Here is a 62,617-nt window from a genome sequence, read left to right as displayed (position 1 = left end):
TTGGTGGTTGTGTTTATGGGGTGCAGTATAACGTCTTAAAGGTCCTGTTCTTCGCGATCCCATCTTTCAAACTTTAGTTAGTGTGTAATGTTGTTGTTAGAGCATAAAAAATACCTGTAAAATTATAAAGCTCAAAGTTCAATGCCACACGAGATATTTTATTTAACAGAAGTTCCCTTTCAAAGCCTACAGTGAACGGCCAGTTTGGACAACATCCCTGCACTTCCTGCAAAAATAACGTCAGTAGAACAGTTTGTTGACTAACCCTCCACCCACAAGAACATGCAAAAAACGGGGGCATGGTCTTGTTGCTCTCCCACATGGAGAAGAGCGCACATTGAGCGCGGGCATCTCCCCGTTATGGTAAGAGGCGGGACCTTTCCGGGCAAAATGCGCTAAGCTGCTGTCCAATCACAACACGGGAACCGCTGGCACAAACAGAACTCGTTAAGTATTTTTGAAGGAGGGACTTCATAGAACAAGGAAATCATCAGGCCGTTTTTAGGACAACGAAAACAGCGTTATACAGATAAGTCAATTGTGTGAAAATACAGTTTTTTTTTTTTTTAACTGCAAAACATGAACTCATGTTATATTGGACACAGTAAACACAATCAAAGCTTCTAAAACACAAAAAAACACGACCTTTAATACTTCTTTTTTTTTTTTTTTTTTACGGACATAAATTGACGGATCTAGTACCTCACCAAAAATATAGACATTAATAATATTTTATTAAAATAATATATTATATCTTATATTTTACCTTTTATTCCACAGCTGTGTCTCCACTGTCCTTTGAACAGCTCGTTTGCTTCCTGCTTTCTATGAAGCCCATCCCTCAGAAAAACACAAAAGTCTTAGATTTGTTAGATGGTCTATATGATGTCACCAACCTGGGAAGAAGCTCGTTGTAGTCCAAACCGGCCGTTTTTTGTAGGCAGTAAACTCCCATAACTTTAAGAGACAATATCTCCGTTTGCATTGAACTTTCAGTTCTGTAACTTTGCAGATGCTTTATGCTCAAGCAGCGTAAGTAAGTTACACCCTTACTAAAGTTAAAAAAGTGACATCACATACAATCATCCATATATATACATAAGTTTGGACACATTACTATTTGTAATGTTTTTGAAAGAAGTTTCCTCTGCCCATCAAGCCTGCATTTATTTGATCAAAAATACAGAAAAAAATGAATATTGTGATATATTATTACAATTTAAAATAATTGGTTTTCAAGCTATTATACTTTAAATGATCATTTATTTCTGTGATGCAAAGCTGAATTTTCAGCATCATTCCTCCAGTCTTCAGTGTCACATGATCCTTCAGAAATCATTCTAATATGATGATTCATTTTGGGAAACAGTTCTGCTGCTTAAGTTGGAAAAGTTGGAAACAGTTCTGCTGCTTAATATTTTTTTCATAACATGTGATATTTTTTTACAATACTTTGATGAATAAAAAGTAGAAAAAAAATTAAATAAAAAGAAGCAAATGTTTCAAAAATAGAAATCTTTTGTAACAACAAAATAAACTACTGGTCAGTAATTTGGGATCGGTCATTTTTTCTTTTTTTGAAATGAATCAATAATTTTATTCAACAAGGATGTGCTAAATTGATAAAAAATTATAGTAAAGGAGATTTATATTATTTGAAAATATGTTTTTATTTTGAATAAATGCAGTTCTTTTAAACCTTTTATTCATCAAATATATTAGGCAGCAGAACTGTTTCCAAAACTCAGAATAAATCAGAATATTAGAATGATTTCTGAAGGATCATGTGACAGACTGGATGTCACATGTGACACTGAAGACTGGAGTAACGATTCTGAAAATTCAGCTGTGCAATATAAATAAATTGAAAACTAAATATATTTAAAATATTAATAATATATCACAATATTTAAAAAAATGTCTCTAATTTTGATCAAATAAATGGAGGCTTGATGAGCAGAAGAAACTTCTTTCAAAAACATTACAAATAGTAATGTGTCCAAACTTTTGCCCTATATAAATATAAATATATTTATAAATATAAATATATTTATATATTCCGGTAAGTGAGGTAATTGTGCATCTGGCGTAGAGATTCTTGATTCAGATCTTGTACATTGACCTAATTTACCGTAAGTGTTCACGCGCTGAAGACATATTCATATAAATACAATTCGGTTTCTCACACAAACTGATCGTTTTGTGTCTTAAGACATCAAAATATCATCACGAGCTGCAGAGTTTAATATAGATTTGTCTGTGCATGTTTTTTTACACAAAAAAAACTTTTTTTATTTTGCTAACATCCACATGCATTATACGACTGACAGACTGTAACGTTTGGAGGTAAACATCTTAATTTGTGTTCTACTGAAGTTACCTACATCTTGGATGCAGATAAACATCACATTTTCACTTTTGGCTGACCTATCCATTTAAGCATTATGACCCGTGGAAAGCCACTAGAGGGCATAGCTGCGTGGAATACCTTTTGCATCCTAAACTGAATCTTGTCACCTTAATGATGTGTCTGTCAATAAATGCCTGCCTAAAAATCAACAATCAACTTTATTAGCACTCTTCTCATTGACCTTAGTGACTGGAGAGAACCACAGTTTTATGCATAAACCTTTCCTTGGCTACAGACTGCCAGAGTGCATGACTGAGTCAAAGATGAATTAACGGATCTAGTACCTCACCAAAAATATAGACATTAATAATTTACTGAACGAAAGCATACATGAGGTTATTGAACTTTCATTCTTCGTACAAAACACTTGATTGGTATTGTTTGTTGAGTTTTCTTCACAAGTGTGTTTGGTTGCCCCACACTGTTGTAGAGAAAACATAAATCTATACAACTGTGAAAACGTAGATGTGAGCGAAGAGCAGGGGTGGGAAACTCTGGCCCGTTTTCCTGCAGAGTTTAGCTCCAACCATAATCAAAAACACCTGGAAAAATTTAACCAGTCTTTAGGATTACTGTCAAATGACAGGCAGCTGTGTTTTATTAGATTTGGAGCGAATCCCTGCAGGGCAGTGGATCTCTAGGGTTCGAGTTGGCCAACTCTGCAGTAGAGTGACATTTCACTGTATCAGGCAGAGCTTTATGAGCAGAGAGCTCATAACGTACTCGGTTACTTTTGTAACCTCGGTTCCCTGAGAGAGAGGAACGAGTATTACGTACGGGGAAAACTCCTTTTCTCGAGAATATGAAGCAAAACTTTATTAATAAAGGTATCCATGTAAAGCGTAGTGCCGCTGTACGGCCATAGCCCAGCGCGAGGAGCACTCTGATTGGCCGGGCCGCGGCAACTGCAGGAACCTATGGTGAGGCGGCTGAGAGGAACGAACCAATGGGGGGGCGTTCCAGAAAGCCCGCCGTAAAAGGTGCTTATATTTGCATACAGGAGGCTATATAAGACCCTAATTCGCCATAGGTGTCAGGTTTTAAGATCGACTGAAGCGATACCTGAGAAGCATAAACACGGCACGGAACGTAATACTCGTTCCTCTCTCTCAGGGAACCGAGGTTACAAAAGTAACCGAGTATGTTCCCTTTCGAGAGAGGTTCCTCGTATTACGTATGGGGAACACAATGTAAAGCGCCGTGTGTGCTGACTGACCCAGTATACCCAAAGCACATGTTAATAAACCCCCGAGACACCGACAGAGGCGGCTTATAAGGGGAATGAAGAACCGGAAGAGTCGGTTCGTTTGAACAGCTGATCGGACATAGTCGGATCTTATGATGAATGAATAGTGCTTAAGGACTAATGTGTACAGGCCAAAACGTAAGGCAATCTGTTTGCCAGGGTCAAGATAGAGCCTAGATGGAGAGAAGCCCTGCTTGTAGAGCTGGAACCTCCAATTTGTAGAATCTGATAAAAGTGGACGGAGAGGCCCAGCCTGCGCCGCACAGATATCTTCCAAAGAAATGCCACACGACCAAGCCCAAGATGAGGCCATGCCTCTAGTGGAGTGGGCTTTAACGCCTATAGGGCAAGTCAGGTTTTTAGACTCTTATGCCAGCGAGATCGCGTCCACTATCCAGTGTGAGAGTCTTTGCTTCGTGACAGCACAACCTTTAGTGCGGCCGCCGAAGCAGACAAACAGCTGGTCCGACTGCCTGAAGGGGGAGGAGCACTCCAGATACAGTCTCAAAGCTCTGACCGGGCAGAGTAGATTCGCGTCCTGTTCACCCTGAGATGCGGGAAATGGAAGCAGAGTAATAACCTGTGCTCTAAAAGGGGTAGAAAGCACTTTGGGTATAAAACCATGTCTTGGTTTGAGAACAACTTTGGAGTTGTTGGGCCCGAACTCGAGACAGGACGGGCTCACTGAGAGTGCGTGTAAGTCACTCACACGTTTAACCGAGGCCAGAGCCAGCAGAAACGCGGTTTTGAGTGATAAAAGCTTTATGGTCGCGGTCTGGAGTGGCTCGAAGGGGGGACCCTTCATAGCGTCTAAAACCACCGCGAGGTCCCAAATAGGGACCGAGGGAGGGCGAGGGGGATTCAATCTCCTAGCCCCTTTAAGAAAATGTACAATGAGCTCACTTTTCCCTAGTGAATGTCCCGCGATCTGAGTGTGGTTAGCTGCTATGGCGGCGACATAAACTTTGAGCGTGGAGGGGGAATGACCCGCGTCCAGTAGCTCTTGGAGAAAAGCGAGCACTTCTGCTGTTTCGCATGAGCGTGCGTCGATATTTTGGACGGCACACCAGTTAGAAAACACTGACCACTTCAGAGTATAGAGCCGCCTAGTCGCGGGGGCTCTAGCTTCCGCAATAGTGTTCATAACTCTGTCAGAGAGGTTTCCCGATACCAGTTGATGGGCCATATGTGGAGGGCCCATAGTTCGGGACTGGGATGCCAGATCTTCCCCTACGCCTGCGTTAGGAGGTCTTTCCTCAGCGGAATGGGCCATGGGGCTGTGTCTGACAGCTGGATCAGATCGGAGAACCACGTTCGGTTCCTCCAGAGCGGGGCTATTAAAAGCACCGTGGATGCTGTCTCCCTGATTTTCTTGATGGTTTGTGGCAGCATCGCGATCGGGGGGAAAGCATATAGCGGGAGACTGGGCCAGACATGGGCCAGGGCGTCCCTGCGTTTGGAGAAAAATATTGGGCAGTGAGTGTTGTCTTCTGAGGCGAAGAGATCCACCTTCGCTCTGCCGAAGGTGTTCCAAATTAAGAGAACCGTTTGCGGGTGAAGAAACCATTCCCCTGGGGGAATGGGTCCCCTGGATAACATATCCGGACCCAGATTCAGAATACCTGGCACGTGAGCCGCCCTCAGGGAGCTCAGGTTGTGCTCTGCCCATAAAAGGAGATGCTTCGCCATGCGGTGAAGGGAATGTGATCTCAGGCCACCCTGGCGATTTATGTACGCTACCACCGACATGTTGTCTGTACGAACCAAGAGGCCATAAGGCCGAGCATCCTCTGAAAGTGTTTCAGGGGAACACGAGTTCCGGCTTTGAATGAAGCCGCCATGTTCTGGACGGATAGCGAGCTGTGTCGTTAGCCGCGCGTTCATGAGTCTCGAGTCTAGAATAATGCCCAGAAAAGATATCTTTTGAGTGGGTGACAGCGAGCTCTTGGCGATATTGATCCTGAGACCCAAACAGTCTAAGTGGTTGAGGAGCCAGGATCTGTGTGTTGGTAGTTGTGCTCGAGACTGGGCTATCACTAGCCAGTCGTCGAGGTAGTTGAGCACCCGCATCCCTTTCAGCCTGAGCGGGGCTAATGCCGCGTCCATACATTTCGTAAACGTGCGGGGCGCCAGGGATAACCCGAATGGCAGGACCGTGTACTGATAAGCCTGCCCCTCGAAGGCGAATCTCAAGAATGGCCTGTGGTGGGGGGCAGGACCATGTACTGATAAGCCTGCCCCTCGAAGGCGAATCTCAAGAATGGCCTGTGGTGGGGGGCTACCTGAACGTGAAAGTACGCATCTTTCAGATCTATCGTGAAAAACCAGTCTCCAGGGCGAATGTGCGCGAGGATCTGTTTCACCGTCAGCATTTTGAAAGAGCGAGACATTAGAGCTTTGTTCAAATGCCTTAGATCTAGGATGGGCCTGAGATCTCCGTCCTTCTTCGGAACAAGAAAGTATCGGCTGTAGAAGCCCGACTCGCTTCTGGATGGGGGAACGGGCTCCACCGCTCCCTTCTCTAACAGTTTCGAAATCTCGGTGCGAAGCACGTGACTGACGCTGCTTCTCACCGAGGTCTCGACCACGGTGCGAAAGCGCGGGGGCCTGTGAGCGAACTGTAGCGAGTACCCCCTTTTTACTATGTTCACAACCCAATTTGATACACCGGGCATGGCTTGCCAGGCCTGAGCCCGACGCGATAGTGGCTGGAGCCGGCGCGGATAAGGGTCGCCTACTAGAGGGAACTCGGTAGCGCTGCCATTTTGTGCTTGAGACATAGAGGGGGTAGTGCTTATGTGTGGCGGCGTGCACTGTGGAGTGGGCGCCGGGACATTTATAGCATGGGGGGGAGGGGTATATGAGTGTAGGAGTGCGGACTGATAAGTGGGCACATTTACTACAAAGAAAAAGCTCTTTTTGAGATTTATTTGGGTCGCCGTGATAACGGCGTTTGTGTGCAGGCTAGTGCGTTTGACAACGGGCTCGTTGGCTGCGAAACTGGGTGCAGGGAACCGGGCGACCGGGAGGGAGAGATGGGGGTCCGGCCGAGGCGAGACCTGACCATCTCCTTTTTCTCCTTGCGGCTAGGACGGCTTCGGAGGCTCGGGGTTCAACACAAGCCTGGGTCGAGGTCCCCGGCGTTCAGGCCGCCTGCTGAGGTTCGCGGAGCGGGAGCGTTGGCGCGTTCCAGAAGAGGAGCGAGGCTGAGAAGGTGGCGCAGCCGGCTTAGCGGGTTGAGAGGGCGGAGGTCTACCTTGAGGGCGTCCCTGGCCTGAAGAAGAGCTGGAGCGCTTGGGCAGGAAATGCCTCATAGCCTGAGAAGCCTTTTGCGCTTCGGTGAAACGCTCCGCGAAGCCCACGACTGACGGGCCGAAGAGACCGGTAGTGGAGATGGGGGCGTCCAAGAAGGAGGCTTTATCTGCGTCCTTCATCTCGGTCAAATTCAGCCATAGGTGCCTCTCTAAGACCGTCAGGTTAGCCATATTCTTCCCAATGGCTTGTGCGGTGGCTTTAGTAGCGCGAAGGGCCAAGTCCGTCGCGCTGCGAAGGTCCTTCAGAACCTCGGAGTCGGGAACAGACTCGTCCAAGGAGCGGAGAAGTCTGGCCTGGAACACCTGAAGGACAGCCATGGTGTGAAGGGCCACGGAAGCCTGGCCAGCGCTTCCAAGTCCGTCGCGGGCCAAGTCCGTCGCGAAGGGCCAAGTCCGTCGCGCTGCGAAGGTCCTTCAGAACCTCGGAGTCGGGAACAGACTCGTCCAAGGAGCGGAGAAGTCTGGCCTGGAACACCTGAAGGACAGCCATGGTGTGAAGGGCCACGGAAGCCTGGCCAGCGGAGGCATATGCCCGGCCAGCGAGAGCAGAGGTGGTGCGGCAGGGCTTGGACGGGTGCTGCGCCCTGGACTGCCATCCTCTGGAGGAGGAGGGCGGGCAGAGGTGCGCGGCGACAGCCTCCTCGAGGGGGGGAAGAGACTCGTAGCCTTTTTCCTTGGCGCCGTCGACGATGGAGAGCGCTGGGGAAAAGGTGGATCTCGCGCGAGCAGAGTAGGGCGACTTCCACGATTTCGTAAGCTCGTCGTGTACCTCAGGGAAGAAAGGCGCGGGCTTCTGAGGAGAAGAGAGGCGGCGGCTTTCTAGGTACCACTCATCCAGTCTGCTGCGCGTTGGCTCTTCGGGCTGGGACCACTCGAGTCCGAGGTCTTCCACGGCCTTAGAGAGCCCGCGGATGAGTTCCGCGTCAACGTTGGATTTGGAGCTCGTGGCGGTCTGTGTCGAAGCGGGGGGCTCCGAGACAGAAACTGACCACTCGCTACCAGAAGCGGCTGTGGAGAGGCTGTCCTCGTCTTCCTCTGGCGACGGGCCACCGAAGGAAACCGAACAGGCCGCTGCATGAGAGGGACGCTGTTCCTCCTGGGTGAAGGTGACCGGCGAGGGCGAGGCACGCGGGGAGTCATCCGGCGTGCAGTCGCCCGACCGTTCTGGCAGTCTCTGGTCGCGGCGTTTCTTGTGGCGCGGCCCAGTGGCAGGAGGAGGGACCTGGTCGAAGGTGGCGAGGCGAGCCCGAAGGGTCTGCAGCGCCATCACATCGCACTCGGGGCAGGAGAGGGAGTCCGTCGTCCTCAGCTGCAGGTTCCGCTGGTGCCTTCCAACGGCGGTGCTTCTTCCGGAGGTCAGCGAAGGTGTCGCTGAAGGAGATAAAATCTGACACCTATGGCGAATTAGGGCCTTATATAGCCTCCTGTATGCAAATATAAGCACCTTTTTACGGCGGGCTTTCTGGAACGCCCCCCATTGGTTCGTTCCTCTCAGCCGCCTCACCATAGGTTCCTGCAGTTGCTGCGGCCCAGCCAATCAGAGCGCTCCTCGCGCTGGGCTATGGCCGTACAGCGGCACTACGCTTTACATGGATACCTTGATTAATAAAGTTTTGCTTCATATTCTCGAGAAAAGGAGTTTTCCCTGTACGTAATACGAGGAACCTCTCTCGAAAGGGAACTTGTGTTATCCAATGTCCAAGTCTGTTCTTTGAGAAGGGAGAACCCTTGTAACTAAGGGTGGGACAAAATATCAATAGGCCAATATATCGGTGTCTTTCGTGAGATACAAGAATCGATACGCTGATTCCAAATATCAATATTTTAATAAAATAATGCATGCTAAATATATTTCCCTGCTCCCAGTGTCGCTTCTTCATGGTTCCTCGAGGTGGCGCTGAACTCATGAAAGAGGGAAATTGAACATAAGTTAACTAGCCTAAGAAAAATTGTTTTTTAATGGAATAGCGGACAGCAGCGTGAGTAAAATAATGTTGATGCCCCAGCCACGTTTAAGACCAAAGTCTGGAAAACCTGCCCTTAACCTTTTCACAGGCATTTTGTTTTCATAGTTAGACAGATATCATGATGTAATATCATTATATGATTGTTTAGCAATATATCGCAGAATTGTTGTATCATGATATCAGTTGTCGTGTCGTATCGTGAGCAGTGTTGCCACAATTACTTTGGAAAAGTAAACTGATTACTGATTACTCCTTTAAAAAGTAACTTAGTTACTTAATAGATTACTTGATTTTAAAAGTAACTAAGTAAGATTACAAGTTACTTTATTAGTTACATTCAGCAGTTGCCGACAACACCCCTACCGCCTCAATAACCGTTTTTGCCAACACTTACTTTATTGGAAGTGCATTTTTAACTGTAACGTCAACAATGTATCTCCTGACATTTTAATTTGAAATTAAAAAATATTTCCTGAAAATACTCTCCCCGAGATGCAAGAAGAAAGCAAAAATATATTTAATTTTTTTTTGCTAAGGAACATTACTAAAATAGTAACTCACAGTGACTTGGATAAATTATTTTAATCTCATTACTGGTTTGGAAATAGTAACGCATTAGATTAATTGTTACTGGAAAAAAGTAGTCAGATTAGAGGAACGCGTTACTAGTAACTAAGTTACTGGTATCACTGATTGTGAGGTACCCTGTTTACCACCCCTACTTGTAACGTTCAGCAAAAAAAAAAGTAATTGGCAAGTAGTCCTTGCAGGAAAAGGCCCCCAATGCATCCTGAGGTCTTCTTTGCGAAATGCCAGTAACAGCACTGGTGTGTTACCATACTGACTCAACTTGAGTAAAAAAAAGCCTTTGGGTCATTTAACTCGAATGGAAAAAAAACATGGCCTTACTTGGCGAATAACTGGCTGGTTTGATGTCTGAATGTGACTTAGAACTAAACAAATGAATAGAAATGGAGGAAACGTGTTAAGTTAACCACACGCCATTTGTGAGCCCTTGTGAACCTGTTTCCATGGCCAGCTAGAACCATTTCTGACATTTCACTGACTGACTGTGGACATGAAAAAACAGAAACTTTAATAATTATTATGATGAAGCTGGAATTGAATAACAAGCTAAGTGTCTTTAAAAGCTTTTATTCGTGTCAAAAGGGTCAGTTCATGCAGGTTGTGCAGTCAGAAAAGACAAAGTGGAAGCCTCACACTCGTTCTTTAATGCTCTCATTTCAGTGGGTGAGGACTTTTGATCAGTGACAATAACAAACTCCTTAGTTGGTGTTATCTGCAGCTGTCACAACTTGAGTGAAAACACAAAACTTTCTGAGAACTTGTTTAAGGCTTCAGACAACGAACATTAGTTCTATTAAGAAAAGTGTCAAAGTTTATCAAACAAAAATGTGTTTAGAGAATTAGAATTCCCCTTATATTTAAAGAAAAAAACAGTTTATATAAGCTTGATATAATTAAAAACACCTTATATGGTTTGATATAGTTTATAGTTTGATATAGTTCAAACCAAATTTAGAGTAGAATCTGCTCCTTATTTTTGGAATGATAAGGTACACAAAGAAAAAATCAGAAACACTTTACAATAAGGTTCATATAGTTAACATGAACTAATAATGAACGCACCTATAAAGCATTGATTTATCTTTGTTAATGTTAATTTCAACATTTACTAATACATTATCAAAATCCTGTTAACATTAGATAATGCACTGTGAACTAACATGAACAAACCATGAACAGCTGTATTTTTATTAACTAAGGTTAACAAAGATTAACTAATGCTGAACAGACGTGTTGTTAATGGTTAGTCCATGTTAACTAATGCATTAACTAATGTTAAGTAATACAACCTTATTGTAAAGTGTTACCAAAACTAATACTCTCACTAGGTGGTTTGATCTCTTCTCACGCATCTTTCCTAAATAGGGTTTGAATTGCAATTGAGATCATTTTGGGTGTGTTTGAGGGTGGCTGGTGACAAAATTGTAGACTTTAGAATTGATTTGGCATAATTGCAACAAAGCAAAAATGGCAAAAACGTATTTGCCACTTGTTTAACCTAAAAGAGCAGGGGGCTCTCTGTGATCTTTTGGGTGGCAGGTCACGCATTCAAAACTGGCAGTGCAAGCGAAATAAACAAAACCAGGATGAATAACTAGACACCTTTAATGAAACAAATTATTTCTCTAAATGAAATAATATCTCTAGCTGGCTTCTTAAGCAACAAGCCTACTCTCCTAATTCTCTCTGATCAGCTGGTCCAAATACCTGAACAGGAATCCGAATAAGTATTCCTGCAAGACTTAGATAAGGTGATCTAAACTGCTTTTACCCGCTATTAAACCCACCTATTGCAAAGCTACGTTAACCAGATTGGTAGCTGCAGCATCTTATGTGTGGCATCTTGGGGCGGCAGTGGCTCAGTGGTTCATGTAGGTTGGCCTCAAACCGGAAGGTTGCTGGTTTGAGTGTTGAGGTGTGCATGAGCAAGACAACCATATGGAAGTAAAACTGTGCCACTGGATTTTGAATTCTAATTTTTAGCACTGAATTTTTTTACATCGAATTTTTAACACTGAATTTTATTTTGCATCTAAATCAGACTTTGAATTTTAAAAGCCATCGAATTTCTAGCACTGTTTTTTTTGCCTATGACATTTTTTCAATGTTTAAAAAAAATTCAGTGTAAAAAGAAATTCAACGTCTGAAAAAATTCAGTGTAAAAAGAAATTCAACGTCTGAAAAAATTCAGTGTAAAAAAATTCAACGTCTCAAAAGATTCAGTGTAAAAAAATTCAACGTCTCAAAAGATTCAGTGTAAAAAAATTCAACGTCTCAAAAGATTCAGTGTAAAAAAATTCAACGTCTCAAACGCTCCATTGGTCATGTGATGCTGAAACAGGAAGGCAGGGAAGTTCACTTCAGGTGAGCTCCAGAGCTCAGCAGCATTGCTCAGAACACACACGATGGCGCTTCGGTGAGTTTACTCATGACCAATGGAGCGTAAATGATTGGCTGGATGTTGGATGATTTGATACAGGGATCGATTGCTTCTCCTTGGTTACCCAGATGTTGACTCTGAATATTTTTACACAGAATTTTTTGAGACGTTGAATTATTTTACACTGAATCTTTTGAGACATTAATTTTTTTTACACTGAATCTTTTGAGACGTTGAATTTTTTTACACTGAATTTTTTGAGACGTTGAATTTCTTTTTACACTGATTTTTTTTAAAACATTGAAAAAATGTCATAGGCAAAACAAAAAAACAAAAAACAGAGCTAGAAATTCGATGGCTTTTAAAATTCAAAGTCTGATTTAGATGCAAAATAAAATTCAGTGTTAAAAATTCGATGTAAAAAAATTCAGTGCTAAAAATTAGAATTCAAAATCCAGTGGCACAGTTTTACTTCCATAAACCAACCCCAGCTGCTCCCGACGAGCTGGATGGCGCCTTACATGGCTGTCGGTGTATGAATGGGTGAATGTGAGGTGATATCTAAAGCGCTTTGGATGGCCATAGGTCTGTTAAAAGCGCTATTTAAATGCAGTCCATTTACCATTAGTCTGTAATAATAGAAGGACAAGTGTATTAACAGTCGTGCGGACCCAGACATTCCATTGAATTATATACATTATACTGTACACTGTCTGGCCAAAAATACTTTTAATGAATTTAAGGTGGTGCCAGTTCATGCGTGAAAAGGATTCTTCATGCTCTCCCACAACTATTCTTTCACAATTTGAGCCTGATGAATCTTGACATTGTCATCCTGGAATATGGCCATGATGTGTATTCCTACATGGTTGTTTAATAAAAGAAAAGCTATACACTCCATGTGTTAGAAGAACTGTTGCCAGACTATTAACTTTAATGACATCTCATTCTTAATCTGTAGGGTTTAATATAGAGTTGGCTCACCCTTTGCAGATATAACAGCGTCAACTCTTCTGGGAAGGCTTTCAACAAGGTTTAGAAGTGAGTTTATGGGGAATTTTGATCATTTTTCTACAAGCGCATTCGTGAGGTCAGGCACTGATGTAGAAGGCCTGGCTCACAGTCTCCGCTCGAATTCATCCCAAAGGTGTTCTATCGGGTTAAGGTCAAGACTCAGTTAGACAAAGTTAGGAGCATGAAATTGTCCACAATGTCTTGGTATGGTAAAGCGTTAAGAGTTCATTTAACTAAAACAAAAGGGCCAAGCCCAACCCCTGAAAATAACAACAGCACCATAATCCCCCCTCCACCAAACTTTACATGTGGGGAAAAAGCAGTCAGGCAACTGGCAACTGCCAAACCCAGACTCATCCATTGGATTGCCAGACAGAGAAGCATGACTCGACACTCCAGAGAACACTCCTGCTTTACACCACTGCATCCGATGCTTTGCATTGCACTTGGTGATGTAAGCCTTGGATACAGCTGCTCGACCATGGAAACCCTTTCCATGAAGCTCTCTGTACACTGTTCTTGAGCTAATCTGAAGGCCACAGTTTGGAGGTCTGTAGCTATTGACCAGAAAGTTGGCATCTTCTGTGCACTGTGCACCTCAGCTGACTCCACTCTATGATTTTATGTGGCCTAGCACTTCATGGCTGAGTTGCTGCTGTTCCCAATTTCTTCCACTTAATACCACTAACAGTTGACCGTGGGATATTCACTGAGCTCCTGAGAGCGACCCATTTGTAGAAGCAGTCTGCATGCCTAGGTGCTTGATTTTATACATCTGTGGCCAAGGAAGTTATTGGAACATCTGAATATGAACCCACTACAGTTTCCCCCAGTGTTTGGGTGTAATGCATACTAAGCTATTCATTACTTTTCCCTTGAAAAGGTAAAGTAAGGGATTACTCTTATTTTTTCTTCTAACATCTAATGATAAAATGTATGCTTTTAATGTAACCCTCTCCCTTTAAATAGCCTACTTTGATCATAGTAAGAATAATTTATGCAATTTTAAACGATTTACTTGAAATAATTAAAAGAGTAGTTGTTGTGGTGTAGGCCTATCATTCAACTAGTCGAGGTCGAGGTTGATTTGGGATTTAGAAAGTATAGCCCAATTAGTAATAAGAAATAATGTAATACTTTTTAAACATTAGTAATCTTTTAGACATTTTAATACTTAGTACAGTACATTTTAATTTTAGTACTTAGTACAGTAATCTAACAACACTATTGTAATCAGCAAATTGATTACGGTTTTATGAAAAAAATTAAATTAAAAAAGAGAATAAAACAAAAGTTAATTGTTTACAAAATTACACACAAACGTTCAAAGTATTTCATTGCTTATTTTTATTTATCTAATAAAGAGTACACAACTGTACTCTTTGTAGAGTAAATCTGCGCGTGTGTGTGAAAACAAGACGTCTCATGCGTTTTTTCTTTCGGAGATAATTTGTCCTCTCCCGGCTGCCGTGGGGATACGTCACAATGGAGGCCATGGGACGTCATATTTGTGGCCTCTGGTCGGCATCATCATATGCGTCTGGTAACAACACAGCACCGTGTTGCATATATATGCTTAATTCACGATTGATATAACGAGCTAATAAGCGAGCGCGAGTCCCTAGATTGTGCATATTTAACGTTGTGCCGATTAATCCAGATGTTTATGAAGATCACAGCGCGGACGGCAGCACCGCAGCAGTTACTGGTGTGGATCTGAAATGGTCTTCCTGGAATAAAATAAAACGATGGATGGAAGTGAGAAGATCGAATCTGATGATGTGGTGATCATTGTGGAGAACGAGGCGGAGAGTAAGCGTGATGATGAAGACCAGGGCAGTGTGAGGATGATGATGATGATGGCTCTGATGGACGTGTGTCCCGTGTGTAAGCTCAGCTTCAGCAGCAGAGAGCCGAAACTGCTGCCCTGCCTGCACTCTTTCTGTAAGAGATGTTTACCTGCTCACAACACTCCTGCCAGCACAGCCAGCAACGCCAAACAGCGTAAGAGTTTGCTTTTACTTTTAATCATTCATCGAAATAATACACCTTAAGATGGCAGTAACAGGAGAAGAGATGCTATACAAACAAACAACCGAAGCTGCTGTAAAAGTTCACACTAGAACAAAGAAAATTCGATAATCAAACGATCAAAATAATGGTAGCTGCATGGCACTAAAACACCAAAGATCATGGTTGGCAAAAAACAAAACAACAGCAACAAAAAACCCCCCCATCAACCTGGACCACAAAACCAGCCATAAGGGGATTTTTTAAATTTATTTTTTTATTGAGATTTATACATCACATGAAAGCTGAATAAATATTCATTTCACTTTCCATTGATGTATGGTTTGTTATGGTATGACAATATTTTGGCCGAGACACAACTATATGAATATCTTGAATCTGAGGGTGCAAATATTGTGCAAATATAAATATTGAGAAAACCGTCTTTAAAAAGTTATCAAAATGAAGTCCTTAGCAATGCCTATTGCGACTTATAACAGGAATAGGACATTTTATAAATATCTTAATGGAACATGATCTTTTCTTAATATCCTTGTGTTTGGCATAAAATAAAAATTGTTTGCCACAAATATACACATGTAACTTATGACTAGTTTTGTGGTCCAGGATCACAAGTGCCTTGAATGCACTGTAATGCACTTTGAATAAGGTCGTTTGTCAAATGCATAAATGTAATGTAAACAAACAAAACTGACTTGAAACGTTATCTTTTATTTTGAATGGCAAGGGCAGTGACCGTAACATTGAGCATATTTTGTAGTATTAAACGTTTATTTATACCGATTTAATTAGGTTCCAAAAATTCTTCAAAAAGAACACAAAGAATGGCCTTCTCATCTGCCATCGTTGCAACTCTTGCGTCATCAGAACAGGGTGTTCAACGCACCACAGTTTCTGTTTAAAAAATGTTTTACAACATTTTGTTATGGCTGAAAGCAGCCTTGCCTGGGCCATCTGACCAATCAGAGTAGACTAATCACAACAGACTGAGCCATCTGACCAATGAGAGCAGAGTAGACCAATCACAACAGATCGAGCCAACTGATCAATGAGAGTGGAGTAGACCAATCACAACATACTGAGCCATCTGACCAATGAGAGCAGAGTAGACCAATCACAACAGATCGAGCCAACTGATCAATGAGAGCGCAGTAGACCAATCACAACATACTGAGCCATCTGATCAATGAGAGCAGAGTAGACCAATCACAACATACTGAGCCATCTGATCAATGAGAGCAGAGTAGACCAATCACAACATACTGAGCCATCTGACCAATGAAAGCGGAGTAAACCAATCACAACAGACCGAGCCAATTGACCAATGAGAGCGGAGTAGACCAATCAAATTATACTGAGCCATCTGACCAATGAGAGCAGACTAGACCAATCACAGACTGAGCCATCTGACCAATGAGAACAGAGTAGACCAATAATGGAGACGGGGACATCTGACTAATGAGAGCAGAGTAGACCAATCACAACATACTGAGCCATCTGACCAATGAAAGCGGAGTAAACCAATCACAACAGACCGAGCCAATTGATCAATGAGAGTGGAGTAGACCAATCAAATTATACTGAGCCATCTGACCAATGAGAGCAGAGTAGACCAACCATGGAGACTGGGACATCTGACCAATGAGAGTAGAGTAGACCAATCACAAAGACTGGGACATCTGACCAATGAGAGCGGAGTAGACCAATCACCACAGATCGAGCCAACTGATCAATGAGAGCAGAGTAGACCAATCACAACATACTGAGCCATCTGATCAATGAGAGAAGAGTAGACCAATCACAACATACTGAGCCATCTGACCAATGAAAACGGAGTAAACCAATCACAACAGACCGAGCCAATTGACCAATGAGAGCAGAGTAGACCAATCACATTATACTGAGCCATCTGACCAATGAGAGCAGACTAGACCAATCACAGACTGAGCCATCTGACCAATGAGAACAGAGTAGACCAATCATGGGGACGAGGACATCTGACCAATGACAGCTGAGTAGACCAATCACAACATACTGAGCCATCTGACCAGTGAGAGCGGAGTAAACCAATCACAACAGACCGAGCCAATTGACCAATGAGAGCGGAGTGGACCAATCACAATATACTGAGCCATCTGGCCAATGAGAGCAGAGTAAACCAGCAATAACAGACCGTGCCAATTGACCAATGAGAGCGGAATAGACCAAGCACATTATACTGAGCCACCTGACCAATGAAAGTGGAGTAGACCAATCACAGACTGAGCCATCTGACCAATGAGAGCAGAGTAGACCAATCACAACACACTGAGCCATCTGACCAATGAGAGCAGAGTAGACCAATCAAAACATGTTTTTTAAATTGTTATTTTTAATAGATCCAGATAATCACATACTGTTTCTATAATGAATCGTGATTAATAACACCTACAGTAACATTCATATGGTCATGTGCCATTTCCTCATTCATTTGGAGATTTAATAAAACAGTTTAAAAATGTTTTGTGATGTTTGTTCAATGGCATATATTTTTACCAAGCAGCCTACTATGAATTAAGCCCAGTGAAGTGATACCAATATTAATAATGATACCTCAAAAAGATTAAAGTATTATTTAATAATATATTCTCTTTTGTACACTGTGACATGTTGGTGAATATGTTTTCCTGTTCTTCTCTCTCGTTACATTAGTGAACATGATCCGCTGTCCAGTCTGTCAGCAGGAGTGTATGGATGTTGAGGTCTTGGATAACTTCTTTGTTAAGGATTCTGTGGAAGTGCCGAGCAGCACGATGGAAAAGAGCTGTCAGGTGTGTGTTTACATCTGTCAACGTTTATACTACACCAGTGCAGTGATGCTCTTTAAAGTCACAACACTGATGCAGCATAACATTTTTTTTAACTATTCAGGCTGGTGTGAAGAAATGAATGTGTGTGTTTATTCACTGTAGTCTTGATGTCTCAAATACAACTTGTCTCTGATAAATTCTGTAGTTGACGTTGCATCTTTTGCTCACAGCTCTGCATGAGTTGCGACGATAACACTGAGGCCAGCGGTTTCTGTGTCGAGTGTGTGGAGTTTCTGTGCGTCACCTGCATCGATGCTCATCAGCGTGTGAAGTTCACCAGAGATCACACGGTCCGGCAAATAACGGAAATGTCCTCAGGTTTGACCCTAAACATTTGTCATTTAGCCAGTGAGTCCTGAGCAAGTGCTTGTATCTAATGCAGTGACATTCAGACATTTTAAATGCACTGTAAAAAAATTAACATCATTTGAATGGTAAAAGTCTTAGATCAATATCTATCAAAAGTGGTAGATCAATATCAACCAAAAGATCAGTATCTATCAAAAGTGGTAGTCTGTAAAAGTCTTAAAATGAATTAAATCTATCAGAGCATTACATGTAATTTTAAAGTAAAATATGTAATGTTATTTATTTAGAAATACATTTTATTTAGAGTTTCACATTTTATGATTTTTCATTATAATTTTTTTTGTGTGTTTCTTAGTGTTGGTTGTTGTGTATTACTATGATGGCATTTTATATTTGAGTGCAACACACACACACACACTCACACACACACACACACACACACACACACATACACATATTTTCTATCGCCCTACACTGCTCCTGCCACTAAACCTACCCATCACAGGAAACATTCTGCAAAAAAAGCGAATTCTGTATGATTTATAAGCCTTTTGAAAATTGGGGACATGGGTAATGTCCTCATATTTCACACTCTCCTTGTAATACCTATGTCATACCCATGTCACTATACCCATTCGTGTCCTGATATTTCACAAAAACAAGTTCACATATGCCAAAACAGCCCTGACCCATTGAGGCATGGACTCCACTAGACCCCTGAAGGTGTGCTGTGTAATCTGAAATCAAGATGTTATCAACAGATCCTTTATGTCCTGTAAATTGCGAAGTGTGGCCTCCATGACTTCTCAGTTGAGCACATCCCACAGATGCTCCATTGGATTGAGATCTGGGTAATTTGGAGGCCAAGTCATAACCTCAAACTAATTTAGCTTTGTGGCAGGGCTTGCTTTCCCATAGTGCATCTTGGAGCCATGTGTTCCCCAGGTAAGCAACACGCCTTATGTGATGTAAAAGACAACGTGATTCATCAGACCAGACCATCTTCTTCCATTGTTCTGTGGTCCAGTTCTGATGCTCACGTGCCCACTGTTGGCGCTTTTGGTGATGGGCAGGGGTCAGCATGGGCACACTGACTAGTCAGCCGCTATACAGCCCCATACACAACAAACTACGATGCACTGTGCATTCTGACACCTTTCTATCAGATCCAGCATTACCTTCTTGAGCAATATGAGCTACAGTAGCTTGTCTAGCCTTCACTCCCTATGTGCATCAATGAGCCTTAGCCACCCATGACCCTGTCGCTGGTTCATCAATGTCCCTTCCTTGGAGCACTTTTGATAGATACTGACCACTGCAGACCAGGAACACCCCCCAAGAGCTGCAGTTTTGGAGATGCTCTGACATAGTCATCTAGCCATCACAATTTAGTCCTTGTCAATTCGCTCAAATTTTTTTTTCTCAAAACCATTTTTCCTGCTTCCAAAACAACAGAGGACAACATGTTCACTTACTGCCTAATGTAATATACACACAAACATAAATACAGTGTATTTACCTTTAGGAAAAGCTACTTGTGAGGTGCTTCTACATGTGGATTTCTACGTGTGTGTGTGTGTGTGTGTATTTTATAATTGTATTTTTACAATTGTGAGTGTATGATAAATATACAAAAAGGATTTCAGCACTTCAGTAGGTTGGAAGGCTATATTAACATTAATATATCAGTTCAAGAAAAATATTTTTATTTCCTCTAAATCCTGAAATGTTGCAAACATATTTTTCCACTGTTTTTTTTAAGTATATACATTCACCTAAAGGATTATTGGGAACACATGTTCAATTTCTCATTAATGCAATTATCTAATCAACCAATTACATGGCAGTTGCTTCAATGCATTTAGGGGTGTTGTCCTGGTCAATACAATCTCCTGAACTCCAAACTGAATGTTAGGATGGGAAAGAAAGGTGTTTTAAGCAATTTTGAACCTGGCATGGTTGTTGGGGCCAGACGGGCCGGTCTGAGTATTACACATTCTGCCCAGTTACTGGGATTTTCACGCACGATCATTTCTAGGGTTTACAAAGAATTGTGTGAAAAGGGAAAAACATCCAGTATGCAGCAGTCCTGTGGGTGGAAATGCCTTGTTGATGCTAGAGGTCAGAGGAGAATGGGCCGACTGATTCAAGCTGATAGAAGAGCAACTTTGACTGAAATAACAACTTGTTACAACCGAGGTATGCAGCAAAGCATTTGTGAAGCCACAACACGCTCAACCTTGAGGCGGATGGGCTACAACAGCAGAAGACCCCACCGGGTACCACTCATATCCACCACAAATAGGAAAAAGAGGCTACAATTTGCACAACCTCACCAAAATTTGACAGTTGAAGACTGGAAAAATGTTCCCTGGTCTGATGAGTCTCGATTTCTGTTGAGACATTCAGATGGTAGAGTCAGAATTTGTCGTAAACAGAATGAGAACATGGATCCATCATGCCTTGTTACCACTGTGCATGCTGGTGGTGGTGGTGGTGTAATGGTGTGGGGGATGTTTTCTTGGCACACTTTAGGCGCCTTAGTGCCAATTCGGCATCATTTAAATGCCACGGCCTACCTGAGCATTGTTTCTGACCATGTCCATCCTTTTATGACCAACATGTATCCATCATCTAACTTCCAGCTGGATAATACACTGTCACAAAGCTCGAATCATTTGAATTTTTTTCTTGAACATGACAATGAGTTCACTTTACTAAAATGGCCCCCACAGTCACCAGATCTCAAAGAAAAGAGTATCTTTGGGATGTGGTGGAACGGGAGCTTTGTGCCCTGGATGTGCATTCCACAAATCTCCAACTGCAAGATGCTATCCTATCAATATGGGCCAACATTTCTAAAGAATGCTTTCAGGACCTTGTTGGAACAATGCCACGTAGAATTAAGAAAGTTCTGAAGGTGAAACACTGTATTAGTATGGTGTTCCTAATAATCCTTTAGGTGAGTGTACTTGAGTGTGTGACTTGAGTGTCCAAATACTTTTTGGGGACACTGTACTGTTCATGGTCTTTTTCAGACACTAAACATTACAAACTCGCAGGAGTGAATTTTTGAAGGTAAACAAATGAACTTGTCTACCTGTTCGTTCACAGAGGCGATGGGCGCTTCCACACAGAAGCCCGTCTTCTGCGACATTCACAGACAAGAGCCGCTGAAGCTGTTCTGTGAAACATGTGACCGCCTCACCTGCAGAGACTGTCAGCTGCTCAAACACAAGGACCATAAGTACGTCGGCCCACATTCATGTCATGTGTAGTTACTTTATAGCTGTAGTAAGAAATCATTCATGAAATGCTTATCACACTAGTCTCATATTAACATGCATAATGTTTTAAAGGCAGAGGTCTTCAACCCTGCTCCTGAAGATCCACTATCCTAAAAAGTTGTTTTTCAACCTGATTTAGCATCTTGTTTGGCTGCTTCAGGTTTGTTTGGTTAGGGTTGGATCTAATGCTGTTCACGCCATGTCTTAATTGCCCTAGTCTCAAAATTACAACGTGACATTGTATTCAGAGCTGTTTACAATCTCAAACAGGGAGTTATGCGTTATGACACCATAATTAATCTCTCAGAAAAATCCCGTCTTGCAAGCTGTAATTACGAGCTCTACAATTATGTGAACGCTTTTGAAATATCCCATAGTACTCACGGTAATTTTAACATGGCATGAATCCCCATCAGTGGATTCCCAGGAATAAGGTTAAAGACCTGTGTTTAAAGGGATAGTTCACCAAAAATAATGTTAATTTACTTGTTCCAAACCTGTATGACTTCCTCCTTCTTTCGAACACAAAAAATGGAAGTCCATTTTTTTTTTTTTTCAATGGAAGTCACTAAACACTGCAGCTAACACATGATTTTCCAATACAGTTACCAATTTCTAGAAGATGCATATAAGAACCACAAGCAACATCTGGAAAATATGACCTGCCAACTTCAAGAAAAGAAGAAAACTATAGAGGATGTATCTAGTACCATAAACAATGGGTATGTTTTATGTTATATATGTGATCTTGGCCCCACTTTATATTAGGTGGCCTTAAATACTATGTACTTACATCCAAAAATAAGTACAATGTACTTACTGTGTTCAAATTGTATTGCAAAGCCCTTTTGCTGATATTGAGGTGGGATACGGGTAGAGTTAAGGACAGGTGGGGTGGTATGGATAAGTTTAAGGGTAGGTTTAGGTGTAAGGGAAGTGCCAAATGTGTAATTACAAATGTAACTACAGAAATTAATTACAGACGTAATAACATGCAGGTATTTTTTTTTTAAATGTAAGTACAATGCAAAAACATGTATGTACACAATAAGCGCATTTTAACAAATGATTAATTACAACGTTAGTACATAGTTGTTGAGGTCACCTAATATAAAGTGGGTCCTATATATGTATTTAAAACATTTAATGCCAGGTTCTATACTCTCATGGGAAACCTAGATTTTTTGTGATTTCCATAATGGAATAACTGGAAATGCCATAGAAGTTAATACAATTTGAAAAGATCATGGGCATTTCTGTAGTGCCGTGTTTCCCAAGAGGAGTTCATTTGTAAGGGAACTGTAGTGAGTTTGTGAGATTATGAAAAATATTAATAAATAGATTGTAACATCAAAATAAATAAATGGGGCTGCACAATTTATCATAAATAAAAATGAAACAGTGATATATCTCATTATGATTATCAAATCAAAGGCTGAGATTTAAATAAATTGTTGCACAGCATTTTTCAGAGTAAAGAGTGGCAATTTACAATTGTTCAGTTTATAACAACATGTTTTTAGAGCGATTAAGTTCACAATGAATAATTAGTTTAACATGCATTTGGGAACGCAGTGTGCACTTTTTTTGAGCTACTTTGTGTACATTCTCAAACTTTCCAAACATTCTCAAACGTTTTTAAAATAAAAGCTTGAGTATTTGACAAAAAAAAACAAAAAAAAAACGATGGTTTGAGCATATTCATGTCAAGAATTTAAGACAAATACATGTAATGTAACTGTAAAACTTGAATATGAGGAACACATATTCACTACTAACTACAATGTTTGCCTCAATAAACTCCTAATTTATTGCATATCAATAGTTATTAAGGTAGTTTTTGTAGAGTTTAGTACTAATAAACTGGGCACTAATAAGAACTAAAAAAACAGCTAATATCCTAGTAATATGCATGCTAATAAGCATCTCATTAATAGCGATAATTGAACCCTAAAATAATGTGTTACCAATGTAATTTGTTGTGTTAGTTGGTTCTTGTGAAGTGTGAACTCCATTGAAATTAATACCATTAGCAGGGGAGTCTTCGTTCTTTCTGTCTGAATGTCTCAGCAGTTGGAATAAGAGACGTTTTTATATGAAATTAAATGTCATATCACAGTTCAAATCACAATATATGACAAAATATAATTAAAAAAAAATTAAATGCTTACCAGAAAAAGAAAAGAGTTTTAAAGAAAAAAAATGATGGAAAAAGGATTAAAGTATTGAAATGTTAACATAAAAGCTCAGGATGTACTTCAATTAAATTTACTTCTAAAGGGTTCGGCTGAAAAATAAGTGTGGGAACCCCTGCTATTGTGAATATTCAGTTTTTCTAGTTGTGCTCAGCTAGAACTATTTCACTAGAAATGTTTCAGTTTGATTTGAAAGTTATTGTTTGACTCATAAAAGTAGAAGTCATGAAAATTAATTTGTTAAAAACTGGGAACACTGTACAATTAGATGTATAGTACGTGAAAACTGTTATTTTTATGGTCTCTTTTTTTCTGTTTTTGTCAGTCTTCAGCAAGTGGATGAAAATCGCAAGACTGTGGCCAATGAGATTAAAAAATCCATCTGCAATCTCATAATGGAAATCAACAGGAAGGGGAAGTTATTAGTCAATCAACTTGAGGTAGTGTCCAATATTTCGTCTTCATCACGAGCAGTGCTTTCCAACTTGTGCGTCTCAGGTGTGCTAATTATGCATTATGCAGGGAAAAATAAATGCTAGCAATACTATTTAATTATACTACTGTGGCAAGCAGCGAGGCGAGGACCGTGAGAGCAGGCCGGTGGCGAGTGGTATTGAGCGCTAGTTGCGCGACACACTGGTCTCGTCTCACCATGGCGGAGTGACGGGAGTATAAATGAGGAGCAAAGACAGTGGAAGACGAGACTGGTGTGTCGCGCAGCTGGTGCTCATTACCACTTGCCACCGGCCTGCTCTCACGGTCTCTCGCCTCGCTGCTTGCCACAACTACATAATTGACATAGCAATATTCACCCAAGAATGAAAATTCTGTTATTAATTACTCGCCTTCATGTCATTTCAAACCCGAAAGTCTTTCGTTCATCTTCGGAACACAAATGAAGATCTTTTTGATGAAATCTGAGATATTTCTGTCCCTCTGTAGACAGTTACTACCAATTTAATGCTTCAAAAAGTTCAAAAATGACGAGAATGAACCTCATTGGAGAATCAAACTCATTGGTTCATGCTGAAGCTCAAACATGCTGTGTAACACAAGAATGAATCTCACTGGTTCTTGCTGAAGCTCAATCGAGCTGTGTAACACAAGAATGAACCTCATTGGTTCTTGCTGAAGCTTAGACGTGCTGCGTAACACAAGAATGATCTTCATTGGTTCTTGCTGAAGTTCAAACGTGCTGTGTAACACAAGAATGATCCTCATTGGTTCTTGCTGAAGTTCAAACGTGCTGCGTAACACAATAATGAACCTCATTGGTTCTTGCTGAAGTTCAAACGTGCTGCGTAACACAAGAATAAACATCACTGTTTCTTGCTGAAGCTTAGACGTGCTGCGTAACACAAGAATGATCTTCATTGGTTCTTGCTAAAGCTCAAACGAGCTGTTTAACACAAGAATGAACTTAATTGGTTCTTGCTGAAGCTCAAGCATGCTGCGTAACACAAGAATAAACATCACTCGTTCTTGCTGAAGCTCAAACGAGCTGTGTAACACAAGAATGATCCTCATTGGTTCTTGCTGAAGTTGAAACATGCTGTGTAACACAAGAATGATACTCACTGGTTGCTGAAGCTCAATCTTGCTGCATAACACAAGAATGATCCTCATTGGTTCTTGCTGAAGCTCAAACCTGCTGTGTAACACAAGAATGAACCTCATTGGTTCTTGCTGAAGCTCAAACGTGCTGCGTAACACAAGAACGAACCTCACTGGTTCTTGCTCAAGATCAAACATGCTGCGTAACACAAGAATGAACATCATTGGTTCTTGCTGAAGCTCAAACGAGCTGTGGAACACAAGAATGAACCTCATTGGTTCTTGCTGAAGTTCAAACATGCTGTGTAACACAAGAATGATACTCACTGGTTGCTGAAGCTCAATCTTGCTGCATAACACAAGAATGATCCTCATTGGTTCTTGCTGAAGCTCAAACCTGCTGTGTAACACAAGAATGAACCTCATTGGTTCTTGCTGAAGTTCAAACGTGCTGCGTTACACAAGAATGATCCTCACTGGTTCTTGCTGAAGCTCAAACGTGCTGCTTAACACAAGAACGAACCTCATTGGTTCTTGCTCAAGTTCAAACATGCTGCGTAACACAAGAATGAACATCATTGGTTCTTGCTGAAGTTCAAACGTGCTGCGTAACACAAGAATGAACCTCATTGGTTCTTGCTGAAGTTCAAACATGCTGCGTAACACAAGAATGAACATCATTGGTTCTTGCTGAAGCTCAACGAGCTGTGGAACACAAGAACGATCCTCATTGGTTCTTGCTGAAGCTCAAACCTGCTTCCTCATTGGTTCTTGCTGAAGCTCAAACGTGCTGTGTAACACTAGAATAATCCTCATTGGTTCTTGCTGAAGCTTAGACGTGCTGTGTAACACAAGAATGATCCTCATTGGTTCTTGCTGAAGCTCAAACGTGCTGCATAACACAAGAAGGATCCTCATTGGTTCTTGTGGAAGCTTCCGTTTACCTCAACTGATGTGCAAGTTACATTTTTATATGTGAATAAAACCCCAACTATAATATGTTCATCATATAAAGCGGTTTAGTCTCCAGAATATTTTAACAAAAATGTTTTATTCATATGGATTAGTTTTATGATCTCCTGTAAGAGCTTTTTTGAAGCATCAAAGTTGTAGTTGTCTAGCTGTAAATGGAGGGACAGAAAATTTGTTCAAAGTTAATTTGTGTACTGAAGATGAACCGAAGTCTTACGGGTTTGGAATGACAATGATAAATTTCATTTTGTGTGAACTAATCCTTTAAATCATTTGTTAGATACTTGTCAAATTTAGTGCCAGCATTTTTACAAATCGTTTAGAAAGTAAAATAAAATACAAAATACACTACATTAAATGAGCTTCCCTTGCAGCAAAACACATGCTATCAATATGATGTGGGTCCAATGTCAATTCTGAGTGCTGGAGCAAAACCAGTTGAGAAGGATTGCTGTCACATTTGATCAGTGTAGATCTGGATTCTTCAAATAATTCTTCAAAATGGTCACTACCTTGCAGAGTTTTGCTCTAACCCTGATCAAACACATTTGAACAAGCTTATCAAGGTCTACAGGATCACTTAAAAATCACAATTATGTGAGTTTAATCAGGGTTTGAGCTAAAACTCTGCAGGGCAGTGGCCCTCCAGGACTGGAATGGAAGACGATAACTCGATAAAGACGGAACCCTGGTGTAGACGATCCCATTCAACAATTTTGATATGCATTTTGGGATATCGTATAAACAACTGCTGAATGCAAATACCAAGATGTGGATTAGTTCTGCAATTGCTCATAGAAAATGTATTTCATTGAGGCATATAAATGTTTATCCGATAAGAAGACATTTACATAAAACTATGATGGAAAAACATTTACTGAATAAATCCCCCAATGCACAAGATAAAACTCAACAGAGGATGCAACTGGATAAAGTCTGAGAGCGAGTGGAAGGCATAAGAAGCCGTCTGCTCTCGAATCGCTCTCGCTGTACTTTCATGTCGAAAACTGATCGGACTGCGTAACACAAGCATGTTTATTTAGGCCATCACAAAGGACCATGAAACCCTCCTGAAAAAGCAGCAACAGGATGTGTCGTCACTCTCCACACATCTCGAACATGTGATCAACTTTACAAAGTGGGCCACAGCCAGTAACAGTGGAACGGCCCTCCTGTACTGTAAGCGGTTGGTAAGTGTCTTTCTGTTGTCAAGACAGCTATAAAGTGAAAGGTGTAAAAATATTGCATCTAGTGTTTTTTAATATGAATGTAAATTGGATTTGAATGACAATCTTGGTAAATTGTAAGAGTATCAAATATAAGAGTAGATTGTTCTCTGGTATGCGTTTTCATGAAAATCGAATGTAAAGAGTTTTATCTCTAAAAACAAATAAGCTTTTAACGCTTGTCTATGGGGCACAGGGTAAGTGAAATTAAATCGCTAGTTAATACCAGTAACAAGGCTCACAATAGCCTCATACTAACACAGTAGCATAATGAGGGTCCCTACATGCAAATCAAAGCATTGAGAACTTTGTAAGTGTACAAACAGTTTAATAAGAAGATACTTTATAAATACAGTACATTTACGAACAGGCGCCATCTTAGAAAACGACGACGAGTTGAGCCACAAATGCTGTGCTAAGTGATGAACTGTGACTTTATAAAATGTACTGTCTTTATAAAGTATCTTCTTATTAAACTGTTTGTACACTTACAAAGTTCTCAATCCTTCCGTTTGCATGTAGGGACCCTCATTATGCTACTATGTCAGTGTGAGGTTATTTTTAGCCTTGTTAGTGGTATTAACTAGCGATTTAATTTCACTTACCCTGTGCCCCATAGAGAAGCGTTATAAGCTAATCTGTTTTTAGAGATAAAACTCTTTACATTTGATTTTCATGAAAACGTGTCCCAGAGAACGATCTGCTCGGTAACCATCTGTTAAATACGCCTAGGTTCATTTCTCACCGGAGTTGTCCTTTAATGTATTAGTCGATGAACATGAATTAAGATTGATAAATGCTGTAGAATTTTTTTTTAATTCTTAGTTCATGTTAACTAAAGTAGGTAACTAGTTTGAACTAATGAAACCTTATTGTAAAGTGTTACCATTCAAGTTATGTTGTGTAATAATTGTGACAGGCCTGGTCATCCTGCTGTTTGGCTGATGGTCTCTCACATTCCTTCCCCCTCTTAGATAACATGCCAAATCCAGTACCTCATGCGAGCAAAGTGCAACATCTCGTACGTTCCCCAGAGCTTGGTTCGGTTCCAGTGTCGATCTGCTTTTTGGGCCTCAAATGTGGATCTTGGTAAGACACTTACAGAATCAGTGCTTATCAATCAGTGCTTTTTTTGTTTGTTTGAATCCCTTTTAGTATGTTCAAAATGAATATTTGTTGTGCTAAAAGAAAAATTAATTTATGTCCATACAATAGGTATTCAATAACCATTCACAGCAAGTGTTGTGACATTGTAGCTTTGTGATAAACAGCTCATTTTAAGCTATTATTCACTGAAAATTGATCCTCATAATATTCAGATTTGTCTTCCAAGAACATAATTGTAGATAATGATGCACAGAAATTTCAGCAAATTTAAATTTTTTGACCAAATGATTTGACTCCTTCAGTGTCTTTTGTTGCTAATCCACACAACAGGTAAACATGTCAGCAGTGTAGACATTAGGGTTGGGTTGACAATATTGACTTATTAGCTTTTTAATGGATCTCCATTTTAATGAACCAAGACCGTTTAGTCAATGATGTTTTTAGGCCGGGGACACACTGCAAGCGTGCCGTGAGCGTCTCGGCTGCGTGGCGTGTTCGTTTTTATTTCGGCTCCCATGTTACCCGATTAGAGCTTGCATACTGCCTGCGTCACACACGCGGCTCACGCGCGGTCCGAGCGGAAAACGCGTGCATGCTTCAAATAGAAGAGACGCCTATTTTTCACGCGACACGCGAGCGTGTTGGAAGCGTTTCTAGGCAAAATAGCAAAGGAAAAGATGTTTATATGCCATTTTGACACGAATACGTATTAATGAATGACATTTTCATGTTTGAAAGACTGTAGGTTAACATAAATGCAGATAATTGTAATTATGTCTAATTGTAATAATAAAAAACAACATAATTATCGATTTTGAAATATTAAACCTGTCAATACAGAACTAAATATTCTGTAGCCTATTTTGCCGTCAATACCATAAATATGTATGGCCAATAGGCCACTGCCGACATTGTCTTTGCTGTATCAATAGGCAATATAATTATTTAACATGAAGTATAGGGCTTCCCTGTACATCAATACCAGCAGCAGCGCCACGTCAGACACACTTCTAGTGTGCAAGGAAATAGAAAACGCCACGCTTGCAGTGTGTCTCCGGCCTTAGTTGATGCACAAGCAAAAGGTCTCAAACACAATTTGTTGCGCATCTACCATCCAGTAATCGCAACTTCTGACAAGTTCACTCGATTTTAAATCAAAGTCAAACAACCATTGTAATTCTGACACTTTTTAATGTGACAACAGATCACTGTAGTAATAAATTGTAATCATTGTAAAGAAACATGAATGAATACCAGAGAGCATGTTGAAAAAGACAATTGTCAACAACTGACAATTAACTGTGTCATCATGTTCATAATCGGTGTATCACTGTATATGAAACGTGCACAGAAAACCTTAAAATACGCTCCGGATATGAACTGTAATCCGCGTTGTTGAACTCATTGTGATGTGTTCCGTCCAGAAACGGCTCCCATGCGTTTTCTTTGAGTTAAATAAATATGGTTGCAACCATATTTCCCATGTGTTGGTGGTCAAACTTCTACTCTGACCGAATCGTGGGGAAAATGCAAACACTTTTGTGCTACTGTGTGAAGAAAACGCACTCTCGCGACATATATCCGAACACAAAGCTGAACAGGCAGAGGTGAAAAAACAGCACTGAAATGGTCTTCTGTGACATTTGAATTCTCTGTAATTTGACCTCATGCATAATACAGCACAGTGATTGGATTAAAAGACTGAATAATGCAGAGAAAAGCTCAGAAAATGGCGTTGGTTCCGTTTGGCTTTTTAAACCGAAATAAAACCAATTTGCCACTTAACCCTTTATAATAAACTTAATGAGCACTATTGTTGTTTTTTAATTGTTGTGCAACTTTTATATACTTTGTCTGTTAACTCTCTGCAAAACGCTGAATTTTCCGTTATTTGTAAGAAAACGTTTCCCCGTCTAAAGCCCTATTCGGCCAGTAATTGTTTCTCATGTGGCCGTTCATAAAAAATATGAAGCATGCCACCTCAGTGATATACCTTGTGCATTTGGATGGTGATTTATTCACGGTGGACCAGTTTTGTGATCCTGTGCACCTGGAAGATCATTGACATTATTGTATGCTGTAAATAAAATGTCATGTATAATATGTCATGTATAAATGTCATATATATATATATATATATATCAGATGCACAATCATAGTTTAATCATAGTCTTGTGTTTTATCTCAAAATAAAGGATGTCATTTTATTCCACGTGGAAATGAGATGAGATGTGGATTCGGACGGCAATTAAATTACCACACGACCTTGGTGTGTGTCAAAAAACATTTTCACGTGGTTGGTGGGAGAAAAAACACTGACGTTCTGGATTTGGAAGGCAATAAAATCACTGACTAGCCCATGTCAATGATGAAAATACCTTTATGACCCCATGGGAAAAAATTACCATTCGAATATGGCAAACCCCAAAATTGTCTGGGTTTGTGTGTTTTCACTGTTATACGCTAGGGGGCGCTATTACACATTTTCTGAATGAGTTCAGAATATCTTGATCAAAATACAGACGAAGAAGCAGAAGCAAGCAGAAAAAAAAAGTATTTTCCTGCATGGAGAATTACGAGGAGGCTGCCTCCGTCAAATTTCGCGCCGCCTCCGTCTTTTGACAACTCGGACAGGCAGTCACATGCTCAGATTAGCATTAGCATTAATTATTACCTATCGTGATAATTAAATAATCATCAGAAATATATATCGTCACATGATCCTTCAGCAATTAATTTTTATATTATGATTTGCTGGTACAAAAGTCATCTAAAGCTGTTCAATAGCTAATGTTGATGGACAGAACTCACAGAAGAATATTTACATAGTTACAGTTCACGGAAACTCAAACTGTCAATCATTCTCCGTTCAGCATTCAACAGCATTCAAAAATGTCCATTATTAATGTCCATTGTTCCATAATAATATAAATAGTTTTTCATAAAATAATTTTATAAGAACATAAAGTAATTTGTACCTTTTAATTATCATGTTTAGATTTAATAAAATTAGTCCAAACATATTTTTTCAAGAATTACTTTTTGTAATTTGTAATTGTAATTTTTGTAACTATCCACTCATCTAGTTTAATATTTTTTTTTTCATAGCTTATGATTATATATTTGTATTAATTCATTGTTTTCTCTATAATGATGTAGTGTGTACTTCGTGGATTCTGGATTGTATTTAACAAATAAGAGTGACCATTAGTTCCACAAACACAGATGTATAGATATTCTATACAGATGCTGTAATCTTAAACTGCAAAATGATAACTGTTTATAAATAAATAAAAAATATTTTTACATGAAATAATTATTTAATAATCGAAGCACACAAAATATTTATGACAGCCCTAAAACTGACAACTAATTGCCAAAAACGCGATCCGATCTCGATGCTTTCTTTGACAAAAATGTAATTCTCAACTTTTTGCTGAATATTGCTTTTTTATGAAACTACACATATTTAATTGTTGATATATATATTTTTAAAAGAACGCATGAAGCTTGAATTTTTTTAATTATTATTTTTTTACATCAGAGGATCTGTTATTTCTTTTGATATATTGCATGCTCGGATACAACAAAATATTCTCGGGGCCATTACATTTTTGTGAAAATTATCAAAAATGCTGGTGCTGGCTGGCAACTTTTTCACAGGCTGGATAAAGACATTGTGTAATGAGTATGCATGCTCGTTACCAACTGGACAAGGGTAGGATTACAGTTACAATAGATCACCCTTACTTCCTCTTAAAATCTGGGATTAAGGTTGAGGTTGATCGGATCACAAGCGAAGGAGGCCCACATCACCTGGTGTTTTAATCTGTCTCTTTTGTCCACTTTCAACCAATTATTTCCTGATTTCTTCGAGGGGAGGGTCTATGGGCAGGTAAATGTATGACTTTTTCAGATCTTTCGATCTAATGAATGAAAAAAGCTCACACAATTTTTAATGGACATAATGGAAAAACGTTGAGATTGTGAGTTTTGGTTTCTGCCCTTACAGCCGCAAGATGTGCTGAACGCTTAAGCGCAAGTGAGTGTGTGTTAGAAATCAGGAATGGTAAGAGAACATCCTGTGCTTGGTACGTTTTTCATCTTCAAACCAAACTTAGCTCTCTGGCTGACAAAGGTTAAATCCCGCCTGGCTAGTGCACTTCCCATAATGCTTACGCATTAGGTCAGTAGGCGAAGAGTAAGCAGTCTTTTGTGGCTGACGTTCACAGTCATAGTGTCTACATTACTAAATCAATCTGGTCTAATTCAATTTTTTTTAATTACATCTGGAAGTGGTCAAACGTGGACAAACCCGGAATGTTTTAGACCCCATTATCACTTGTATTTAGTTTCGTACACTTGTGATCCGATCGACCAAAACACATCTTAATACCAGGTGTGAACAGTGCCATAGTGTAATCTGTCAAAATGATGGTCTAAATTCAGATATTTTTTTCATGAAATTCAGTCAGTGATGGAAAATATTCGGTTAATGCTACCACTAGTCCACATGGACAAAAGTGCAAGTGATTAGAGCACTCAAAAAGGTCCACTAAGTAGTGCGCATGTGCTGAATGTATCCATCAGCGCAGATGGATTCATTGTCTTTGGAGTGGCTTCTCAAATGGAAATGTTTCTGTATTTTTTCCAGGTTCTTTAGTCGTAGAGAAAACTCCAGTCCGTCATCCCAACGGTCCTCAGCCATTCCTTTTCCAACAAATGAACCCAGGGGCCAGACCCGACGGCCTTCAGGCAGGGTACTCAAGCTCACCGTCCCAGCAGCAACAGCATCAGCAGCATCAGCAGCAACAGCATCAGCAGCATCAACAGCATCAGCAGCAGCAGCAGCGGCAGAGCACACTGGCCCAGCTGCAGATGCAAGTGGAGAAACTCTCCCAGCAAAGCAACCGACACCAACCACCCAATCAATGGTCATGGTACCACGGTATGCGCTTACCAGGGCCGCCTCCACATAGACCCCTACAGGGTGGATCGCCATCTCAGACGTTACCCAGCATGCCTCAGCACGGGCGCAGATATGGTGCACGAAGCCCTCCACCTATGCTTCAGCCCTCTAGTCTACCTCCACAGGTGAAGTGTGACTTAATATAACAAGAAGTTTACTGTAAATCATAGGACACATATGCTACCGGTCAAAAGTGAAATAATGAATTTTTGTCTCATGTAAAGGAATCTCAGTTTAGCTCAACAGGAATTATTAATTAATTAAAGGTGTCATGAACTGGCGTTTAAATTGTCTGAGGTCAACTTCCAGAGGTCAACAAAAACCAAACTCTGGTCAGGCCAATCACATCATAGAGTCTGTGGACAGGCTTATGATGATGGCAGAATTGTGACGGTTTTGCGTGCTACTTGAAAACCAAGAAGCTGACGAACAGCGGTCTTTCGAATCGGCTTTGTCTACAACTCTGGAAGACTTAGAGTTAAGCTTTTCTTTGAGAAAAGAACAAAGAACGGCACTGAAGTCATTCTTAAAAAAAGGAAGATGTGTTTGGAGTTTTGCTGACAGGATACGCAAAAGTTTAATCTATCAACTAGCTTCGCTTCACCTTCTTTGTTGCTCTGGTTGGTGTAGCGCTATCCTATTGCATGCAGAGGGACTTTGAAAGACAACCGTTTATTCCGGCCCTCGGATTGAACCCTGTCAGTGTTGTGTTCCCAGTTCCAACATCTTGGTGTGGGTCTGGCTTGTCAGGCTAGTAAAAAACAGGAATGTTGTGAAATATTATTGCAGTTTAAAATAATTGCTTTCTATTTGAGTACATTTTAAAAATAAATTATTCCTGTGATCAAAGCTATAATGGAAACTAGTACTATTAAATTGTAGTAATATTTCCCAAATTACTGCTTCTTCTGTTTTTTTTTATTTATTTTTTATTTATTGTTTTCAAATAAATGCCTTGGTGAGATAAAGAGACTTATCTTAATTATTTCAAACATTTGAACAGTACTTTATATGTTAACATAATGTTCGTTTATGAATGGAAAAACAGTTGTGCAACTCTGAACTTGCTGTTATTCTTTCTTAAGACTCTGAGGGGACTCATAAACAATCCCACCTTCCCTCCTAAACCGATGGAGGTGCTGCCGAGAAACCGCTACCCGCACAGTGCTGCTCTTTCCAGTGGAGCTACACTTCCCTCTCCACACACACTTCATCAGGTGAGTGTGGCCATCTTATTCCACGCTTTTGTGCAATATTAAGTTCACAAGCTTTAAGTTAAACAGGGAAACAATATTTTGTTTGTCTTATAAAAGATGCATTTATACTGTAATTAAACAATTAGTTAATTATTGCAATTATTTGTAGAAGAGTTAAAGGAACACTCCACTTAAAAATAAAAAAATTAGGCAAATTTTCCAACTCAGACATATTCCAATAGAGTTAAAGATTTGAGTTTAACAATTTTACCGATCTCCAGGTCTGGCACTTTTAGCATAGATCATTGAATCTGATTAGACCGTTAGCATCTCGCTCAAAAATGACCAAAGACTTTCAATATTTTTCCTATTAAAAACTTGACTTTTCTGTAGTTACATCGTGTACTAAGGCTGACAAAAAATGAAAAGTTGTGGTTTTCTAGGGCGATTATGGCTAGGAACTATACTCTCATTCATGCGTAATAATCAAGGAACTCTGCTGCCGTACCATGAGTGCAGCAAGCGCAATGATATTGCGCAGTGCCTGAAAATAGTCCCCAGCTGTATAAGTCATGTTCACATTGGTTATGTTGACAGAAGTTAGCCTATTTTCAGGCACTGCATAGCCTTAAATAAGAGTCAAGGTTTAAATAGGAAAAATATTGAATTTCTTTGGCCATTTTTTTTTTACGAGAAGCTAATGGTCTAATCAGATTCAATGATGTATGCTAAGCTATGCTAAAAGTTCTCCTGCCAGACCCGGAGACCTGCTGAATGTCATCAGCCAAAATGTTGGGATATTGACCGCCGTAACCTTTGACATATTTATTATTTGTCAACCACCTATATACAGTAAATTTGGTTCTGGTCAATTATTTAATATGTATGTGCATGCTAAATTCTGTTTGGGCTTTTTTAGCAGAACATGCAGGCGACATCATACCTGAACAGGAGAGTTGAACCCGGCACCCTACTGTCTGCTCAAAGGCCCAGTTATCCACCCAGTCACCCCTCCACCCCAACAGAGCGAACTGGTATGCTAAATCGGCAAAAACACATGTCTGGCATTGGTAACCACCTTGTCTTGCTTTCTAGTTCATTATTCTGTTTGGTCTGTGTTATCAATTGCTTTGTGTTACAGTACTAACTGAGTATTGCCTTGATTTTATTGGACATTTTAGCACAAGGAAGACAGTTTTCTCACATGTCCATCACCTCATCAGAACCAAAGACCAGGTAAATATTGGATTATTCGATTCATCGAGTCGTCATATTCTTGCTCTCTTCTGCAATGAATCCATCGTAAAATGCTCAACATTCAAAATAAATAATGTTATGATAGCAATATGGATATCTTTTTGATGTTTTCATAATGATTGATCTGCGTTTATCTCCATACTTATTAAAACAATATGAAGACCATTTCAAAGATGTAAAATAAATGAGAAATGCTCCATATGCCGCATGAACTGCAGAGTCGCAGCAGGAGTCAGATTTCACTTATCATGTGATTGTGACTGACGGGACGGTGAATGAAGATTTATAATCTGTACCGCAGTCTTTCTAGAGACACGTGAACGTAAATTCAAAAGGGAAAGTGAGCATGCAAAACCGATTTCAATACCCCCAGCATATTGATAGAAGCTCCTTGATTATAATAGTCTGTGTTTAAATGTATTTAAGATGAAATATGTTTAAAATTGAATCCTAACATATTTATAAGGCCACACAGGGTGTTATTTTTGCTTATGAGGGGTTTTAGTTGTGTGTGTATATATATATATAACTTTTTTTAGCACAAGAGTTATTAACGAATCATGATTTGTTTAGGACAATGTTTGTATGCATATTTTACACACACATTTGTGTTTATGCACGGTTAGTGAATGAGATCCATTGATTACGGCAGTCAGAAGCTAATTATTTTTTAAATAAAAACGAGCACTGCTAGATTTAATAACATAAATATGTTATTTAAAGTTTATAATTAGCTTCCATTCTTTACCTTTCTACTTCCTTCACAAAATGTGCTTGTACTTTTTTTTTTTTGTTAAGTTCTGTCTCCTGGAAGCGTGCAGAAGCTCCTCAGAGTGGCCCATCAAACCCCTCCACCAAGAGAAGACGCAGGTCATCTCCAGGGCCGGTCATTGTCATCAAAGATGAACCAGAGGATGATGATGTTCATTTTGTAAGCTTTTACAGATCCATGAAGGAATAGATCTGAACATCAGACTTGTATAATCATTTGCAGATATATCATATTTGTATTCTATTTTGTGTGCTACTGTAGGTAAACAGTGCTAAAGCCAGTCTTCCAGACAGCACAGGGGTTCAGTCTCAAACTCCACAGCAGGGTGAGCCGCAATCAGAGAAAACCCCAGAAGCAGATGAAGACCCCAATGAGGACTGGTGTGCAGTGTGCCAGAACGGAGGAGAACTGCTCTGCTGTGACAAATGTCCCAAAGTCTTCCATCTTAGCTGCCATATCCCCACTCTGACTGCATCTCCAAGGTAACGGATGCCTCAAAAGCAACTAAAACAACCCCCCACTGAATATAATAAATTATTAAATTAAACTGATTAGATAATTAGCCTACGGAGATTTTGTATTTAATGGCCTGGTTTCACAGACATGACTTGAATTAGCCTCAGATTAGGCCTTCGTTCAATTAGGACATTTAAGTATCTTTTATAAACTCGAGAAAAAAACATTACTGGTTTGCATCTTGTGACGAAACAATGGCACTGATATATTTTATGTCATTGCATAGTCTGAGACTAGGCTTAAGGCTTGTTTGTGAAACCACAGGCATATTAATATATAATAAAGCAAATGTTTATCTAATCAGGTTTTAGAGTCATAACTATCCTTTTATAGGTCTTTTTGGTTTGTGTCCATCAAAAATATTAAAATGAGAAAGGATTGCCATTTGAGAAGTATTTTTTTTTTTTTTGTATTATCCTGAAAAAGGCATATACATACATATACATTCATATACACTGCCCTGTTTGGATTTAAGTAGGCAAATGCTTAAAGCGCCCCTATTATGGTTTTTCGAACATTCCCGTTCATGTAGTGTGTAATATAGCTGTTTGTGAATGTAAAGTTGTAAAGTCAAAAGTGCACGATAAATAATAAAGTTATTGTCTCCCAAAAGAAAGAATCGACTCTGAATCGCCAATACGAGTCGTTTTTTTTGTTTCAAATCCCACTGCGTGGCGGTTCTACATCACTAGAAGCGGCATTCGCATAATGGACGGGATGCAAAGAACAATGCAGAGAACTGGGAACTGTGTGAACGCCATCACTGCAGAAAGTTTTGTTCACTTGAAGTGCAAGCGTGGATGCGCTGTTGTCAAAAGATGTCAGGGGCCGTCGGGCTATGGCCGCCTGCTCCCATCCAAAGTACACCAGGGTTACCGACTGCTACCGTCTTTGATTAAGAAATTTACTTCCGCACCGAAAGAAAACTGATCAGTTCCCCCAGTGTAGAGCTGCAGAAATGCAGACCTCTAATTTGTGTGGCTCTGTATTGGAGCCTTTCATATTATAATACTTCAGCTTAATGAAAGAATATGAATAGCATATCTTGTTCTGTCCTACATATGTTGTTGCTTCTTTAAAATTTTGCGATATACATTTAAAAGAAATGTCTTTTAATTGATGTATATACATTGTATGTTACTGATTTTGTAAAATAGGCACACAATATCATATTGAATTATTGATCGATATACCCCTGAATCGAATCGTATTGCAAAACATTTTGAGGTATCGGAAAATATTTCGCTGGTTATGAGAATTGACATCGTATCCAAATGTGAACCGTCCAATTTACAACACTGGCTACAACATCTCATAATTGACCCCAAATTGAGTAGCGCATTATTGAGAAACGTCCTGCTCAAGTTGTCCTTGCAATCGAGGTTCAGTGTTTGTTTCTGACGTGCTTTGTAAGTGGTAGACCAATCACAACAGACTGGGCCATCCAACAAATCATTTGAGAACCATTGAGCACTTTGCTAATGTGCAGTTTATTTTACTAGAGAATAAAAGGTGTTTTTTGACCTTTGATGTATGCTGAACACCTTCAAAACAAAATTAGCTAACTTTTAAAATGGCATAATAGGGGCACTTTTAAGAGTCTATGCATTTAAGAGCAGTGATTATTGTGTTTCTAGCATGTTATATGTTTGGCAACAGTTCTTGTAACCCTGATTGCTGTGTATTAGCTTTTAATTTTTACACATGACCTTAAATTCATTGAAACTGTGCTGGAGTAGACTGCTTGTAGTACAGGCTGCTTGCATTCATTTAAAGTATCTTATGATGAAAATAACATCACAGCTTTTATTTCCATCAAGAGGTGTATCAAAGTTCCTTTGAAACCATTCACCTGTCAGAATCTGCAATGGGATTTACACTATATTCAAGCTTGGTGCCATGATAGGTTGCCACCTGTGCATTTGTGAAATGTTCTCACTACTGAATATTTCTTGGTCAGCAGTTAGTGGTATTATAACAAAGTGGGAGCAATATGGAACAACAGCTACTCGGGCATTAAATGGTAGCCTACGGAAAGAAAAAAAACCTGCCAACTTTCTGCAGAGTCAATAGATACAGACCTCCAAACTCTTTGTGGCCTTTAGATTAGCTCAAGAACAGTGTGTAGACAGCTTCATGGAATCGGTTTCCATGGCCGAGCAACTGTATCCATGCCTTACATCACGCTTCTCTGTCTGGCATTCTGACAGACGAGTCTGGGTTTGGCAGTTGCCAGTAGAACGGTACTGGCCTGGCTGCATTATGCCAAGTGTAAAATTTGGTGGAGGGGGGATTGTTATTGTTGTTATTTTCAGAGGTTAGGTTTGGTCCTTTAGTTCTAGAACTGTCAAAATTGCTCAAATATGACGTTCGGATTTTCCCTCTAAAACAAACACGAATATTCAAACAATTCGAACATCTGGTTGCGCATTTTGGCAATACCACCCATTACGTCAATAACAGGACAAATTAATACAGAGACATAACTACTTGTATAGGTAGTCTATTTAAGTTTATTTGACAACGTATTACTTACACAAAAACAAGTAAATTAACTAATGGCCAAGAGCGCAGAGTTTTGTTCAAGCAATTTATTGTCGCGAGACTCAAATATAGCAGGCTTCATTCAGTGATTGAAACAAATATTATTAATATTAATTAAAGTTTTATAGCATATTAAACGTTCCGAGCGAGCTGTGCTTTGCTAATCACACCAGTGAAAGCAGTGCATTTATCCTCTATTCATGCAATATCTCTTCAGTCAGTACAGTAGCCTACACTTTAGTGTTTCTGTTTAATGTTAAATAAAATGAGGCATGGGATGCTAACTGTATCTTACATAGCTTGCATATAACTTTATCTCACGGCTCAACAATTTTACCTCCTACCGACCAAAATCCAAAGTACTTCCAGACATGGAGGGTTAAAATTGCTTTCTCTGCTGTGGTCTTTCTGCTTTCTGCTTTCTGCCATCTTCACTGCAAGACGCGTCAACTTTCAGCAGTGACTCCTGTGACCTGTCCCTGAACCTCTATGCACACGCCCACTCGCAAAGCAGACAGCCATGCCTCTACTACCGCAGCGTTTTTTTTAACCGCTTTTTTATTTTTATTCAAATAATAATTTTCACCTTCGAAATTCGTATTTTAAAAACTATTTGAATATATATTCAAATTTAGAATATTCGTTGACAGCCCTACTTAGTTCTAGTGAAAGGAACTTGTAATGCTTCAGCATACCAAGACATTTTGGACAATTTCATGCTCCCAACTTTGTGGGAACAGTTTGGGGATGGCCCCTTGCTGTTCCAACATGACTACACAGCAGTGCACAAAGCAAGGTCCATAAAGTCATTGATGAGCGAGTTTGGTGTGGAGGAGCTTGACTGGCCTGCACGGAGTCCTGATCTCAGTGCCTAACCTCACAAATGCGCTTCTGAAGAATGGTCATAAATTCCCATAAACTCACTCCTAAACCTTGTGGAAAGCCTTCCCAGAAAAGTTGAAGCTGTTATAGCTGCAAAAGTTGGGCCAACTCTATATGAAACCCTACGGATTAAGAATGGGATGTCATTAAATGAATGTGCATTCCAAAACATTTGGCAATATAGTGTATGTATGCCTATTTATGCAGCGTATATCTTACATACTCACAGCAGCGTGTCTGTGTATCTATAATAATAAGTAATAAGTCCATACTTGCTTTGCAGTAGCAGCAGGACTTGTTCCGCCAAGTCCAAATACATTATCATTGTCTTATGCTTTAACATGCTAAAACTGTCTGAATTGTCATGATTGAAATATGTATATGTGTATTTTTAGTGGTGAGTGGTATTGTACATTCTGCCGTGATCTTACCTCACCTGAAATGGAGTATAACGTCAATAGTAGCGGAGAACCGAACAGTGTGAAGCAGGACCCGGATTCTGAGACTTTCACTCCGGTGGATAGAAGAGTATGAACTACTGCTTTATTTATTTTAAAGGTTTTTTTTAATTGTTTTAAGTTTCTATTTTTATAATGGCTGTATTTTATTTGTGTTCATGCAGAAATGTGAGCGACTGCTTCTTCGTCTTTACTGCAATGAGCTCAGCACAGATTTTCAGGAGCCTATAACACCATCGGTAAGATCTCGCATAGTATTCTAGATACATTAACTAGATTGTGGATAATAGTTTAAATGCATGTCTGGGTTACCACACATTCAAAGAAGAAAATATTTTGCCTATTTTATGACAACTAGTGTTTTTTGCATTGTGACATAATTTTCATGATAATTAAGCACAATTTACCATTGAAGATCTCAGTAGCTTATTGTAATACAAAAAAATGTGTTTAGATGGGTATTGAGAATCAGACTTTTAATTGTCATAATAAATGATAAATTATCACAAAACCAAAATATAAACTTAATTTCCATCAAGCGGAATATAATTTCTTTGGTGTTCCTTCAGAATTTCTGGTGAAATGACCCAGCTCACTAGGGTTTGAATCAAAACTTTAGTTTTCCCATTTAAAAAAAAAAAAAGGCTGTTTTTTTTTTTTTCTGACCCCGGTTCACTCTTCACATTTACAGTCGATGCCAGAATACAGTGAGATAATAAAAACGCCAATGGACCTGTCTGTGATCAGAAGCAAACTGGACGGCAGCAGTTATAAGAGCACTGAGGACTTTGTTGCGGACGTCAGGTTGATTTTCAAAAACTGTGCAACTTTTCACAAGGTATGATCATTTGCATTATTTTCAAGAAACCTAATTGTCCATTGTGAAAACTAGGTTATGACGATATGATATTGGGTTCACAAGATTGAGATGACAATATTTTTAAGAAACACTATCAATTTAAGAATCTTAGATGACAAAATATGACTGGAAAAATAGTCATTGCAAATCAGTGTGGGAGCATTTTATGCATCATCTAGGGCTGTCACTAACAAATTACAATTTAAGTAATGGGATAATATGTTTGTGGTAATAAAAACAGACCTAAGTAAATGCCCTTTAAAATGACGAATAGCAAGTGGTTAGCATAATGTATCAAAAGCTAATCATTTTATGGTTTTAGTAAACATAACAATGTAATATACACTCACCTAAAGGATTATTACAGTCAGAGTATTTCACATTCTGCCCAGTTACTGGGATTTTCACGCACAGCCATTTCTAGGGTTTACAAAGAATGGTGTGAAAAGGGAAACAACATCCATTATGCGGCAGTCCTGTGGGCGGATATGCCTTGTTGGTGCTAGAGGTCAGAAGAGAATAGGCCGACTGATTCAAGCTGATAGAAGAGCAACTTTGACTGAAATAACCACTCGTTATAACCGAGGTATGCAGCAAAGCATTTGTGAAGCCACAACACACACTGGGTACCACTCATCTCCACTACAAATAGTAAAAAGAGGCTACAATTTGCACAAGCTCACCAAAATTGGACAGTTGAAGACTGGAAAAATGTTGCCTGGTCTGATGAGTCTCGATTTCTGTTGAGACATTAAGATGGTAGAGTCAGAATTTGGCGTAAACAGAAAGAGAACATGGATCCATCATGCCTTGGTTCTGGTGGTGGTGGTGTAATGGTGTGGGGGATGTTTTCTGTTTTCTAAGGCGCACACTTTAGGCCCCTTAGTGCCAATTGGGCATTGTTTAAATGCCACGGCCTACCTGAGCATTGTTTCAGACCATGTCCATCCCTTTATGACCACCATGTACCCATCCTCTGATGGCTACTTCCAGCAAGATAATGCACTGTCACAAAGAAATGAAATGAGAATCATTTCAAATTGGTTTCTTGAAGATGACAATGAGTTCACTGTACTAAAATGGCCCCCACAGTCACCAGATCTCAACCAAATAGAGCATCTTTTGGATGTGGTGGTACGGGAGCTTCGTGCCCTGGATGTGCATTCCACAAATCTCCATCAACTGCAAGATGCTATCCTATCAATATGGGCCAACATTTCTAAAGAATGCTTTCAGCACCTTGTTGAATCAATGCCACTTAGAAATAAGGCAGTTCTGAAGGCGAAAGGGGGTCAAACACAGTATTAGTGTGGTGTTCCTAATAATCCTTTAGGTGAGTGTACATTAACAATGAACTTATGTAAATTATGTATTATAACAAATGCCAGCAGTCTGGGTATTCAATTTAAGTTCCAAGAGGTCCGGTCTCTATATTTCCTTCCCAGCAGAGGTCTGGACAATACTTTTTTGGAACAGTTATACATTTCCAGTTATTACACTTCCAGGGCAGGCGTAGTACATTGTAAAATAAATTACTGGCCCTGAGAGCTAAAGCAGTGACGTCTAAGTATTTTTACCAATAGATACCACACAAAAAAATAATAATTCTCTACTGGATATGAATATAAAAAGGAAGATCAAATGTTTAATCAGGTAAAGTGCACAATAATTAAAGTTATTGTCTCCCAAAAGAAAGAATTGACTCTTATTATTTGATTGGATGTTTTGGCAAAAAAGGGCAGTATTTCACAATTTAAATTCAGTGACAGTTATTTTCAGTTCAGTAAGTTTCAAAGGTTAATCGACTGCTAGATAAGTGTTGAGGTGTTGTTAACACTTGAAGAATTGATCACGGCTAAAATCAAATAAGTGATTTAAAATATTTTAAGTTTTTAGGATTTCAAATAATCAAAAGTGCTTCTAAGTGACAGCTAATGTTGTGTATTCATGCTGTTTGCAGGAAGACACTGAAATGGCCAGTGTGGGTGCTAATCTAGAAAGTTACTTTGAGGATCTGTTGAAACACTTGTATCCAGACCGAACGTTTGCTGGCGTGAAAGAGGAGGGCATTGCTGCTTTGTGTCCAGACGAAGCAAGTCCCTTATCTAAGACACCTCCACAAGACACTTCCCCAGCAGAGGAGGCTGCGAGACCCTCTGGTGAAGATCTCCCTCAGGGGGAACCACACACAAAAAAAACCGTTGAGGAGAAGCCGGAGAACTTGAGCTCTCCTGCAGAATCCAGTCCTGTAAATGCTGAAACAGACAGTAAAGCAACTAAAGAACCAGTTTCCTGAAAGAATCTTCCTTGTTTTTCCTCTAAAGACTGGATGGTGACATGCACTTTTCTAGAGCGTGAAATCTCTGGTTCAATTGCAATAATTATACTGTATATTTTAATTGTTTTAAGCATTTGGAAAATAAGCAATTCAACCACTATAATGTATTATAACAATGCAGTGTATAATATAGACACAATAAATGTCTGAAATACGGCCTAACAAATGTTCATTTTGTTGATGTGCTGTAAGAAGTGAAATGAAACTGTGACGTTGTAAAGTGCAATTGCACAAATTAAGTATTAAAGGGTTACTTCAGCGATTAGCATATGGCCTTGTATCAGTAGAAACCCTGGAGTATATTCAAACGATTGTGCTTTCCCCCCTCATATCCCCCTGAGACAAGAGATTTATGCATTTTATTTCTGGAAAAATTCCTCCTATGATGCAAATTGATGATATTTGCATCATAGGAGGAATGTTTGGCCGAAGGCTAAAGACTACAGCCAGCAGAGGGAGCCATTTCCGCATGTTTTGAATCTGCGCATGGGGGATGGGAGATTAAACTCAGCTTGCAGGGAGAGCTCAGCAGGCAGCTACAGGCACTCATTTGAACAAAACTATGGTGAGCAATGTAAGTCTTCTAACTTCTCAAATTAATTTCTATGAAAGTTAACCTTGCAAAGTCATGAACTGAAACTCGCTTTGTGAATGTATGCCGCGGGTGTAGTCGCGATTACCTCAGCTCTCATCACTCCTGCAGTCAGTGCTCAGTGCTGTGATACTCGCTCGGCGACTCACTCATTATATTGAACAGACACGTTCAGTTTTTAATTGTAGTGTCTTCTCCAACTCAGTCACAGTAATCAAGTTGGTGGCTTTGGGAATGGCCTCACAGGGCAGCGAAGCATTCTGGGAATTGTAGTCTTTCATCCCCATGAGACAAAAATACATTTTCTGTCTTTTCTCAGTCTAGAAGGCACTAAATTCAAATATAATTTCACATTTCTACTGCATTGATGACCCAGTTTAAATACAGATCCATCTTCCCAGCGCTGAAGTACCCCTTTAAGTAATAATAACTACATTTACTTATATAGGGTTCAGGATAGGGTTAGTTACTTATGCATATTTATGTAATTATACATGATTTATTGTTATTACCAGCATTTCGTAAGTACATCTAACATGTAACTACATAAGATAAAGAGTTACCATATGCCAATAATCAGAAAATGCCTATTGTTTAAGTGTCTTGGCTGATTAAAATGGTTACCACAACAAGGAAATGATAAAAGCCAAAAATGTCAATGTTACTAAAATCACAAACTGTTATCATTCTGCTTAAAATAGTTCCTGACATATTTCCTCACACACATACATCTGCTTATAATAACTGATAAACAAGCCGATAAAAAAGTGTATCTGTCTTTTAGTTTAATCCATTTAACAGGCTACACTGTGTTGATATTAGACAATATTCACAAGTGAAACTCAACACAATGTTAAGAATCGATGCAATGGGGAACATCATCAGCATGTCAGAAATGTGTCTTAACGACTATTTTGTATCCCTCCTTGTTCTTGCCACTATGGCTAGTGCTGATTGGATCAAGTACGGTCTATAGCAGGTCTGAGATGAGTGTGTTAATAGTGGTGAGCTGACTCACCCAGGATTTTGGTGTCTTTAAAGGGTTAGTTCATCCAAAAATTATGAAAAATGGTTATGAATCAGCTTATTGATTCATGATTTGGGTCACGTGTCAAACAGCTGAAATCACATGACATATGGACTACTTTGATGTTTTTATTCCCTTTCTGGACATGGACAGTATAGTGTGCATACACTTACTTACGCTCTTGGACTACATACAAAATATCTTAAACTGTGTTCCGAAGATGAATGGAGGGCTTACGGGTGTGGAACGACATTAGGGTGAGTCATTGATGACGTACATTTTATTTTTGGGTGAACTAACCCTTTAAGTAGGATATCTCCCTTATAGCAGAGCAGAAGAAGAGAGTGTTGTAGCTAGCTATTCCAGTGTTTTCTTTGATTTAAATGCGGCCTCCAGTAGCTCTGAAGTGAGATTTCAAATTACAGTATGTCCACTCACAGACATAATTTCCCCTAATTCTCTGCATCATTGGTTCTGTGAAAGCAGTGATTTGTGTAAATCTTGGACGCGCCTGCTGCTTTACAAATTATCTGCAACTTTGTTGCTGGGTAATTCACACTCATAGGATCTCGTGTATACTTGCAGGAGTAAAAAAAAAAAAAGTCACTAAGATTTAACAAAGCTGATACATTCATGTAAATTATGATTTGCCAGTATGATTTATGTGTGTTGGTATTGAGCGTGTCAGACAGTTTTTCTCTTTTATATGTTAATGACATTAAGAATGCAGTTCTTTTTTTAAAATGAGGCTCCAGGATAATGTCAAAAGTTGATCATAAAGTTCAGACTAATAAATATCGCTACATAACATGATGCCATATTATTTACCTTTGGAGCTTCCTTGGAAGTCTCAGATCACACCAATTCCATCTTGGTGAACTGTTTAAACCTTGCCCTTTTTATATTCACACCAGTCACCAGGGGCAGTTCTGCGGGTGGGCCAGGCCACTGATCTATATAAATGACTGGATTGCTCATTGTGTTTCTAAACTGCCAGCAGGCGGTGAAGCCATCTGAAGTATTTGAGCGGCCATCTTATGATTCCCTACCAACAGATGGCATCATTGACTTACAGCCAAAACATTGACCTAAAATCACCCAATTTGCAGCATATAAGTCACATGAATAGTTTTTAAAGGACAACTCCGGTGAGAAATGAACCTAGGGGTAATTAACAGATGGTTACAGAGTAGATCGTTCTCTGGGATGCGTTTTAATGAAAATCGAATGTAAAGAGTTTTATCTTTAAAAAATTTTTTTAGCTTTTTATAAAACAGATTAGTTTATAACGCTAGTCTATGGGGCACAGAGTAGACACAGGGTGGTAAAATTAAATCACTAGTTAATACCACTAACAAGGCTCAAAATAGCCTCACACTAACACGGTAGCATAATGAGGGTCCCTACATGCAAACCGAAGCATTGGGAACTTTGTAAGAGTACAACAGTTTAATTAGAAGATACTTTATAAACATAGTCCCTTACGCGTTCACGGACAGACACCATCTTGGAAAACAGTCTCGACTAATCGATCCACGAGCGCTGTTCTAAGTGAGCTGGTCGATAGGAATTAAGTTTGTGAAATGTAATAACATGGACATTTTTAGTTTTATTTATTTATTTTCTCTGTTGCGTTCAGTGTTTTCTTCCGAAAACATCGGACCATATGAGATTCCAAGTCACAGTTCATCACTTAGCACAGCGCTTGTGGCTCAATGAGTCGAGACTGTTTTCCAAGATGGCGCCTGTCCGTGAACACGTAATGTACTATGTTTATAAAGTGTCTTTTTATTAAACTGTTTGTACTCTTACAAAGTTCTCAATGCTTCGGTTTGCATGTAGGGACCTTCATTATGCTACTGTGTTATTGTGGGGCTATTTTTAGCCTTGTTAGTGGTATTAACTAGCGATTTAATTTCACTACTGTGTGCCCCATAGACTAGTGTTATAAGCTAATCTGTTTTTAGAGATAAAACTCTTTACATTCGATTTTCATTAAAACGTATCCCAGAGAACGATCTACTCTGTAACCATCTGTTAATTACCCCTAGGTTCATTTCTCACCGGAGTTGTCCTTTAAGATATGTATGTACATTAAAACTCCCAAGACCATTTTTTTGGGGGGATTTCCGCCTGGATTTGGCCTACCCAAATTGAAAAGCTTCTCAAACACACATCTCAAACACGAACCTGCAGACTTTAAATTGTAAACTTTTTACTTTTACTCGAGCAGATTTTTACACCGGTAATGTGTACTTGTACTTAATTAAATACATTTTAATTGAAGTAATCAAAAGGGTTTTACTTTTGATATAGGAAGTCACACTGCCAGCTATATCAGTATTGTGAAACTAAATATAATTTATTGTCATCTTTGTTGATTTTGCAGTTACAGAATATGACAGAAATAAAAGCAGCTTGAAATATTTTTAACTAAGCCCCAGATGGCGCTGTTCTCAACACTCCCTAAGCTTGAATCTTTTCCCAGAACATTCAGGGGAAAGCCTCAGACCCTCATGAGGCTCCATTTCCCCATCCCTATGTCAAGGTTTAAGAGCCCAACTAAAACAAACACTGATCACCATAAAGGAAATGTCAAAAGAAACACTAGGGAGGGCTTTTATTGTCCCTCTAAGGCGGCATCCATTTAATAATTGAAATAAATATTTACACTCTGTTATTATTGCATCCTGTTAATTTACATCAAAACTGAGGTGCAAGTAGTATGTATCTGTCAAAATAATGTTTAGATTACATGTAATTACTATTTATATTGCATAGAACTGCTACTTTTATATGATGTAAATAGAATATGTCACTATTTTTACTTAGTAAATAGCATTTATTGCTGTTTGCGCTTAAATAGTAATTGCGCAATTATCTTTAAGAAAATATTCTATTTTCACTGAGAGTATATAGAAGAGCTATTTACCCCTAAAGAGTTTATATTAACCCCCTGAAAAAGTACACTTATTACCAGCTGCACTTATCACTAACCAGATTGACTTTATTTCTTTCAGATGTCTACAGAAGCTCTTATTGAAAAGTAACAGTGTTTTGTTGAAAATGTTTTTTTTTTAAAGTCACCATTATGGTGATCAGTATTTGCTTTTGTTGGGCAGTTTGACTTGACCTTTCAACGTTAGATTTTCTTGTTGCTGTAGCTGTGCTATGTTATAGAAAGAACTCCAAGAGTATTTGTTTTCAGATGATGTCAGCTATTTGATGATGCTAAAGATATGATCATCATGTAGTGTTTGATTCACTGATCACATTCAGAGTCTATTATTTGTTAAAGGCGGGGTGGGGTGGGGGGTGTGTGTTGGGGGTGTGTTTAAGGTATAATAAGATAATAGTTTAAGGTATTGACAACAGACTGCACAATTAGCTAAATGAGTTCAGGCATGTTGACCAACATTACTACAAATTTTATTGGAACAAGATAAAGGAAAAAAATCTAATCGTTAATATGATCTCTTTAAAACATTTCATTTGATTGTATCTGTATAGTACATTTTAAGTATTTGAATCAAAGAAATTAAAAAGCTTTTATAAAGAAGCATGATAGTTCAATGAAATCACACCCATGTTAAAATAAAACTAATTATGGATACAGTAATTCATATTATATATATATATATATATATATATATATATATATATATACACATATATATATATATATATATATATATATATATATATATATATATATATATATATATATACATATATATATATATATATATATATATATATATATATATATATATATATATATATATATATATATATATATATATATATATATATATATATATACACACATATATATATATATATATATATATATATATATATATACACACATATATATATATATATATATATATATACACACATATATATATATATATATATATATATATATATATATATATATACACATATATATATATATATATATATATACACATATATATATATATATATATATATATATATATATATATATATATATATATATATATATATATATACACACATATATATATATATATATATATATACACACATATATATATATATATATATATACACACATATATATATACATATATATATATATATATATATATATATATATATATATATACACATATATATATATATATATATATATATATATATATATCTATATATATATATATATATATATATATATATATATACACATATACACACACACACACAACCAGTCAAAAGTTAGAGAATGGTAAGAAAAAAAAAAGCTGTAATATTGTGAAATATTATAAAATGTAAAATAACTTTTTTGATTTAAATATTGTCAGGATTCTGTTCTTTGTCATTTTTTTAGTTTTTGTCATGGTATTTGTAGTTCTTTCTGTATGTTATTCCAAGTGTTTATTCCTATATGTTATTCATGGTCAAGTTATGGACATGTCTTATGTTTGTAATTATTAAACACCTTTTTATCTGCATATAGAGCCAGACTATTGTTTGACTTTTTCAAGCTATGTTATAATATAAAGTGAAGTGTAATTTATTCCTGTGATCAAAGCTGAATTTTTCGGTATCATTACCCTAGTGTTCAGTGTCACATTATCCTTCAGAAATCATTCTGACATTCTATGTTGAAAACAGTTGTGTAAAACCTTTTTTTTTTTTTAGGATTCCCTGAATAGAAAGTTCAAAAGAACATATTTATCTTAAATAGAAAGCTTTTGTAACATTGTACTACCATTAAAAATGTTTTATGGTCAGTAAGAATTTTATTTTATTTTTGGGGGGGAAAGAACTTTAAAAAATGAATAACTTTATTCAACAAGGATGCATTAAATAAATCAAGTGACAGTATAGACATTTATAATGTTTCAAAAGATTTATAATTCAGATATATTTCCATTCATTAAATAATCCTGAAAAATACTTTTTTCAACATTGATAATAATTAATGTTTCTTGTGCTGCAAATCGGCATATTAGAATGATTTCTGAAGGATCATGCAACTCTAAAGACTGTAATAATGATGCTGAAAATTCAGCTGTGAATCACAGAAATAAATAGCATTTTTACATATTTTAGAAAAAAGTTATTTTAAATTGTAATAATATTTCACAATAATACTGGTTTTGCAATATTTTGGATCAAATAAATGTAGCCTTGATGAGCAGCAGTATACTTCTTTCAAAAACATTGAAAATAGTAATGCTTCCAAGTGTGTGTGTGTGTGTGTGCGTGTGCGTGTGCGAAACTAAAACTATAACTAAAACATTTTTCATGTACTATTGAATTTCACAACTAGCACAGAATAAATGTATATGTACTAAAACAAAATATCTAGTAAAACAGTTTACTTTTATAAAATGATTAAATTAATTTAGAGAAGAGAAAGATGTTCTCTTCTTTTAATTCTGACAATTAAAAATAAATCACCTCAGAAAATTGTAACTTAATGTTGGTTTTCAATCTTGTGAAAAGCCTTTCCATTTGGTTGAACGTTCCATGTGACTTTTGTGTCCTTTTCTATCCCCTGTTCCTTCAGCTTCTGATTTATCTAAAGAATAGACACAATAGTTTAGTATACTGATACACACACACTCTCTGCCTGTGTTAAGATTAACTGGCACATTTCACTTAATAAAGCCTGAAACATTATATTTTTTCTTTCTCCTACAAATGGTTAGTAAATGCTTCACAAAACATATGTTGATTGTGATCCTCGGGACATTTTGTTTGCAATTGTTACTAAAATGGAACACATCTAAATTCAGTTTAAAACCCTGATTTGTGTTTTTTTTTTATTTTATTTTTTTTTTTTTTATAATAATAATCATCTAAATAGACTAAACTTAATATATGACAGAAAGAACAACTGTCCATCTGTGTTTCTCTGTCTCGACCCGAGACGCTGGTAGACCAGCATCTCCATGACCCTAATAGGATCAGCAGTGTGAAGAATTAGTGATTATGCCAGAATTGATAAAAGGGTTGAAAGAAACAACATTGCATATCTAGGGCCAGATTTACTCAAATCTTGAATTTTTTTGTCATTTAATAAAAAGGATTTACAAAAGACACACAGTAAAAAAAAAAAAACAATTGTGCTGAAAAGGCCTGGATATGGTTATTTTTGTAGCTGACCTTATTTGCATATGCATTTGTAAAAGTTTCCCTTTCAAAATGTATTGGAGGAGCGTATTTAAATTAATCATACATGTTGATTTAATAAGATTTGAACTCGTCAATCTACTGGTCTTTATTTACCGCCCCCAAAAAAGCATGTCTTAAACCAGATGCTAATTTGCACCACTCTTGGTTGATTGCGTACTTAAATTTATCTCGATTTGGTTAGACGTTGAGCACCACTTCTTTCCCCATAAATTAAAGAAAAACTGATAGTACTTTCAGTAATTGGAATAACTGGGTTGATCTTGACAAGATCAGATAACTACACACATGACAATTCGTTCCCACGACTTACTACGTCAGCACATTTTACTAATTTGTTCCATCGTTTTAAGTCAATTTTGCGGACAACATAATTTGTTCTCTCAATTTACTAAATCATGAGTAGTCATTTTTTCCCTTGTTTTAGTTAAATCAAAAGAGAGAAGAAATTAGTTCAAAACAGTCACAATGACCTAAAGCAAGGGACACATTTTATTTTGTGGCCACTATATAGCCTATATTTTTGTCCTGTCTAAAAAAAATCATTTGGGCATCACTATAAGACAGAATGGGGGAAACTCATGCAGTAACAGCATTGACTGCAACTCATGAACATCAAATAAATAAATACTACTTAAAGGATTAGTTCACTTTAAAATAAATTAGCCATCCTAGGTGTATTTGATATTCTTCTTTCAGACGAATACAATCTGAGTTATATTAATAAATTACCTGATGCTTCCGAGCTTTATAATACCCCCCTAATTGCAATCAACAGTTATAAGCTTAAAAAAGTGCATGTATTCGTCATAAAATCGCTTCACACTGCTTCGCTTCAGAAGGCCTTTATAAATATTCATTTATATTCATATTTAAAACTTTCTAAAGTAAAACTTTCGGCCAAACGAACAAATGGATTTGACTTAAGTCTAAAGCGCAACTTATGCGATGTACTGCTGATATTTACACTACATCATAACGCACTATGCTACTTTTGACATCATAAGTTGCACTTTATGCATATGTAGACTGTGAATGGCCGTTTGGCCAAAGGCTAGAATTCTACTTTGTAACATGTTAAATTTTAATATCTTTCTTACACAAACTCATCGATTTGCTTCAGAAGGTTTTTATTAACCCTCCAGAGCTGTGTGGAGTACTTTTATTATGGCTGTATTCTCTTTATTGAGCTCATAATTGTTGGCAGCAATTCACTGCCATTATAAAGCTCGGACACTTCAGGATATTTATTAATATAACTCTGATTGTATTCGTCTGAAAGAAGAATGTCATTTACACCTAGGATGACTTGAGGGTGAGTAAATCATGGGCTAATTTTCATTTTAAAGTCAACTAATCCTTTAGGATTCTGGATTTTTGGACAATCCACCATTTACTGCATTCACTGATACATTTATAAGAGGAGATACAGACAATTGATGTTTTAACCATCGCCTTTTTATGCTAGGTTAATTTTATGTTAATAGTTTATCAAACATCAATAGTATTCTCAAACAAGTTATGTGATTTACTAATGGTCTTTCAAGGGACATCAACATGCACTTTATTTGTGGACTGTACCAACTATAATTCATCAATTAGCTGTTTCAACACAGTTTTATACTCACCCACTGCAAGACGACCTCCATCGCTTCAGGGTCATTTAGATTCTGACTAGATTTCACCTTTACTCTCACAATCTGTTGGTTTGTGCCTGTTTGAAAATCACAAGTAGTTTTTATTCTTGTTCATGGGAAATTTAATAACCAAGCTTGATGAGGTTTTACATTTCAAAACCAGACCAATAACTGATTCTGAGCAGTCAAAAATGGACCAGTCCAATCAGAGACAATAATGCTTTAGAGTTTTTTTCAATTGCTTACACACAAAAATTCGAAACTTTCCCACAATTAGCAAACCTTACACTCAAGGAGCCAAACACTGGACTTGATTTGCACAACTGTAAGTGTCACACTTTTTGCAAAACATTAAACACAGTAATTTGCAAAACGCTAAACACACTTGCATGCTTTTTACACAGAAATGTATCATGATGTCATTTTCGTGCGAATTAAAAGCAAAGCGTTTTAAACACACCCATGAACCAACAGGTTAAGCATAGCCAATATTGCTGCATTCCAGTTTGTTTTTATAATGCCCTTCACTCGCTAACTTCCCTTCGTCTCGTTCACTCGGATGTCCGTCATTGCTTAAGTTGCCTGAGTGCCCACTACTGTCCGAACATTTGCAATGAGCTGAACTGGAACGCCCTAAGCCCTTGATCACTTGGAATCCACCATGGAGTGTATTTATTATGATTTTTTTTTTCCTTTACGAAATTGTTTAATGCAGCATTTAATATGTATATAGGTATGTTTTTGATTTTTGAAATGTTTAAAAAAAATAATTAAAGTATCATAGAGTTGTTTGTGGTGTGGTAAACTAGACGCGATATGCGGTAATGTCACAATCGTGTTGCACTGTGGTCTATGAAGCTGCCTGAAGTGTACATATGAAGTAGACTCACTCCCTCGGTCAAATTCGAGAGAGCAAGGGTCCATATAAACTTCCCTTGTCAGGACAGTCAAAAAGAAAAAGACAATCTAACGAAAATTCGTGCTACAATTGTGGACTATGTAAGAAACTACAGACTAACACTGAGGGAGGCTGGATTGAGAGTACAGCCTAACCTAAGCAGGTACACAGTGGCATCAATAGTTCGTACATTCGGTCACGAGCACAGGTGAAAAACGTATCTTCTCTTAAAAGAAAACCGATAGCTTACTGCATGTACTATATCAACACTTTTGACATCTATTCCTGTACCATTTTACAGTAAGCTACTTGTATTGTGTTTGGTAGATTGCGTTGAGAACACCAAGGAGGGAGGGGCCCTTTATTCACACAGGAGCAAGAGGGAGAGATCGTAAACCTTGCTTTGGCCAATAATACAATCAGACTTGTGTTGCCCATGTTGTCAACGATCACACAATTCTCAATAATGTCCAACAGGTCTCTCTGTCAACAATACACCGTTAAAAACAAATAATGTTTCCAATTGAAAATGTTCTAGTGACTGAATTTTTTCAGTTGGCCAAATTTAATTTCTGAATTGATACAATTTAATTCACAGAAATTCAATTTGGCCAACTATTTGCGTTTAGATTGCGCACATGACTGTTTAACTGATTAAAATAGATTCAAATCAGACTATATGATTTTTGTGTTTTGTTATGACAACAAAATAAGGTTTTTATAAGACATTGTATAGTTTTGACAAAACTGTTCCATTTTTCAAATGATCTCAAGTGTTGTGCTACTTTGCTGTAGGGTTGTGTTTTGAAAAATGGGGCCCTGTTTTCAAAATCGTGCTTAAGCAATTGAAAAAAAATGAAAAATACCTGGATGTTCTTAAGGAGTTACTAGGCGACTGACTGTCCAAAAGGAAGTGTATGGCAAAAGGACTTTCACATATACGGTACAGACATTTTTGACCAAACAAGCAAAGAATAAAGTGCATTTCTGATGTTCTTACTGTAATGTACGATGGGTAGATTAGACATGACACTTACGACGTTCTGAGCAGAGGAAAGGAAGGACATTTGAGCAGAGCTGATCACTGATCAAACCAGAAGGATCTGAAACACCACAAGGTCTTTGCAACTTAACCATGTCAGGCTGTCCTGTCATCCAAGTAATGAAGGAAGGGGAGACAATTGTTGCATCTGACCATTTCCATGCATCTCTGAACAGACCAATCCAAGCATTTGCACCTTGCATAATCCCAGTCACCTGGTTATTCTCAGTCTGATTTCGAATGATGGCCAGGTCTGTGTAATAATATCTGCAGTAGTTCTGAGCTTCCTTCCAGGTTATGGCAAAATTGATGAAAACAAACCTGTTTGTTCCCTTTTCTGTAACAAAAATAGATTCAATAATATTTATTTTTGAGTAGGGTTAATGTTAATGCTGCAGTCAGACATGTTTTGTATGAAGTAGTGCATGAACACCTCTTTATGAAAATCCCCATTGAACAAACCAAAATGAAAAGCATTCAAAACAAATGATATAAATGAAAAAGCACAGACCTTGCCTTTTTTTTTAATTTATTTTTTATCTAGAAGTACGTAAACATACCAAAGAAAAGAACACATTTTCTTTAATGACGATCATACTTATAGTAACTCCCATTGGCCCTTTCACGAGTTTACACTTACGTCAAATTAAATAGAGTATTTGGTTAAATTATGCATATTTGGTGTGCTGTCCGGGGGAGGGCTCCGGGCTCTGAATTTTTTGGCCCGGACTCAGAGTATCAAAGTGAGGAGATGGGGTGGTGGAGGAATGCTAAAATAAAAATGGTAAATAAAAAAAGATAAATCTGGTGTATATATAGACCTCCTAGCATTGATTATAGCTTATATTACTCCACTCGTATTTAATTATCTGACGTGCTCCTCCCGAAATCTGTTAATAAAACATCACTTAATAAATAGTGGCTGTTTAAGGAAATACTTGCTAACGCAGAAAACACTTAAACACCTGACAGAAAAAAATCGACCACCTATAGATTTTATTTTGTGTGTGTCTTATGTTTAAGTGTTTTCTGGGTTAGCAAGTATTTCCTTAAACAGCCACTATTTATTAAGTGATGTTTTATTAACAGATTTCGGGAGGAGCACGTCAGATAATTAAACCTAATTAAACACAAGTGGAGTACTATAAGCTAATCAACTTAATTAAATAGTGGCTGTTTAAGGAAACAGCCACTATTTAAATTGAAGGATATTGCAAGGGAACTTTTCTATCACTCTGTGCAAGGGACAACTATGGAATCCGCCGTTCGTCAGCTTCTGTGTTTACTAGTAGCACGCAAGCGCAACTCTGCCGTCATTATGTTAAGCCCTGTCCACCGACTCTATACACGATGTGATTAGCCTGACCAGAGTTTGGTTTTTACAGCTCCGAAGTGTATTGAGAGTTGCTAGACGACACTCGCGGCAGATTAGATTTGCTGCCGTTAGGGTGCGTCTAGATTTCTAGGCTAGCAACTGCGATTTATAAAGTCATTGATCTGCTGCGTCCCGACACATGATGAATTGTGAACACACTATAATGAGTATTTTAACTGTAGTTTTAGCTGCTAATGATGGAATGATTGTCTTATTATCTGAGCAGAATTAATATCTCTGAGCAAATGCGCTCTTGAGGGGATTTTAAGCGCAAGCTTTGGCACAGAAACAGAGCAACGTTCATTGAACATATTTTGATGTGTTATTACGGAAATATAATCCCCAGAACACCACCACCCTCAGAATGTGCTGTAATTCACGATTTCCTTAGAGAACGAGTGTGTTCAGTAATGACACTTCCAGTTGGGTCTATGATCTGTCACTATACATACAGTCACCTGAGCGTGGCGCTGTTCTGGGATCAGATTTCATTAATAACGTATATTAATAACATATTTGATTAATAACGCATCAGAATATGCTGTAATGCAAGATTTCATTTGAGAATTAATTTTATTGACCTCCATGAGCTCGGTTTTGATCATATTTGAAATAATGCTAAAACTACAGTTAAAATACTCATTATAATGTGTTCACAATGTGTCGGGACACGGCAGATCAATTACTTTATAACTCGCAATTGAGACTTTTATCTCAGAATTCTGACTTTATATCACGCAATTGCGACTTTATATCTCAGAATTCAGACTTTATAATTCGCAATTGCGACTTTATATCTCAGAATTCTGACTTTATATCACACAATTGCGACTTTATATCTCAGAATTCTCACTTTATAACTCGCAATTGTGAGAAAAAACTCACAATTGTGAGGAAAAAATAGTCTGAATTCTGAGATAAAAGTCTAAGATAAAATTTTCTTTTTTACATTTTTTTTTTTTCTATTTAGTGGCGGAAACGGGCTTCCATAGACAACAGATCACATTGTATCCTGGTTCATTTTCAGACTTGTCATAGATGAGAAATGGATTTTCAGTATATCTTATTCAATAAGACTTACATCTTACTTACTTATCATAAATAAAAAGCTGTATCCATAATCATCGGCGCAGAATATTCACATTATGAACACAAGTTCCTATCATATCTTACCATTGTAGCAAACAAAAGGAAATAGTGCAGTGCAGCCCCAATCATTCCATGTGCCACTGTGCATCATACCACATTCTTCATGTCCATCGTAGTTGTTTGGTTCTCCAGTGATCCAACTCAGAAATTTAATTTTCTCATCCTGATAAGACCACCGCCAGCTATTAATGTCATTGTAAAGTCCAATCCAGGCCATATTAGTCATTTTATAAACCGCTTCTCGTAGATTTGCTGAGTCTTCATTACTATGAACTGTGGCCAGTTCAGTGTAATTCTCTCTGCAATAAGCCTGTGCTTCATCCCAAGTCTTCTGTTCCTGGATAAGAACATAGTCATGTAATGTGCCCCCAGTATACGAACAGAATCCTGTCGAGAGGAACATGTTATAAAGTGTGCCGAAATACATGTGAACCCTCAACCATTTTTAAGGGAATTTTAAATGTTTTGCTAATGATTCTAGTATCAGATTAATTATCCACGTAACAACCTTATTGCTCAGGGGTTTTCAAACTTTTTGATGCCAAAGTCCTTAAAATATGAAAATAATTAATCATCTTCGGGATGTTGGAACTAAAGCGTGTAACTGATGAAAATATTATGTAATTTCCTATTTACTTTTCTCTTACACACACACACACACACACACACACACACACACACACACACACACACACACACACACACACACACACACACACACACACACACACACACACACACACACAATACAAAATAACAAAATATACACTCACCTGAAAGCAAAAAAAACAACTGAAAGGACCCTTCCATTGGTGAAAAAAATCTAAAATATTTGTAGACACAGCAAACAGAATGAATATCTAAGAGTCGCCCACTTTAAATCTCTATGCACAGCTTTCATCTGTTGTTTTTCACTATCTAAATGTTGACTTTTATTCCCTACGCACATTTTTTACATATTAACTTGCATGCAAAGCCTATCAGATGCAAAATGTTTTAGTAAGAAGACATTGATACTGATTTCCATTTTGCCTTTGTTTGCAGTATAGTATAATTTCCATTCAAATAGCTGTAAATTATTTGGAAAGAATCAGTGCACAATAAGAACACATATATATATTTCCAGGACATCTGTTAAAGTGTGCATATTTTGAATGGCTTATCTCAGGATTAAATCATATTTGTGGTAAACATTGCTAATTACTTATGGATTACTTTCTACAAGTCTCACTAAAGGTACAGTACAATATAAAAATACAAATGTTTAATTGTGACACCAAAAAATGCTGTACAATGCAAGATTAAAGTAGAATGTGTGACTAAAGAAAAATTCTGTATATTTATGAAAATCGAACCTTGATTTGTGTACACGTGTATGTTTTCTTTGTGTTGTTTTTATAAGTGTGCTCGTTTGTATTTGTGTATGTAAAAAGTGTAAGAGTAAACTGCTTTTACAGTAAAAACCTTTGTGCCTGCAAGGTTTTTCCGTCTTAGTTTCTATTGAAGATTATCTAGAATCAAACTCAAAGTTGAATTTATTAAACAGTCAGGTACACGCAGGTACAGCCAAAAGCAAGAGTCCATGAAACAAAGTGCTTCACCAATAACAGACAAATGAATGAACCAAACTGAGGGACTTAAATATAGAGGGATTATGAACAGACTAAACACAGATGTGATCGTTAAATCAATAACCATGGTGACAAACAAATGAAATAGGAAACCATAAGCAAAGTTTGGCCCAGTCCACATGGAGACACATTTAGTCGTATATGTAAAAAAAAAAGTATTGTATCAACGTTTAGTCCACTCGGATCTGCCATTTTAGGAGCCTGAAACCGATACTTTTTGAAACAGAGTGGATAAATCAGAGTGGAAAAATTACTTTATTTGCATTTTCGTATGTACAGCCAATCCATCTATTTTGTGAAACAGTGATGTAATCACTCAAAACTTTCAGATGATCAGCACGGTAAAGAATAGAAGGAATACAGCTATGGGCGCACATCAGTACTGTGTCATTTAATTACTGTATTTGCATTATCATAAGGGTAGGTTTAGGGGTGGGGGTATGTCACGAGGCGGGCAAGCCAATCAGACTGCACCCACCCCCAAGACCCGTACCACCCTTGGGGACTCGGACAGAGGTCCAGCAAGGACGAAAGATGAGGCTTCAAATCTCACAGTATTTTATTGAGTATAAAAATGGAAAAAGGAATCTAAAATGGTGAGTCTTCTGGGCAGGGTCGTTCCGTCCTGCAGACCCACTGGAGGCCCAAAGAGTGCAATGCAGGGGGCATGGGGGGGCTTCACTGCAAAGCAGTCAGCTGAGTGTTCAGGTATGAATTCCTCTTGAAGGACTGGCAGACACAGAGTTTACAATGGGAGAAGCTCGCTGCAAGCAGACAGGTGAATACACAGATACATCATCCTCTTCTTCAGCAATGACAGACAGAGAACTTACGTCTGGAGGGCTTCACTGCAAAGCAGTCAGGTGAGTGTTCAGGTATGAATTCCTCTTTAAGGACTGGCAGACACAGAGTTTACAACGGGAGAAGTTCGCTGCAAAGCAGACAGGTGAATACACAGATACGTAATCCTCTTCTTCAGCAATGACAGACAGAGAACTTACGGCTGGAGGAATTTACTACCTACTTTTAAGCTTATATACGATTAGCCAGGGGTACTATTCTTCCGAGTGTAGCTCCAAATCTAATCAAACACACCTTAAGCATCTAATTTTTGGCTCATTGTTGGTAGATCAGTATTAGAGTTTAAATAATTAAATAAAACCTAATTAATACATTTTATTTGTATATTTAGTTGAATAACTTTGATCATAATTTTAGTGTCCCCAACTGAGCAAGCCAAGCCAAAGGCGACAGTCAAGCAAATCAATCAACACCCTAACTTGTGAATTAGTATATAGTGTACATAAATTCTGGCACTGGTAAAGGATCCTATACTTTGGGACACTGGAGCCACATTCACCAGCAGAATATGGTGTCAGTCCTGTATTTGAGTCCGTATTACGGTTATGTTCACACATACGGTTATGTGACAACCGCATTCTTTAAACAAACTCGTAGATTTTCTGGACTCACTGCACTGTGTGAACGGAACCGCACTGAACAACTATTTGTCTGTCATGTCATACAGTGCGAGAGAGACACTCTGCTGAGGGGTTTCGTGTGTATTTTCACTTTCGGTAACTTACGAGCTGTGTGCACAGCAAAATCCCCTTCTCAAAATGGTCTTTTGTTTTTAAATGAGACACACAAATCATCATGATAATATACATTTATAAGACCCAGTTGAACACTGATGTTTTCAATGTTTTTGGTTGCGTGTTACACTTACTACAGACATAACATAAGTGTTTTGTAAAATATTTTAGATTTTAGACAATTGTTTTTATTCTCAGAACACACATGAACAGTAAACAATATATTTTATTTTCCCCACAAAAACAACAAACACAGTGTAAACCCTAACCAAACACAAAGTTGCACACAGTGGTCTACATACAAAACAACAGAATGTACTGTATACAGTTACAGTAAAAAATGTTTTCCAATGTTGGCATTCATTGCTCCAAAACAGAACAGCTCACCTGTTGCGCTTTTATGCTAAAGCTCTGTTTGCTAATTGTAAACCGTGTGACAGGTGTTTGCCTATGTGATGAGTCAGTGTACATATTTGAATGGCAGTGTGTTCCTTGTGAGAACAAGAGATTTTCTGCATGAAAATTATGCAAAATGCAGAGAATTGTGCGGTGATTTGAAAAAAAAAAGAAGTGTTTTTTTTAGAACTACAATTAATTGTCCTTGTAGTTTAGCAGAATTGGTTCAGGGGGTTAATGCATGAGTTACATGTTGTGGTCATTGTGTCACCAGTACCAGTATTTGTGTGTAAACAATCTAGAAAAACTGTAAGCCTTGATTTTACAGTGTATAAATGTGTGATATGATAGTGTAGATGTAGAATTACACATTTTATACATCTACAGTCCCTGACAAAAGTCTTGTCGCTTGTGTACAAATTAACCTAAAGTGCCGCTGAAATATATTTCTAATCAAGATTTTTTTTTTACAAGAAATGGCTCATTTTAATCCCACCAGTTTTTGTGATAATGTTTCAGTGAAAAACTAAACTTTCAAAAAGTATTCTAATATTCACAGCTTGGTAAAGCCCATTGAGTCAATTTTTGCAAAGACATAAGTGTTGTCACCTTGTCATATGAGCTTCACCTGTGACTAATAATGGATCAATTAGGTCTCAATGTGTATAAAAAGAACCCCAGTACACTAGACCTTCACATCAACTGCAACTAGACCTCTGCAAACATGCCTAAGATTCACCCTGAGACTAAAGTTTTGATTATCAAGAGGCTGAAGACCAGATCCACTGCTGATGTGGCAGACACCTTCAATGTGTCTCAGCGTCAAGTACAGAGGATAAAAAA

General features: G+C 38.3%; 2 protein-coding genes across 4 annotated transcripts; one reads left to right on the top strand and one right to left on the bottom strand.

Moving 5' to 3' along the window:
• Positions 1–14,397: 14,397 nt before the first annotated feature.
• On the top strand, positions 14,398–44,406 carry trim24 (tripartite motif containing 24). Of its 2 annotated transcripts, none has more exons than XM_067427278.1 (18): positions 14,398–14,923; positions 17,642–17,760; positions 17,970–18,117; positions 21,223–21,355; positions 22,001–22,117; positions 23,916–24,030; positions 27,160–27,306; positions 28,317–28,431; positions 33,104–33,543; positions 34,504–34,635; positions 35,537–35,648; positions 35,796–35,850; positions 36,670–36,802; positions 36,905–37,125; positions 40,981–41,113; positions 41,208–41,282; positions 41,735–41,881; positions 43,863–44,406. In XM_067427278.1, exons 1-18 carry the CDS (start codon positions 14,668–14,670, stop codon positions 44,196–44,198), a joined length of 2,934 nt encoding a protein of 977 aa, XP_067283379.1. In that variant the 5' UTR covers positions 14,398–14,667; the 3' UTR covers positions 44,199–44,406. The 2 variants fall into 2 exon arrangements, with proteins under 2 accessions (XP_067283379.1, XP_067283378.1); XM_067427277.1 differs by having other exon boundaries at positions 35,534–35,648.
• A 6,896-nt stretch (positions 44,407–51,302) lies between these two features.
• Positions 51,303–59,269, bottom strand: si:cabz01083838.1 (putative C-type lectin domain family 20 member A). 2 transcript variants are annotated; one of them, XM_067428165.1, is made up of 5 exons: positions 58,926–59,269; positions 58,177–58,539; positions 55,624–55,965; positions 53,680–53,765; positions 51,303–51,437 (listed from the first exon to the last, which is right to left on the bottom strand). In XM_067428165.1, exons 1-5 carry the CDS (start codon positions 58,960–58,962, stop codon positions 51,333–51,335), a joined length of 933 nt encoding a protein of 310 aa, XP_067284266.1. In that variant the 5' UTR covers positions 58,963–59,269; the 3' UTR covers positions 51,303–51,332. The 2 variants fall into 2 exon arrangements, with proteins under 2 accessions (XP_067284266.1, XP_067284265.1); XM_067428164.1 differs by lacking the exon at positions 58,926–59,269 and having other exon boundaries at positions 58,177–58,586.
• Positions 59,270–62,617: the final 3,348 nt, after the last annotated feature.

This window comes from Pseudorasbora parva, chromosome 20 (assembly GCF_024679245.1).
Source record: "Pseudorasbora parva isolate DD20220531a chromosome 20, ASM2467924v1, whole genome shotgun sequence".
Lineage (NCBI taxonomy): Eukaryota > Metazoa > Chordata > Actinopteri > Cypriniformes > Gobionidae > Pseudorasbora > Pseudorasbora parva.
The sequence above is the reverse complement of the archived record's forward strand: the minus strand, read 5'-3'. Positions and strand labels throughout refer to the sequence as shown.

Coding starts and splice junctions, on each gene's coding strand:
- trim24 (XM_067427277.1), top strand. CDS start 14,668: ATGGATGGAAGTGAGAAGATCGAATCTGATGATGTGGTGATCATTGTG. Junction 36,803..36,904: donor AGGATGATGATGTTCATTTT/GTAAGCTTTTAC, acceptor GTGCTACTGTAG/GTAAACAGTGCTAAAGCCAG. Junction 41,882..43,862: donor ACTGTGCAACTTTTCACAAG/GTATGATCATTT, acceptor TGCTGTTTGCAG/GAAGACACTGAAATGGCCAG.
- si:cabz01083838.1 (XM_067428164.1), bottom strand. CDS start 58,579: ATGTATTTCGGCACACTTTATAACATGTTCCTCTCGACAGGATTCTGT. Junction 55,966..58,176: donor TCCTTTTGTTTGCTACAATG/GTAAGATATGAT, acceptor TTTTTGTTACAG/AAAAGGGAACAAACAGGTTT. Junction 51,438..53,679: donor TGGAGGTCGTCTTGCAGTGG/GTGAGTATAAAA, acceptor TCTATTCTTTAG/ATAAATCAGAAGCTGAAGGA.